This window comes from Contarinia nasturtii, unplaced genomic scaffold (genome assembly GCF_009176525.2).
Source record: "Contarinia nasturtii isolate CC-2019 unplaced genomic scaffold, AAFC_CNas_1.1 Cnas_scaffold_864, whole genome shotgun sequence".
NCBI lineage: Eukaryota > Metazoa > Arthropoda > Insecta > Diptera > Cecidomyiidae > Contarinia > Contarinia nasturtii.
Window position 1 is genome coordinate 2,105,362 of NW_022198211.1, and position 53,818 is coordinate 2,159,179.

Here is a 53,818-nt window from a genome sequence, read left to right on the forward strand (position 1 = left end):
ATTTCAGATAACAACAAAATGATTTTTTGATGATTCCCGGACTAATGGCTTTTACGTTTCGATAACGTATGCGGTTCGGTACACAATGTGAAATAAATATGATTGATACCGTGAGAGGTGGATGATGAGAGATATAAAAATTGCTACTTTGATCTCATGATGAACGTTTATACATTTTCGGTTTTCACCATTTTTCGATTTAAACATTCGTTTTTTTTTCTTCGTATAAATAAATCCGATTTGAATGACATCCTGAATCCTGTGAATTTTATTTGAATATCATTTCATATGTGTATGACTCTCACGATACTCGATATGCGCAGCATAGTTACAGAAAATAAAATGGTCTTTCGCATCTATGCGGTACATATAAAAACAGCAGCACCCATATATAGCGAATGTGTCGCAAACGAATATGTCTATTGCATATACATTGGCAAAATGTGTTCTCATGCTGGTAGAATTCCGGTGTATTTGGCATCTCACTAGTATAATCAATATGAAAAATGTTTCTTGTGAAAATCCTTTGCTATTCTATTGAGATATTTTAAGAATTTGGTTGTGTTTGTATGCAATCGACAGAAAAAAATGTGCCCTACGAAATGCGATTTCATTTCTTTTGATATTAGCACATTTTATTATTATGATTTCATTTCGCTTTGTCGATTCACTCGATTCAGAATGTCTCTGCGGTGCTCCTTCTTTGTTCTGCCTGTGTATTTGTGTCGTGAGTGCAAACACACGTTACTCAATGTTTTTGTGCATGCCGCATACTCTCACTCACACACGCTCTCTTCGTTCGCTCCCTCGTTGCTAGGACTTTTTTTCTCTTTAATATGTGTAATATGTCCTTATGCGGGACTCGTCACGGTGCCACGATTTCATATGTTTTTTTTTTTGTTGTTGTTGTTGAAATGAAAAGTTCGCAATATAAAAGTATCCTACTGATATATTCAGTGAAATCACACGGTGACTGTGTCATAAGAGCAGGTAATAATGAATTGAGGTAGGTTTCATATATGATTTCCTTACGGAAATATGCTCTTTAAATACGCGTGTGTACCGTACCATCGATACAGCATTTAAATCGAAGCATTTACATTCAATTTAAAGCGATACAATTTCACTAAATATGTATGAAGTAGCATGTAACTGTTGGCTATTGATTTTCATTAATTTTAATATCAACATCAAAGATATTGATCCCATTAGACTCTTTTAAATGCCGGCAATGGTTTCGAAATTGCGATACATTGGAATTTATCCGATAATGGCTATATTTATTCTATTTGCATTTCATTCCGTTGCCATTCATAACATCTATTTGATCGTCTTATGACGCTATTTATACGACATGAATATATCTCCAGCGAAAATAAAAATCCGTCTGCGATTGACTAAGAAATCCGGGTGGGCGAGAATCGTTTGCACAAATATTCACTCAAAGCATCAATGATAAGCCTTCGAAAAGTATTCAAAGAAACGGTAAATTTTTTCTCCGAAAAATCGAACGTCAGCAAACTGATACGATTGCAAACGATCAAAGTACAAAAAAAGTTTACTTTCATTTTAAAGTAGAAAAAACATCTTTCTATAATCGGTTTGTTTATTTACAATTTATGGTTTTATCCGCCTAATTGAATCCGTTGCAAAGTTGAGGTTGGAAATAAAATTTCTGGAAAAAAAAAGGTTACAAAAAGCAGCCACTTCAAATTCGAGGTAATTTGATGAAAACGAATGATGCATTTGACCCGGTAACATTCCAAGATGTGGTTTCGAGCCGAGTGAAAGTGAATGAAAGAGCAAAAAAAATGATTTCAGGGGCCAAAATGTCGAAACAATGTTGGCTCTAATGACCTTGGTCACACGCCATAAAAACCATATTACAAGTATACACGCATGAATTCGAGCCCTACAGCTACAAAACATTAGACACACGATTTGTGTGCGTGAAATGACGGTGTTTAACCGCATCACACATCTTCTTGCTATCGAGAACATGAGAAAGCAAACTATGCTGCATGCACAGCATAACACACTCACACACACACACAAGAGCCGGTACGCACATAGATCGATTGATGAGAATTGGTGTACTGACGCATGTGATGGTAAGGGGTGCGATTTCTTGCTGTGTAAATGAGTACACGCTGTTTGTTGTTTGAATTCAATAAAGACGTCCATTAATATATCGAAAGCATCATTATTTTTCTCATATAGCCGAATATGAGAGTGAGAATAAGAGAGTTCATTTGTAATCGGACCGGCGTTTTCTTCATTTTGAAAGTGGTTTTTGTTCTTTACTTCATTGCCGAAAATGAAGTGATTGCAAAAACTCTTTTAACCACAAATAATGACATTTTGCTTTTGCAGACATTTCATTCAGTACGTGATCCATTGCCAATTGTTTTCTTTTAGATTGATACACAAAAAGAACCACCAAAATGAAGTGAATATCATGACTATTTAATATGTACCTTCAGTTGATGCTACATTTCTTTAATCATTTGTGTTCTTTCCTAACCAAAAAAAATCAGACAAAAAATATCCAGTGGAATCGTGTCTAAGCGAGACAAAAGTTTCGATGTAATGAGAAAAAAAATCGGTAGCAGATGCGGCTTGTTCGCAGACAACACACACTTAAGAGACGTTCAACACAGTAATTTACTAATTTCCTTGAAGCGATTGCGATTGGAAACAAGACGATTGAAGAGACACGCGTCGATCTCGAATTTTTTCATTGATTTCGTCAACGTCAAAGCAGAAGAAAACGAAAATAATCTATCAATAAAACCAATACACATTAACTGCGTGCATACGTGTATCCAAACGCAATATTTGAATCGTTCGCGAAATGTTTTATTCGTATGTCGTGAATTTTTGTTCGTTCTTTTTTTGGTTTTTTGTTTTTTGCTCATTTTGCCGGACTCACTTTATTCTCATTGCTCGTTGTTCATCTACATTTTTTTGTTCAGTTTTTTGTTTACAGTATGTTTTGAATGGTTCTAGACTTTGTTCGTGAGCGCGCCGCACCGCGCGCCAATGCCGAGATTTTATTTCGCAATAATAAACTTGCTTGTCAGTCAAATGCCTTTCAAATGTTATTATTTTGCGCGCATTTACTGCCATCGTCGTTGCTGTCGACGACGTTGCTGTCGTGCTTATATTTTTTTTTGTTTCAATGAAAGGGCAAAAAAGTATCAACCAACTTGATGTGGCTTTTTTTATTGAAACTTTTTTTTTTATGACGATCACTTGCAAACATTCGAGACATTCAAAATGAAAAGTATCGAACCAGTAATGAACCGAAAAAAGATTGAATGGAGGCGTAAAATCTTTCATATAAGATAGATAGAAAAAAAAGAGGAGAAAGAATCAAGAATATACGATGTGTTGCTGAGTCGCACATGCATACAGTTGAAACAAATAAATAAAGCAATTTATGTTTGAGAAAAGTTCTAAAACTCAAAAATTGGGGGCTTATTTTGAATTCGATGCGTATAGCAATTCGTGCGTTCAAATGTACTCTCAAAGCAAATAAAACAGAATAAAAAAGACAATACCGACATTTTGAGGAGAAAAGAAAAAAAGGTTTCACTTACGTCATTCAATTGCAGAAGAAATTCTTTCATGACACACCGATTATTATTATTACGATGCTCTGCAACGTGCGTTCTACTGAGAGAACGTAAATTGTGAATTATGTTATATATATGTACATACTTTTCGACAATGGAAAACTATGCTAGTTTTACCTTTTCAATGCTAATGTATATCAAAAGAAATGAAAATATGGTTGTTTCCTGACGAAAATTTTCGAGCATGCATACATGCGCTTTTCAAAACTGACTTTAAATATGTACTTTACGTTCTCATTATTCAAATCGAAGTCCAAGCGCACTTGAATGCATCGAAGAATTCATCTGACTTGCACATCTGTAGTGTTGAAAATTTACCTTTTGTTCGAAGCACATTTAAGCGGAATGTGGAAAATTTATGATGCAAATCCTTAAATATTGAAATTACTACCCAGCCCGAGTAATGCCCCCATCATCATTTGATCGTGAGCTCGAAAATACAACGAAAATAAACGGACGAACGAATTCAAAGGGCAAAAATTCAATTTAATATTCACAAAAGTGGCCATGTGCATATCTCACATTTACTTTGGTTTTTCGCAATCCCGGAAAACGTTCTTAGAAAAACGGAAAATTTATGAAGCGATTTAGTCTGAGACAAGTTCTTGTTTTTGGGGCGAACGTAATTTTGTGTGCACTGAAGCACGTGTGCCAGAAAACACTTTACTATCTTTCCTTCCTGTGCGAACTACCTCCACATGAATTCGACTCAATTTTTGGATACTTTTGCTTGCAACAACAGCAAAAGCAGAGGAGAGAAAAAAAAACAACTTTAAATTATAGATTTTCGAGCGTAAAGTTTAATTCAAGCATAACATGTAAGTTATTTTCAAACGAGAGAGTAAATAAATGTTTTAGTCACAAAATTTTGTGAAAATGAAGTCCCTCCGCTTGGCTCTATATATGTACGAATGGCAAAACTATATGATTGCATGCTGGAGATGGACCGATTTGAGGAGACGAACATAATTCGAGGTTCAAATCGTTTCTTATGGTTTTTTCATTGTGATATGGCTAAGCAAAGGCAACATAACAGTAAATGAAAAATTATTGTATCTAAATGGTGAAGAAAAGCGAATGCGATTGCAAGTGCTGTAATGCATGGGCGAGAAATTAGGTTTTCTAGTTTTCGTCGACGTTTATTTGTCTCTTTGCACTGGTCATATTGAGTGTTTGTGTCATTCGAAGAAGGAAAGAGCGACATTTTAGTTGAGTTTTATTTTGCGCGCGCGATATCTCTCGGTCATTTCATTGTTGCTCTGTTGTCACATACATTTGAAACGAGCGACTGAGTCTTTCTATCATTTGCCACAAACATCCGACCGCATTGTACGCGTGTGCTGGCTGGTTTTTTTTTCTGAATTTTGTTCAGTTTTCTTTTGAATTTTTGATCGTGCACAGTTTTTCGTCGTCATCATAAATCCACACCACATGCAATCTTTAAACGGCAGCGACGACGAACAAACAAACAACAATAACAACGATCAGTAGCAACTACGAACCAAAAAAAAAAATATGATGCTTTTGTGCGTTCGCATGTTTGTTTGCATAGAAATAAGTCAGTGTCAGAGAATGTGAATATGTGTACGCGTATGTGAATGTTCTCGTATTCAGAGTACCCGCACACAAGCGGCCATTAACCAATTAAAGCCAATTGAAATCAATTAAGGAAACTCCGCGTTGCACAAACAACACAAAAGAATATTGTCGCTATTTATTTTGTTGCTGATGGTGATTTTTTTCCCTCTCTCTGTCTCTCTCACGCTCACTTCTATCGCTGTTGATGTTTTGCGCTTTTTTTCTCTTTCATTCAGTGTTGGCCGTTGGATTCAGCAAACTTGGCTTCTTATTCTAAACTGTACATGGTGTTTACGAGATATAGGCAGTCCGTATAGCATTTTGAACATCTACGCGGTACACAGCATCGTCATTCACTCTCTGACACGGCATTTATACATCATATATTTCCATGTCAGACCATAAAACCAATGAATATTATCATGTATGAAAAAATAAATAAATATATATTTCGTTTGCTTGGTGTTTTGTTCGTTAGATAGTCACATTATTATTATTATTTTTTTCCTTCATTCCTCTTCAGTTACAGAGCTCAAATTTTATCGTTTTTTATCATTTGTTGTTGCTGTTGACGTCTTTTTGCTGAAAGAGCATGGAATATTTTGTGCTGTAATTAATTTTTCTCTCTTTGTCGTATACTGGATTTTCGTTTTTGAGATGATTGCTTTTTACGAGCATTACGGATATATAGTTATTCACAGGATTTTGTGCATTCATGTATTCATCTGCGTGTGTTTTTATTTCAAGCGCTATATTCATCGTCGTCGTCGTTGTTGTTGTTCTTTTGAATGTGACATTTTACGGGGCTCCAAATCGTTCAAAATAATCATGATGATGACTGTACTTTTGTGTTGATGTTAGTCATTCGTTTTTATGCGCTGGCATATCAAAAAAAGGCTTTTATAACCAGAGAAAAAAAGCAAAATGTTTGATAACGATAACTATTTTTGCATCGTTCATATTTCATCCCGTCACCCGCTCTCGTTTCATAAAACAAATGTCGTTCGGCATCTGAATATCTGGCGTTGAACATGTGCTGTGTTTCTCATAAAAGGTGTCATCGTGTGAATTAGTCTTTGTTACATTTTCCTTATGCTAAAAAAATGGCATGCTACTAGCAAATTCGTTTGATGCCTTTGACGCAGATAATGAGAGCGTTGATGAGATGGGAAGAGAAAGTTCATAAAATGTGCAACGAGTACGAAGTAATGCATTTTTATCATTGCACATTTTGAAGTTATAAATGTTTAAAATTGCCAATTCGATGAATTGTTTCAAATATGTTGTTTTATGGCTCTTCCATGTATGACACGTTGTAATGTTAGCAGTTTTTTTCTGTACATTGAAGAGCAAAAGGATGACAATTAACACATCTATAATTTATCTAGCTGTGAAATAAAATGTCACTTGCATTTATGCGGAACTATTATTATTATTATCATCATTAGCATTGTCAACCGGTTGCGGAATGAGCACGCACCATTTTAAGGCAATAAATGATTTTTATTATCATTTTTTGCATCCGAAAAATGGTACGTTTTGCTTTCCGTGTACCATTTAGTAATAATAATTACATGTTATGCGCACGCGCTATTTTCACACGAATTACCAAACACACATGATGTAAAGTGTTAACTGTGCTTATGATCATTCATGTCATTCATATAGAGCAGACGTGCTGAAAATCATGTACCGTACCATTTTTCGTTAGGTATAACACAAATTCAAAACGAAATCGGACAACTTATTACACGCGATGCGATGTGTGTGTACTTTGGCTAGTGTCTGTTAATCATTTTTTACACTGACCTTTTGTGTCTTGAACAAATGAAAAATTGGCCGACACACAAAGAGTTATTGTTGGTTCACCTGTCAACGATTTCACCCTCAGACCCAACACGCCCCGACTCAATTGAGAGATAGAGATAGCCATTTTCAATTCAAAAGTTCAAAAAAACAAAATGATTTTGCATAAAATGTTCGGCGTCAAAACAACATTTCCTGCTTACTGTTAATATAAAAGCATTTCCATTGAATGAATAGACACTCTTGGTGGATTTTTGTTCATTACCTTGTCTAATCTCTTGTGTCAAAAGTCAGACATCGAAATGTGAGTCTGATGAATGAAAAGTTGTTACTAATTGTTCACATAACAATTGAGTGAGCAATCACAATTAATGACGATTCCTGACTGGTTTTTTTATTCTGTATTTCTTTTTCTTCTTCTTCGTTTCCCGAATCACATTCATTTTGGTATATGTAATATACGATGTAAGTGGAGGATAATTAAAAAGACGTTCAGGAAGCGGAATTTCTGCTCATAAATGCCTATTATATTTTTTCTTTCAAATGTAGAGAATATGTTTAACACCAGGTTTTTCGCATCACATTTATAACCTGTTAAAATCGGTTTATCTGTAAGCAAAAGGAAAAAGAACCAAATACAATGAGCAAAACGAACGAATGAAAGAAAAAAAACTGCAAATTAATCAAATGAGCATGTTCTATGCAAACACACATGTATTAATTTCGTGCCAGAAATATCCATTTTGTATGGGCAAGAAATTATCTTCGCACGTAAGCAAAATGTCTAATTACAATCCACAAAAGAGACAGAGAGATGCAGAGAGAAAAAAAACTCCTTTTGAATGTGCGCACAATTATGTGTTTCTTACCACAGAAGTTGTTATATTGTTGCTTTGCATTCATTTGCTACTCAACCACGCTCGCTATATCATTTTCGTATAAAGTGCTCTGCATTAAAAAGAGAGAACACTTGTTTCGTTCTCTCTCTTTTTTCTCTTCATTTCAAATAAGAAAAAAGCGCGCGCATTTGAATAGATTTCCATTTTTGTGATGCCGTTACTGTTGCCGTGTCAAACAAATACAATCTCATTTGTATTGAGGAGTTTGAGCATTGCGTCACTCCGGCTATTTTTATTTGTCGCTTTGTCTTTTATGAGTCTCGGTGTTTTTGTTCTATAAAAACCAAAGATTGTAAGCGTATTTGTTTGGTTAAGAACAATTATTCGGTGTTTCTGTCATTTTCCATTGTCAAAAGTTGATATTGTCAAAATGTTTGTCACTGGAATATAGCACCGCATTTGAATTACAATTTTACAAAGCGAGCTCTCTATCAAAAGAGCAACACATAAAAATGCTCAAGAAATAAACGAAGAATGAATACAAAGAACAAAAACTGATTGCTCATTCTTATGACATCTTCAAATAATAGAACAGGTTGTTTGGTTTTTATTGTTTTTGGTCGGTAATTAACAAACATCATACTATGCGTCATTTGATTCACCTTTCTATTGGTGGTGGCAGAAAAACCACAAACTTCAAAAATCTGCGCGTCGATTATCTGCCACCTAATTCAGTCGTAAATCAATTGTAAATAGAAATTATTTACATTTTTTTTGACAGAGGAAGAGAGGAATGACTTTGGGGGCGATTATTTGCATGCAAAAAACAAATTTTATGGAAACTTCCCAGAATCGCACTGAAGTTAAACAAATTGACCTATCAATTGTGAATCGTCGTCGACGTCGACATCATTTTCGAAAAAAAGCGCCGTTATTACATTTCAGTGGGTATGCACATGAGAAATCTGGAATCTTTTGTTTACTACTGTTTAAGGTTTTTTATACCGATATTATAAATAAAAATTCGCTACATTGATGACCGTCAAAACGCAATACAATTACATTTATCTCTATTGTTATGCATTGTTCTCTTGTAGGCGAAACAGCTGAAACTTGTTTCTCACATTGAAATGACTTCGTTTTTTTTGGTGGCATTTTATTACTGCGCCCCTCGGCTTAAAAAATACTCATTTTTGCATGTGATAGTCGCCAAGTAAGTGGAATTTGTTGAATTTCTTCGGCTTCGTCGTAGATGTAGAGTTCATTTTACTTTTATAGTAGTTATACTGTATTTTGAGTACGGACGCAATAATGTGAGATTCGCCGTTTCTGACGCATTATTCCAAGTTCTGAGACAAGTAGAAAGAAATAAACTAAAAACTGGTTCACCTCAAAAATATCTATTGAATTACTTCAGGTTCATGATTCTCGTTGCTTTTTTCTTCTCTTAATGGAATAAAACTTGATTTATTTTTATAATTCTCATCTGATTGCATTTGCATCACAATTCCACATATATAGTCATTAAATCTCAGTTGTTCGAATGTAATCTTTTGTTTCGATTGAATTAAATTAAAAAATTCAAGAATCATGTTAGTTGTCTTATTATAATGTATCGACATACCATACAATTTTGTGTCACAATTCGTAGCATCTCGCATAAAGTATTTAATTTGTTTAAAGTATAAGACGCGCGAGCATTACGAATCAATCCAGGTTCGTGCGACGACAAACGTGGACGAAAGATAGAATGGGATGCTTGATTCAGGCAAACAGTAAACACCAGAATAAATGTGACTGAAAAAGAAAATATACAACAATTACAGTAAGACTTGCATGAAATTGTACATTTACACAGGCACAATTGCGGTACAGATCAAGGTTCTTTACGTGAACAAAAAAAAAACAAGTGAAACAAAAAACGGTGGAATCTTAATGGAATACATGTATACTTGTAGCATTCGAATGTGAGCATGCGCAAGCGTCTTTTTGATAATTGACTAGAGCGTGTATTGGTTTCCCTTTCTATTTACCTGTTGGCCGGTCATGTTTACCTCTTTCACAATTACACTCGTAGAGACACTTTTTTGTTCGTTTCTTCGCGTATCTTTCCATTTAAATTCGAATTCCAAGTGTCTCTCTTTTCCTTTCTGAGATCAGTGACGACAATCGTCACTAAAACATGCACAATCTCACATACGCATCGAGAAAGAGAGACATACGAAAGCAGTGGCTGTACCGATTGAAACAACAATCAAACAAACGCAAAGAAAACTACAGGTGAGTGCTGTACGCGCGTTTATGCGCGATGTATGTATTATTCAGATGTTGTCACGGCATACACACCGTATGATTATTTGGATACGAAAAACATACATTGGGAATTTGTCAATGAACGAACACAATCGCGCGCGTGGTTGAGCGCCAAAGCAAGTTACAATTCATAGTCCACAATATTGTCGTACAAAACCACCACAATAACACGCATACACACAGAGCGCCAAAGCCAAATGAGAAAGACGAAACGAAAAATAAAACATCAACTAACATAAAATCATATACATGTATATCTCGTCACCGGCCAAGAGAGACTGTGGAAAACGCCAGGTAGTTAAGAGACGTGCTCACGCTAAATGATTTAGTTGTAAACGAACTCAAAATTAATTCGTACCTATTATTTTGTTTCTCTCTTTTTACATCGATCGAAACAAAGTCAGGCTGAGTGTTTTTTAGTTTTTATTTATCTTTTTTCATTCAAAACTGTTACAGTTCCATATTGCACGCAACATACATACAAAAATTCCAAGACCATTGTGCAATGAAGAGTGCGTACATGCTGCCAACGAGACCAGAGTAAAATTGTTGTCGAGAAAGAAAAAAAACCAGAAAAATTCGTTCACCAGAGGAAAAATCATTGAATTATCTGAAAATTATTTTGAGAGATTGTCTGTGTGTGTGCGAGAGAGAGAGAGAGAGTGTGTGTGTATGAAAAGTAGAGAGAAGCAAAAATAGAGTAATTGTAATTAGCAAAATTGTGGAATTGAATGCAAAGGAAAAGAGTGCAAGTGACGAAATTTTAAATAAGACGAGTAGCACCAGTAGCACAGCTGATAGTGTGTATACAAAGTAGACGAAATAATAAATCCAACGTGCAATTCAAATTTGAAGAGAGAAAGAGAAGGAGAGCACAAGAGTGCAGAATTTATTTCTTAAAAACGACTTCGAAAAAATGTGAAATAAAAAATCCAGTTTTTTCTGTCATAAATGAAGAAATTTCGTAGTAGAAATATCATTAATAATACCAACAAATGAAATTGTGCAAATTAGCCGAGACAACAACATTAACGGCTGCTGCATCAACATCAATCGTATTCGTGTTACGAATCGTAACCGTTGCCGCGACCAAACGCCAGATAAGTGGAAAGAAAAACATGATTCCAATGGTCGTTTTCATATTGTTCGGTATCAGTATGAATTTGGTACGTGCAGAAAATCAATATCGGCAACCGCATCAACAGCAGCAGCAACAGCAACGATACCAAAATAATAACAACCAGCGACAACAACAATTACAGCCAAATATATCGGATGTCGACAATTCTGCGTATTATTACGAGTGCGTGTTCAATTGCAAAAAAAGAAAAAAAAAACAAATAAAAATAACACAAATTAATCGAAAGATTTAAGCAAATTCCTTGCTGTTTTTTCACTGTTGATTGTTGCGTAGGAACTACGAACATTGACAAGCGACAGAAGAGAAAAAAAAGCTGGTAGCATTGTGATAAATGTGACCTTTCTGATTAGCAGAAACGTAAACTGTTTCCATTTCAATGCTAGATTTGTATTGTTATTGTTGTGTTTTTCTCTTTTTAAATTCTCTAAGCTGTGAAATTTGTATCTGTATTTTGATCGGAATTTTTTGTTTGTTTTTCTCTCTCTATTTTCACAAATGTTTCCTGAATGAATGACCTTTCACACAAAACCAAAATGTGGATTATTTTATTGCTGTGTATTTTATTGAATCCGATACATTCGATGCGTAGAGATGATGAGGGCGATGTAGGAACGCAAGCAACAAATATCAACGAACTATTTGATTTTGCATTGGAATTGTTGTGGTCGCTGGTCACAAAAAATGGTTGGGATCAAACTAAATTGCCCGACATATCTGAAGGATTTTCATATGTGAGTAATCGTTTCGCATACTTTTTTTTTGTTGCTGTTGGTGGCATATACAAAGTGATCGCGCACGCAAACATCCATCGAAACGAACGAATAAAAGTTAATAAAAAAAACACACGGCGTTGTTAACTGCTGATATGAAATTTTATGTTTTCTGGGTGAACAACGACACGGCAAAATATATATATGTGCGTTGATGAACGTAAAATTGTGTAGTGAAACAGTTTTCAAAATAATGTTCGCTATTGAGTAATGAAAATGGTGTTATATATGTTAAGTGTTTGCATTACGTGCACTGAATTTAGTTATGTTGTGCAAATTGATGCGATGTTTGTCGGGGCGCGCGCATTTTGTACACACTAATTTTCAAATTGGCCACAAAACTTTGAACATTCGCATAAATATGAATAAATTTTCGTTGGATTTTAATTTTGAGTTTGTATCTGATTGCAGAGACCGTTGCTAATCAATTACAATGCCGGGGTTTTAATGACGAACGGTGAGTGAAATAAGCAAACTACAAAACCAGATCTGATAAAAGTTTACTAATTATTGATGAAATTGTGTTCTGCCATTAGGTATGCTGTGGAATATACATAAAATTGCTAGATACGGTGATACTTACATGTATCTGGATCGCCATAAGCTTAAGTTTTCGGGAAATTTACTAATTGAAAAAGTTAATGTGAGTGTTTTTTTTAACCTTTATATCTCATTCGTCACTATTCGCCAATGATCAATCGTAAATATTTTTTTGAATATTAAAATTGTGCAATTTATAAAGCACACCAGTGCCAAATCGTTGCAGTCAATTGAATACAATTTGCATGTGAAAAAAATTATATTGTAAAAACAATCACCAACACATTTCGTCCATATACGTGTATAGGAACGTCATTGTTATTGAAAATATATTGAACTTCGATGCGACTGTGTCAAGAACACGAAAAAGCAAAAGTCGGAACATTTTTTGCATGGGTTTTGTGTGTATTTATCAAAGCACGCGATGAAGAGGCAAATCCAAAAGAAGAGAAAGAGTGAGTTCTATCTTCCAAACTGGGACTGTTAATGCGATAGCCTTTTTTATGTGTCGGTTAAAAATAACTGTCCGAGGCTGTTATTATAATCTCTATAAATTGTCACATAAATATTCAAGAAAAACGTGTTGTATGTGTATTGGTTGTGCCTTGACAAAGTCGAAAAATCCATCCAATCAATATATCGTACGAACCAACGAATACTGCAACAGAAGAAAATGTTGTTCATCACATTGTTTGACCTCCTCTGATGTTATTTCAGTCGATTTTAGAAAAAAAAACAATTTTATGATTCGATTGATTTTGAGTGTATGGGAAAACCACCATTGACCATTTTCGAGGAAACAAATTACTCACTGCATGGTGTCAGCATCCAATAAAAAATAAGCAAAAAGCACAGTTAATAATTTCACAATATGTTTACTAAAATAAAATAGACAACTTTTTTGCGTCATACATATTTTCAACATATAACGTGCGTTTGATTAATTCATCAGCGATAACATAAAAAAAGAAACATTAGACAAATTGGGCTTGTGCTTTGTGAAATAGATAGACGAAACAGAAGAAAAAAACACCATGCAAGGACCCATTAAATGGAATTTTCTTGTGATTGTCACTGTCATATACATTCAACACCGACAGAGAAAAAAAACAATTCATCATTTGACAATTTGATTGGATCATTTCACTTTGGTAAGCTAACAGTGCGGCACATGATAACGATTGTTTGTATTTTAGTTGCCACTGTTAACGTGCTAATTTCGAATATTAAGGTTTAATGGGTCGCATTCCATGCGAACAACATTTAAAAATGAAGAACGAAAATATACCGGTAAAAGTGATTTTATATCGGCGCCACAGGTTTTTTTTCTCGTTTGGTCTTCTGTTTAATGTTCGTTCGAACTGCCAAACATGGCACATCTACCTAAATGTGTAGCAATAGCACTGTTGCTCCTTCTCTTTCGATCTGTGCACAGCAGCACAAGACTTTCGATATGGCACAGTGATGGTAGCCTTCAACTTAAAAACAGAATTGCCTAATCTCTTTAATCGTGAGTTTAGTTTTTTTGTCTTTCTCGGCATTCATTCCGTCAGTCATTTATTCGGTTGATAGACGCAAAAATTACCATTCTTCAATTTTGATTCAAAACGTCACCACTCTCGGTCTCTTATTACAGCTGTTTTTGCATAGATCGATGTGTCGATGTCTTATGACTTATGTCTTGAAATAATAGTCGTCAACAAGCCAGAAACAAACAAACGAAATTCCAACGAGATTCACACGCGCTTAATTCAAAGTTCTACAGACACTTTTATCGTAAAATAACATTCAAGCGGCAATATTTTCCGAAAAAAAAAACAACACGCAATTATATTCAAATTAAAGTGAACTATGCGCTGCAATCGTAAATGGCTGGCGGGTACAGCATGGCACAAAACACATTCGAGCATTGGGACACGATGTAGATTCATAGATATGTAAATAATTTTATGGGTTTGCAGTTGCAAGTGATTACAAACCGCACACGCGACTGCATTATTCAATGAAAATGTTCAGCAATAAATCGAACATATGTTGAATTGAATGAGAGTAAGAGACGGTCGCCGGAGTAAGTGAGCGCATACCAAACAATTTGAACGATAGTTTGGCTTTGGATTTGTGTGCAATGCAATTGGCGACGTAAACGAACGCGAACGAAAGTAAAAGAGAAAGAGAGAGAGAGTGCAATTATACGTTCCAATAAGCATTTGTAGTATCGACTTACTAATAAATGCACATTCAACCAGATGACATGCATTAGGAAATTTTTCGGGCGCGCGTGAATCGCATGTATAAATACAGTGTGGTAAAACAAAAACAAAAACAAAAACAAAATTCAATTTTGCCAAAAACTGATGCTTTATGAATTGAATGCGAGACAAAGCAATAAGCACTTTGTGAATAAAATATAAATTCGAAAATACGAATGCCCGCCATGCAGTCACTCAATGCGGTTGCTTATAACTGTTACACGATATCAACCGTTTGTTAATTTATTAAACGATTGTTACTCCGCGGCGAACCAGCCAGTTTGGTCGCATTCAATTCAACAAGTATTCGCAAGACATACCTCCAGTAAAATTGGTCGCATTGACGCATTTCAATGCATTCACCAGCGAAAATTCTACGAACAAATAATTAATGGCGCAGAAAACTTATGCACAATTGAATGGTAATGTAATGGTATTGAATCATTTGAGGAAGAAATTTACGATTGATCTAAGCATAGTTTAGAATTTAAAAAAAAAAACAATTTCTGATCGTTTTTATGTGTGTATTTGCCAAATTACAGTTTAGCTACGATGTTAAGGCCGGTGTTATGGGTTTGGGACCAACAATTACTGTTGATGGAACGGTCGTTGAAACAATTTTAGGTGGTGATTTTTCAATTGCACTCAACGACACCAATTTCAATTTGGACGATTTGAAAATATTATCGCTCGGCCATATACGCGTTCAATTGACCAGTGGCAATTTATTGCGAACAGTGTCTGGACCATTTTTAACAATAATCACACAATTATTTCGCACCAAAATCAGCACATCAGCATCGGATGGCATCAAGGATTATGTCGGTGATTTAATTAATTATGCAAATAAAATCGATTTATTCGAATTGAAAAAATTCATTCGAATACTTTTAGGTAATATGAAGGTATAATATGACAGCCTAGAATTATTATTTAATTTATTGATTGTATTAACATAAAACCAACAATTAAAATGCTATTATTAATTATAGTTATTAAGGAGATGAACGAATGTTAAACGAATGAGTATGAATACAAACAGGCAAACTAATTATTATTATCATTTTTTTAACCAAAGACAAGAAAATAAAATAAAACCGCAATTATGTGAATTTTTTTAACATTTTAATTTTTCATATTGGTGCAAATAGTTGTGCGCACATGTGATGATGAAGTTTTTTTTTTAAATAAAGTTCGCTGTTGACGAACAGTGATATCATCAAATTGATTGATTTTTTCATTTAATGTTGATTTTACCATAAAAAAAGTAACATTCAATGCAATGGATTACTGTTGATTCGTCGTATATTTCCGTATATCTCTTGATATTTCGTAATATTCGATTGGAGCACTTCAAAAGGTAAGTCGAACTCTGGCAATTTGACTTTCAAGTGGACGCTCTCATCCGAGAATAACATCCAACTTTGTACATACACTAGAATGTTGTTGAAACTTTATTATGTTATTAACTAACATTCGATTGGATTTGCGATTTCATTTTTGAATCAAATTTGAATTCATTGCAAATGAATTTGAATAATGTTTGACCTTGCACAGGTGCTTCATGTGAATTTCCTGATCGAAAAAAATGGTTCACGACATTTGAGCGATAGATTTGTTTATGTGTAGGTGTGTGTGATTTAATCAAAACGAGCCGTACACAATTTGAATTTATATTTCGACCGAATCATTTCAATGGAAAAATATTCTATTTATGTCAATAGACGCAATGCAATATATTTGATATGAAATACGAAATTATATCAATTTGATTAACATTATCAAATTATACACATGTCGTTGATTAAAGTTGATGGAAATAAATTTTTCGACGCAATTTGATGTGAAAATGTCCAACATGGTTCTCGAATTATGACGCACTTTATCAGATGAGCCACATTTGATTTTCGAGTACTATTTCAAACACTTTGTTCATTCAGTCAGTCGGGTTTTGATGCAACATATTGCAGTGCACATAGATAACGTTTTTGAAGTGGATGGAATCTTTAAAACTGGGACAATGAACGTTAAGCGATACCGACATATGCGTCATCTATTATTTAATTCGGAACAACAAGCTGCTTAATTGAAATAAAATTGTGTTTTCGAAGAGTTTTTGTTTGTTGAACATAAAAACGCGAGACTGAATTGTCTATATTATATATTAATTTTCCATGCATTTGAAAACCTATAAATAACGATGATAAAATGGAATGTAATAAACTTTGTATCGCTGAAATTTATTATCATTTCATTTAAATCTCTGCTAAAAACAATACTGCAAACACAATAACAACTAATATAAATCCCACCTGATTCGATAGCATTTCACAATGCACATTGAGTGAGCCATTTAATAAAAATGGTATGCACTAAACATGCTATCGACTTTCACAAATCCTCTCATGAAATAACATCAATTAACATTAAATCGAACATTGAAATCAGAGCGCGCACCGTAAGGGTGAAACAAAAAAAAGAGAGAACCATGCACAAACCAAGAAGGCGAGAGGAATTAATACCAATTTCGAATTGAAGTGTTTTGATGACACTTAATTGATGACATGGAAACATTTTAATCGACACAAAAAAAAATAATCAATTAACACATTGTGCAAGAGCATCCAAGTTGAAAAATGACGAAGTATAATGCGCCTTCGCTGCCGTCGCCGTCCAAATCAAACCAAATACAATTTCGAGTAATTGGTTCAACAGTTTAGCAATTAGAGTAATATGAATGTGGCGTTTGATGTCTCTATCGTTTGTTCGACCAGCACCAATGAGGCAGACAAGCAACGACAATCATTCTCTCAAGCCCAATTTAATTTCACAGTTTCATTTTCATTGCCGACTGTCGATTTGCTCGGATATTGATATCAATCGTGTACACACAAAATCATCATCACCAATGTGTCTATCTCTTTTAGTTAGTTTTTTGTGTTTTGTTTTGTTTAAATCTATATGGCGTTGCACACACAGAGAAACATCATCCATAACAGTAGCCAAATACGATATAGTGCTTGCACCACAAAACAATACTAATTAATGTTAATATAATTTAATTTTTGTTATTAAATCAGATTATGGAACTTATACTGATTATAATTTCAATTAATGTTTATTGAACAGTGTTTTATGGTCGGGAGAGTGACTGATTATACTTACAATTGCAAAACTGTCGATTGAGGGTTGTAGCCCATTCAATGAGAATATGGCATTTTCAATAAAACATATTTTTTTTTGATGAATTAAATTGAGGCAATGATGAGTAAATGAGAGTGAAAACGAGCTAGCTGAAGAGGATCATATTAGCTACAGGAATGTAAACACGAAATAAAATTGTGGATAATTGGGGCATGCTGCCATTCAATTGATTTTTGTTAATATTTTGACACTCATTGCACTTGTCAAATGGTGATAAAAATCATTTGTTCGCATTGTTATTACTATAAATACCATCGAACGAAATGATCATTCACGGTCAAGTTCAATATTATTCACATCGGCAAAACGATTTCCAATTGAACATCATCATCATTAATCTAATGAAACGGATTTGTTTCCGATTTATTTCCTCCTTCTCTCTCTCCCTCTCTCTCTCTCTCCCTCTCTCGCATTCAATTGTGGAGCATTAAATAATACAGAAACGATCAATAAAAATGTTGATTCTTCGGCGCAACGTATTATGTAAGCCTTTTTCATTTCCAAACCAAAGTTAAACGAATTTAGTTGGTCGGCCACGAAATTTTCGTGAGAACCAACAAATTGTAACAAAATGCAATCGGTGTCCACTGACCATATATGCAATATATGTAGTTGATTGGATTTGATTACTTCGAGTCCATTGGTTTATATTAAACTAAATTAGTAGTTTGTTAGAAGTTCGTTAAGTTTGCCTCTTTTTTTTTGTGTTGTGCTTTTTCAAAACTATAGAAAACGCTGCGATTATTAATATTATTGCTTTAAATTATTTTAAATTTAAAAGTGAAATTTAATTTCTGTCATCCATAATCGTAGAATATATAAACAAAATGAAAAGAAAGAGAGAGAGAGAATCGTGTACATATGTGTGACACAATTTTGCCATATTTTGCATAATGCATTTATTGTTTTGGCGCTTCAATTTTAACCATCAATTGAATGTGTGGTATAGCTCTTTTCGGTGTGATGAATCAATGAATCATCCGAAATCGCTGCAAATGCTTTCAAATCAATTTGCTACGGACCAATTTTTATTAGATTGATTAATTAACATTTAGTTTTATATGCATACAACATGATGAATTGAATCGGAAAATAACAACAAATAATTGTCAATTTGTAGCGCATAGATTGGAATGTACGCTTGTGCTATCGTTGATTTTTATAGATTTCTTTGATTTATGGGCATTCTGACGCTGATCAACGATATTAATTAATTTTTTTTAACACGATTAACTCGATTTCTTTGTACAACAGTGCTTCGAGCGCTGAGGCCGAAGGATGAGGTATTTTATTTATTAAATAAATTCATACTTGAACTATTTCGACACCAGTGCTCTTTGGGCGTGAGTACATGTGATCGACACGGGTAGATAAAAGGTTGCCAACTTCACGTCTCCCAAATTGCTGACAACTTTAAAAAGTGTTTTGCGCATCAATGAAGATAAATTGACGCTTTCAAATGATACGCACATTTTTCGTTCTAGTAACGAACATAATTTTCATCTTCAACACACAAAATAGAGAGTGAAATAGATCTATCTATCTCTCCGTATATCATTTCCATTAAATTTGTGCATATATTCTTCTCAGAAGCAACGCGATCAACAATATTTCTCAAGATTTCTCTCTTTCATGCATGTCGTTGATTCACCATACCCGTATTACGCCAAACAAAACACAAAAAACCGACCGACCATTCTGCAGTTATTCATACATTTTACGACATTTCGAATTGCTCATTTTCGAGATCCCACACTCGATCCGAAGCCCACTCTTGCCAATCGCCACTAAAAAACCGAAGAATATTCTCTTCGAACAAACAATTCATTAAACAAAATATATATTGTACATACACACGCATTTAATTCTCCCCTTCGATCATGTTTTTTTTGTTGCCTGAACTTTTGACTCGATATGGAAATTGTAAGCGTGCGCGCGGAGTGAGTGTGAATTTAATGAAAAACTCGACAATCATATGAGAATGAACCTTACACGTGACCCCTATATGAACTCAAACATTATCGAGTATGTTGTAGCAAGCAAAAGGCGATATAATATTAAAATTGATGGCAAAAAGAGAGTAGAAAAAAAAGATGTTAAGTTACATGCGCACATTTGAATCGGTGGCATCCCGTACGGAATAGAAGAAAAATACGGCCACCGAAATTCACACGAATCCGAAGCTCAGTCATAAAGTCATAGACGCATATCGCATCGATATAATGTGTGTAGGCATTGTGAATGGTTCGTATGCGCAATGGCAGGAGGAGCCAGCATAATTCGGTTTTTCTCTTCTTCCTCTTCTTCTTTCAAAAAAAATGTCATGCACTAAGCCACTAGATTCTATTCTCTGTGTAAAGCATAGCACAAAATACACTCACTACTACTGCTGTCATGCTGTCATGCACCATTTACAGGAGTCAGCCGAAACGCAATAAAATGTATCATCGAACAATATGGTCTTCGTGAGAACGTAACATCGACAGAGAAATGAGTGAATACATATCGAGAGACAGAGAGCGATAAGCGGGCATCAAAACACAAAACAACAACAACAACAACAACAAAAAAGAACACAAGAGAAACACATAAACAATTGACAAGAATTTTAGGGCGAAAACTATATCGTGATTATTATTGCCGACGACTGAGTCCCATTTGTGTATAACATGTGCTCTTCCATTGGCTAACTGGGGCGGAGTTTAAACGATCTTCTTAATTGGGTATAAATTGACGAACCGTTATGATATTATCATCATTCTCATTTCGATTCTCGCTCGGAATGCGAGCAAAAAGAAAGTCCTGCTTTTAATTTCATTCGTCGAGAATTCAAATTCAACTTGATTCTTCTGAAAATTTGTGAAATTCATTTCACACAAATTACAATTTAGTTGAAGTTATTAGTTTTGTTTTTCGTTGAATTAAATATTTTGCCAAAGAATAAATTGTTGCCAAAGTTTAACTAAAGTGTGAATAAATTTTCAATTTTTATCGTTGAAATTTTGAATTTTGACAGTGATAAATAAAACAAAGATTTTAACTATTTTCAATTTAAGGAAATTTGATAAAACTTTTTTTAATCACACGGTGTAAATAAACAAAGTAAATATTTAATTTATACAGAAAGAAAAATGTTTGCATAATTTTCCGTCGCTGTGCCAATTCCTCGAAATCGGAAAATTTCAAGTGCCTTTTCAAAAAATCGAAGAAAATAAACAAAGACAAACAAAAGCAACGTCAAATTACGTGAAATACTTTTCATCCATTTATAAAATGGAAACATCTTCATTCGATGATCAAATATTTAACGATTTTTCTGGTCCATTAAGTCCGCTCGGTGCAAAGCAAATAACACAAGGTGGTCATAGTATTCATGTGATGCTCGGTATAAATGCAAATGGATCATCTGATATGTGCAATCAGCGATTGCCCGAAGTGCAAAGTCTTTTGCCCGGCTCGCCAAAGTTAACGCATTATAAAACGCTCGATTACATGGGCAATAAAATTGATTACAATGCAAAAGTGTCATCGTATTCACCGACACCACCGCCAAAATATGACTATGTCAACGGTAAAATGGATCCATATTCACCAAATCACATGAATAAAATTGAATACGCAAAAACCATGGATTACAATTTAAATGCGAAAATGGATTATGGAAGTGGAAAATTGGAATACGATCCGCATATGCAAATGTATCAACAGTCACCTGTATCCGCACAGCAGCAACAACATCCACCGCCGCCAACTTCAACGCATCACATTTCGACGTCGCAGCCGCTCGCATCGCCGTCGATGAACGATAAAAAGAAATCCGACGGCCAATGCGATCAATCAGACAACCAATCAGTAAGCCAATCCGATGCATCGAGCACATCAAAAAAGAACGATAAAAAGAAAGGCGATATCAATGGCGTTAAAAAGAAGAAAACAAGGTATGATGTCAAATAAAAAAGGCGATTAAAATAAAAACAAGAAAATTCTCTTTAGATATTCGAGAGCTCAATGTCCTTTTCTCGCTCTTTTTTTATTAGAACAACGTTTACAGCCTTTCAGTTGGAGGAACTGGAACGTGCGTTTGAACGTGCACCATATCCCGATGTTTTTGCACGCGAAGAGCTCGCACTCAAACTCCATTTGAGTGAATCACGTGTTCAAGTTTGGTTTCAGGTACGTCCACAACGTCAATTTTTTTATGTGCAGTTTTTTTTCTATTTTTCAAATATTTATTGTATTTCATCGTTTAATATCAAATGATACGGTTCTTTTCTTCGACTGTCTCGACATAATTCATGGAAATAAAATAAAAAATATTCAATTTCACCCCCTACCCCCTCTTCGCACATAGAATCGTCGCGCAAAATGGCGTAAGCGTGAACCACCCCGTAAAAATGGATACATAAATACGAATAGTCCGTCGACGCTCGGTACACCATTGGGCCCACCATTTGCTCCATTTCAACAAAATGCAACAGTCACCCCACCGGGCAGCGTGGATAGTTGGACTAGCTATCAATCACCATACGAATTGAGTCCACATTTCAGCCTATTGTCGCCAACAGCCAGCCCATATGGCTCATTTTCTGGACAATACGGTACTGCTTATGTGCACGAAAATCAATTGTATCCCGTGCGCCAACACTATGACTATGGTAGTCCACCGCGTGTCGCCGGAGAAATTGACGATAAAACCGACCATTACACAACCGCTATGGATGATAAATATGACAATCCATGCACCGAAACGTAAGTATTTTCAAACCAAAAAATTGACGAAAATTTTTTCGATAATAGTTTTCTACATTCTTATTGTAGAGGGAGAGAATACAAATTTATTTTTTCTTTCGTTCACAATAGAATGTCGAATGGAAAATACATGGACGAGATAAAGTACAGTAATATGCATAATGTTGAATCGAAATACACAAATTGTCACATTGATGATCATTCGATAAAAACATTACCACCGCCGCCACCACCATCAGCACAGCAGTATGCAACGACAACAACGAGCAATTTAACCACAGTTGGCGGCTGTCATGCGGACGATGTTACCGACAATAATATGACTACTATCATTAAATCTGAAGATGGTAACGTTGCACAGCACAGCTACGTTTTGCCTCCTTTTTTACATTAAAACGATAACTGAACTCGGAACAACGCGGCATCATCAATGTGCCATAATGTATAAAGTATATTCGTATGAGAAAACGAGTAAGGAATCAAATCGGGCACAAATACACCACACCATCCACATTACTCTCGCTCCAATAAACGGATGAGCGATGAACTATAGAGTCTCTTCTTTTTATCGAATACTAATGGAAGATGCCATTCAGTTCAGTTTAAGTTAGTTTAGATAGTAGAAAATCAACAACTTTCATTTTATTCCATATGAAGTTTTCTTTAAAGTTTTTTTGATTTTTATTCTTGTGCGTGAACATAGCATTTTACATGTGTCCGTTAGTGTTAGTTGTTTCGGCATTGTTATAGGTGATCGAACTGAGTCGATTATCATACTGACTGCTGAGAAATTAGTAGGCTCAGTGTGGTTGGTCTGTAATTTTAAGTTTTTTTTTTTTGTTTACAACGAAATCCAAAGACGTCTTGCCAAAATAGTATTCTATGTGAGTTTAGTATCATTCATTGTATCGGTATTGTTTTCAATTTGTTTAGAATTAAGCTCTTTTTATTCGATAGCCTACCTATGTGTATTAATCTATTCAAATGCATTCCGAATGTGCCTTCTTTTTACATCAATAAGATTTATTGACTAAGCATTTTAGTTTAGTTTCTTTTTTTGTTTGTTGACAGTTCCAAGGAGTAATTTAAAAGCAAAAAAATTACAAAAAACAACAATAACAACAAACCTTAGATATAAGTGAATCGAATTCTAAATTTAAGTTTTGTACATTTGAAGAGCATTTATGCTTAGATGATTTTGAGAGCATTTGGTGCAATTTTGAATTTTTCTAGGACAAATCAGATCAACGAATTCATGTAAATAGATCGATGTTTTTTTTCCTCATTCACATTTATATTTTTCTTTTAAAATATTATATATTATGTACATTTTATGATTATTGTAAATATGTTGCCTTGATTATTTCTTCAAATCGGATACTTTCATCGTCTTGGAATTGTGTGGCGTCTGAGTTCAAAAACATGCCTTCATAATTAAAATTACATTTCTGCTCAATGAAATAGATGCACAATTGCAAAATTTGTGATTTCGACAATTCATCGGGCACAATTTGTAATTTTTTCATTTCCTCTGGGTCACTCAGTCGGTTGAACACATCTTTAATTTCAACTCTGAAAGGTAGAAAGAAAACTCACAATTATAAATGTCAACGGGGGAACAAATTATCTAGAAGAAATTGATATGGCTGACGATGACAAACTTACAATGAATAAAGGACGATGGGCAGATCGTTGAATATATCTTCACGTGTAAAACCTTGACACAATAAATACTTTAAATTGGCACTAACAGTACGGTATGTAGAACTGTTCCAATGCGGATGCACCCGGAGAGCTTTTTGAATGTCGTCAACCTCTTTTCCCAACTCATCACTCAGATAGAATATCGCTGGATTATTTCTTTTCATCAAATATCCATTCAAAAAGAAACTATTGATTGAAAGGAGTTGAAACTTGAAACATTTTTTTATGAATTTCGAAAATTTTATCTGAGAAATGAACTTACTCAATAAAGTCATCAGTTAAAATGTTTTCGAAAAGAATGTCCTTCGAAATGGCGTATTGCTGAAGGCGTCCCATGCCCACAATCAGTCTACCAATGCCAACATGTTCCAAGAATTCGGTTCCACGTTTCATTTTGGCAATTTGTTCTGCCCGTTCAATCAGTACATCAACGTTCATTTGGAATAGTTTCGGTGTAAATTTAAGTGCACCGTCACTAATGTTGTAGGAATAGCATGTAGTTTGTATTTTTTTCAAATGCTCTAAATTGCATCTCTTTACATTTCTCATCATATATTTAACATCATAACCGTTCAGTCTGTCTGTGTGCACCATTTCTTGAATATCTTCTGGTTGTAGAAGCAACATGTGATTTGGTAATTGTTTCATAGGCACTTGATATGTTTTCTCTAGCAATTCTACCGTTTGGGCAATACTTTGCAATGATCGTTTTTTCAAACTTGCCCAATTGGTCCATACTTTATCAATTTCTGCATCTGTGTATTTGATTTGGTTCATCATATAATTACGAAGTGCCACTCGATGAACTGCTTCCAATGACATTTGATCTGCGTACCCAATATCGTTAACCAGCGGCACATTTGCACTGGCAAATATGTTCTTAATAATATCTATGTTTTTCGGTAGAAAATTAAAGCATTGATTAAAACGCACAGATTTTAACATTATTCTCTTGATATAGGCTAAACGATAGGTGGTCACTTCGGTGAAACCGACTTCTTTAAGACGCTGAAAATTATTCAACAATTCATATTCGGTCTGTAACAAAACTTTCGGATGCATTCCAATGTCGTTGATATGAAACTTTAATCGTTTGAGCTGTTTTAATGTTTTTTTCATCTCGTCTGGTTGACATTCGAGCAAAAATTCATTCTTATTGAGAAATGTTGACGCTTTGAGTCTCGTAAAACCTACTAAAATATAAATATTAATAATAACGAATCTTATCAGTTTTATTTTACTAACTTACAAAACTCGGATCGCAAAACAGTTTCAATAGCATCATTTCGTGTACAATATGCACGGTGCAGGTAGAATTGCTTAAAAATTTGTCGATTATCCAAAATCAATTTGCATAACATCGTTTTATTGTTCAATTTATAGCCGACACTACAAATGGTAACCAAAGTATAATAAATTCAAAGTGTATTTATGTTAATTTTGGAACTGAGTAAAAAAATAAATAAATAACATATTGGTTATGTTTTCAAACAGAGAATAAATATATACTTTGACATTGACATTTATCTCCACAAAAATTCTCCATGCTAAACGTCAAATCGCATTGGAAGTGTATTCCAAGTAAACGATGCATGCCTATGAACATTTGAAATATATTCATAAGTTGATAAATGTATAATTATTAAAGTCGAAATGATTACGCTTTTGTGAGAGAACTCGAGCCATTTCTTTTTGTTATTAAAATTTAAAACAAAAACCCACCACGCACTATATATTTTGGACTGTTTGTCTTGCGATAAATATAAATATTAGTGCAATATAAGCGAATGCCAATGGGCTATAAGTTTGTGTAGTATAGAAGAATATGTCAAATATCGTCAATGTGGTGGCCTCACACAAATTTCATTCCGAAGCATTGTGATTGCAGTGAAGTTGGTCACATTACACACCACACACAATTCAAATTATACATTCCAAATTGAAATTTTGTCTCGATTTTAATTAAAAAGAAAAAAAATACATTTTTAATTTTATTCTTTGTTGGAATTTTTTAATCAAAATTTTTTTTATTGAAAAATCGGTAAAAATGTAGCATTTTCTTCATATCACCTAGTCTGGTGTAACGAATACGAATCGGACCACTTTCAAACACAATTGCATGACATTGTCAAATAGTCTAAAATGGCGTTGGCTCAGTATTGATAGACAATAGTCTTTGTGAATTTTTGACATTCAAAAAGAAAAACATTTTTTTGGTGGTGTTTCACAAAGATTGCGTGAATTGACACATTTTTTGGTGGTGATTTGGTTTTATTTTTCAATTAAAAACGCAATCATTTGTTAAATATTCCAAATGGCAGTACCGGGCAGTCCATCGTCGTTTATCAATGGCTATGAAGAAGATCCAATTTTTCAAAAAAGTCATTACACACAAGATATCAGCGAACAGATGCGAGTACCGAAACGCATCAGAGCCACTGGAGAATTTTCCGATGATTTCGATATTCCAATGGGGAATGGCACATCGCATTGGGCTTACCATGATAAAATCGACATGACAGTACCCGATCGAATTATGGTTATTGGACAAGAGCAACATTTAGGTAAGAAGAAAAAAGAAAACATTTAACAAAACAATGCAAGTGATGGCATTTTATGGTGTGTACGTTGTTATAGGTACGCGCACAGCACCACGTGAAATAATGTTAGACAATACGATTTTACAACCGCATGATGATCATCCAGTGCGTGTTTCCACACCACCTCGTGTGATTACATTGTCTGAACATCGATTCCCAACAGTTGCTGATGATCAGTACACACCCGATGCAGAGCAAGTCAACGGTCACGAAAACGAATACAGCTCATTGGGCTCAAACGATGACAGACATTTGGCTGTTAGCAAACCAAAGAAATTGTTTTCAAATGATTTTTTCAATACAAGGTAATTTCATTAACGCGTTAATCGTATTGAAATGTTTATATATTTATTACAATTTTCGATTTTTATTTAGTCGTGAGGCTACACCACCATATGGAGAACATGCCACACCAAGTGAAGAAGTCACACATCTACGGCGTCAAGTATCCCGATTGAATCGACGGGTGCTTTCCATTGAAATTGAAAATTTGCAACGACAACAGCGCGAAAAGGTGGTCTATTTGCTTGGATTAGCTTACTTTTGCTTCAAAGCCATCATGTGGCTGAATCGAAACTAAATCTCACCGAACAACAAATCAATTGTTTTGCTTTGAGAAATAATCTAGCATCGACTATGTTATATGAAATTATAGAATTTCTTCATTGTTCATCCAAAAAAAGAAATCACACTCAACATTTCGAAACAATTGGATATCACAAAACAATTTGAAGAAAAAAAAAACCAAATTAACTTAGACCGAATACACAAACACAAATTTCAATAGATTGAACATATTGAAAAAGTAAACATTATAGAATTCGAAAGGACTTGATTTTGAATGTGATGAGCCTTCATTGATTTCTTGATTTACAAAATGATTTCGTCCTTTAATGATATCATTTTAATCTCATGTGTAAAAATGAATTTATTTAATTCTTTCTTTTTTAAATACGGCAGAGTATGTTTGATCCTTAGATTATTTTCCTTACCAATCTATATTTTATAAATCTTACACTTCTTGAATAGAAAAATCGTAATGAAAATCGTTGATAGTTCTGCATTACTTTTTTTTGGAACCGAATGTAAAAAAATATCAACTGAATAAAATTTACCTAGTTAAAAAAACTGATTGATTTATTTGAATATCATTCAATTTCATCGTATTCTAGTGTATTATGCGTACAACAATTGATTTACGGTAATTTTATCACAATTACGTCTTCGAGCGGTGATTTTGATGTGGGCAAGTTGGAATTTCTGGAGATGACAGCATTTTATATGCACATAACCTTTATGCAGTTTCCACATGCTAAAAAAACACACGAAGCATTTATCAATTTATTCAAGAAAAAAAAATTCATTATGCATATTGTAGTCGGCTACAATGTTGTTGCATTTAAAGCTTGAGGGCGTCGCATACATGTGCATCTAATTATTTTCGGTAACTCTATAATTTCGGCACTGTACAAATGGCAGTATCTTGGTTAAGTGAAGTTTAATTGAGTGTTTTTGACTCAAAATAATAATCCATGGAATAATCAAGTCGCGGTACGTACTGAAAGAGAGAGAACAACAATGCAATGCCAACAATTCCAGCGACAATGGTACAAAATATGACCGGTGGGAAAATGTGGTAATTTTTCAGCCAGATCTGCCATTCTATCCAGAATCATCAAAAAAATATTGTGTTGACCGCGTATCTCCCCCAATACATACATTCTCGCAGCATGTTTTTTTTCTTTTTGTTTAAGAATAGCATTATGATGCTATGAGGAAAATTTGCGTAATAAATACAATGCACCAATTCAAAAAGTTAAACTGTTTTTACTGTATATCATGATGAAAATGATAAAAAACAAATGTTTCAAAATTGCAGCAGAAAATCTTGTGTGAAAGGAAGCCAATAAAAAAATAACGAACCTCACACAAAAAGTGTACAGTATCGGGTGGTACTTTTGGATCACCTTCTATTGATTTGTGTACACTTGCCGTAAACAATATGCGAAACGCCGCGTACACAAACGAAATGGCTTTAAACAGTGTGCTTGTCTTCAAGACATTCGCCTTACGATGTTTTCTTTTTGCTGCTGCTTTTCCATTCACAATACATTCACAACACACACACTCACGTATTGCGAGCACAATAAGTGACTTGTTTATTTACAAAATGAACAGAGGCAATTGCACATTTCATTGGTATGGTTTGGTTGGTGTGCGCTCGTTGTCGACCTTTTTTTCTTCTCTCCACGTCGTTTGCATGCTTTCTTAGGTTGGCGTTTTAATTGTGCACTCTTGAGCGAGTGTATGGTTTTCGGTATGCTTTGTGCAGATACGCTCCATCACACCAATACAGTTGCGTGCGGTCTTGATCGATTGTTGCCAATGTGAATGCAAGTGAATCGCGCGCTATGTGTGTGCGAGCGTGTGTGTGTGTGATCACACGTTGGCTGCCCCATTCGAAATGACGACCGTTCACCGTTTCGATCGTTGCTGTCTGTGCCAAAATACAAAAAAGACTTGTTTAGTTGTAAAAGTTACGAACCTCCAAGCAGACGTGCTCTCTCGTCTTAGTGAAGTGTTTCGCGCAAGTTTTACCACGTTCCTCACTCCTACTTGAACTCACTATTTTTGTGTGATTCAGTCTCTTTCTCGAGTGACTGGAATTGAATTTCGAGTGTTTCACTTTCGTATCCGTATAGTTTTATTATTTGTTCATTGTGTCGTGTATGTTGAAATCCGTTCAATTTTTCCATCCACAAGCAGTTGAAGTGATTTTTATTTTTTGTTTGAACGAAAGTAAATCGATTTGCAATTGCAATTGCTTTGGCCACCTTTGTTGTTGGGCTCCAATGAATGTGTTATTGATAAGATCGGAAGTTTGAGAATTGTACGTTCAACAAAAATAGTAATAATTTCAATTTTGTTCAATTTTCAATTCGTTTCGTTTTGTTTTGAAATTTTAACAAAAGAAAATATATATAATGTACGTTGTGCTGCAAGTGAAATCGAAATTAACAAAATGATCGAAATGAAATGATAAGCGAATCTTTCGACGAAGATATATAAAAAAAATCAAAATCCATACATTGCAAATTAATTCAAATTGCCTAATAAGTAGACACACACAGAGCGAAAGAGCGAGAGAAACACAACAAATGGAATAAAGTGTGTTAATAAAAATGAAATTAACAGCATAAAATGAAAGACCGAAATAGAAAAAGAAAGAAAAAGAGAAAAACATAACATCAATCTAACAAACTGCGATGAATGAAAACACACAGACAAAAAGAGTAAAAAAAAAAGAAGAGAAGAAATTCAATGTGAAAATTTCAGTGTGAAAGTTTATTTAGTGCTGTACTTGTTGTTGTTGTTGTTGTTTTCGTCGTCATCGTCATTGAACGGCTGATATGTGTCTTTGAAGTGGTTTTTTTTCCTCTTGGTATTCTCATCCGTTTGGTATTTCGTCGGGGTTTTTGCCTTGATCACCTGCAATGTAACGTGTGTATGAAATTTCTGCGTGCCTACGTGCACGAAAGAGTGTGATGTCTTTCGTCTTATTAACTCTCCATCTCTTGCATCCGTAATGCAAACCGATTATTCCAATGCATTGTAATGGTTGCCAGTTTTCTGGCGATAAATTATTTTATCAGTTTTTCGGCTTTTTTAGTGCTATATACAAGGATCATTCCATTACGGTTCATCATAAATAACGACAATATTTATAATTAAATAACACTTTTTGTTCGGCAATTTTTTTCGCCAATCAATACGGTTCAATTCTTTTGTCAACCAACTCTTTTCAGATTCAGCGTGACGATTTTTTTCTCTTTTCTTGAGCGAAAATGTTAAAGGTTTTTTTAAACTTCAAACTCTCTATTCATTATGTAAAAATAAATTTATGTAGATTTTTGGTATTCCATTGGTGTTTGACCGCTTTCAAAAAAAAAAAAAACGTCTGCAACCTATCAAATAGAGCGTTAATTATTTACACAGTTTTAAGCAAATTGTGCACGATCTTGTGCTGCCCGATATGTCATATATAGACGCATTCTTGAGCACTTTGAAATCAATCAAAAAGTTTTTTCGATGTTGTCTATATAATCAACACAGCACCAAACATCGAATACTTACCACACTCCATGTAATTGCTTGCAAAATTACTTCAAGCCAATTGCCCCGATCGGCTATCGAAATTTCAATCTGGTTATTATACATCGAATGAAGTGGAAAAAAAACTACACGAATCAAAATTTGATTCAATAAATCCATGGAATGGAACAACAACAACAACAACAGAAAAAAATGCAATGAAAGTTATTTCGACTGGCACTTGCATTCTATGTGTTTATTGTATGTGAAGTAACGGCTTAATTCACGTAAAAGCCACAAGCGCACACATTAAGCAATGAAATCATTTTCGTTGTTGTTGTTGTTTCATTTAATTTTTGGTATGTAGAAATTGACTCGAGTCAATTAGTATGTATAAGACGTTTGCATGAAGCTCACGCAATTCTTGTATCGTCATACAATCATTGGTGGTACAAGCACACATTGACTGGTGTGTGTGTGTGCGTATCAAACCGTCGATATGATCGACAATAAAGCACAGTTTGTTGTGGGAGAGTCAACTACAGTTAACCATTTGCCACAATCGAAGACAGAAAAATACACAAGACACTCATAAAAATCGAAATAAAGCGCGTTGAAATCATTCTAATATAAATAACAGGCTTAACGATTTTGATATGTTTGTACGCGCGCTTGTATGTGTATGCCACACTTATTATTATTTCTATTAAATTCGCAGAAGCAAAACCAGCCATTATTTCGTTATGCATTTACTCTTCGACACTCTCTATCGAACTCGTCCACGTCGTCGCGCTGTCTTTAAGAAATAATAGCGAAAAAAACACAAATTCAAATTAAGTATGAATTTTTCTTTATTCTCTTCAGTCTTGTTAAAATAACAACGCGCACAGGCAAACACACACTCACACACATTTTTCGCGCTGTGAATCCGTTATTTTGTGATACATTGAAAGGCATACATATTTTGTTTACTCATATAAAATGCCATTGTTCAATTTATGTATCGTTCAGTTGTTTGTTGTCAATGGGTGCTTGTTATGCTTTCTGCATGAAATAATCTGCCTGAGCACACTTACTTAATTATTGTATATTTATACGACGTGCAATTCAAGATGCGACTCCACAAATGAGTGTAGAGTGTTTGCTCATGTTCTTTCGCAATTTTTGATTTATTCATATACCATTTGCATCTTTCACAATTGCTTCGAAGACTTCTTTTGCAAGAAACAAAAAATATTTCTCTCTATCGCATCCAAATCGATGAAATATTTCCACAGACACCGTCAAAGAGAGGGAGATATAGAGAGAGAGAGAGATTCACACAAATCATAAATTCATTGTACGTGTTTTAATTTGTGAGAACCCGAACCGAGCAAGATTTCTGTTATATTCACATCATATTTGATGTAATTACAAACATCATAGATTATAATATTAAAAACTATATCTTAAATTATTATCTAACAGACAGATGTAATGGCAAAGAGATTAAAGATACACTTTGTTTACTCTTGAAATTTCGTAATCGCATTTTTTGCCGTTTAAAGTAATTCCAACGAAATGGGATCTTAAGTGAACAAGTGTGCAAGAACATTGTTTTTTTTTTCTCAATGAATGAATGGAAAACGAAAAGAAAAGAAGTTGTGTAGCGCTTTCGTTTTTGAAGAACATGGTTGGCAAAATTGTGTGAGTATGTTTCATCAAACGCAAGGCTATCCAGTCTTAGTCATATTAAAACATAGCAATGATGAATGGGAATCGCCTAAACCATGTTCATGAAGCAAATGACACGCATCCAACGCAAAAGCATGAAGAAAAAAAACTCACGCTATTGTTTTGAACCCATCGTTAAATTGTCTAAGGTTCTTTAACATTTTCATAGAGTACACCCGAGACGTATATGAAAACAATGAAAAATTGACCCAGAATTGCTATTATTCAGCAAAAAAAAGCAAAAAATAGAAACAAAGCATTACCATCATCAAACAGTAGCTCACGGCATACGTATTTACAAAAACACCTTGCTCGGCCGCTTTGCGTGCATTTCTCATTTTAATACCATACTTTTAACATCTCAAAGAAAGTTATTGTCTACAAACTGAAATTAATAGGCACATTAAAAGTACCAAGTAAACTGAACGATAATATGAATAATCAAACGAAAGAGAAATGAAAACGGTTATCTTCTCGACAATAACTGGTTTTTCATCGTTCAATGTACCAAATTCAAATATAATGCTACAACGAACATTAATTATTTATTCGCTTTCAAGAACATAAAAAAACAACAACATACCATTTTTTACCATTTGCTCTTTCGATTCGAATGAACATGAATTATACGATTTCATTTATTAGCGAAAAAACAAAAACGAATAAGAAGAAGAAGACTTCACGTTGACATTTAATGTACAAATTCCAACGGCTTTTTTCTTGGAGTTTTTTATGTGTGTGTGTGTATCTTTCGCACATAAGAGAAAGAGCAAACGACGAAGATGCCGTTGTAGCTGTCAGATGAAAACCGCCTTAACAGTCGTACATACATTCACTTTTGGAAGAAAGTGAAAACTTTTATTAGCTATTTACATGCATTTCTCACGGGCGCAATGCATTTTTATTTGTTTTACACTAAAAGTATTCGGAAGTGTTAAATTAAGTGAGAGAAAAAGTGGTCCAATTACATGTACTGACAGCCGGTTAGTGAACTGGCGCAAACCTCATTTACATGTAGTAGTAATACAATATTCATGCTGCATAATAAAAAAAAAGAAAACATGCAAATTGAGCCGCTTAATACTCACAAATATTTTGCCAGATAGATTATCTCGATGAAATTTTTCATGGAATTTCGTTGTTGAAAAATTGTGAATAATGATGAGTATCCAAATTTAAAATTCCGTATGTAAATAATATGTCCGCTTGCGTGATGAATCACAAGGGTATCATATATTGTGGTTGTCGTCGATTTGTTGTTCTTTTTTGTTGTTCTGCGTCACCATTTGAAATTGACTTTTTTTTTTTTAAATGACTTCGTTGCTTCCCATTAATTAAGCTGCATCGCATATAAATTATTTGCCAATGCTAAAGATTCAATGACGAAATGGCTAATAAAGAAAAATCCAGCGTTCATTACTCAGACAAGACGATCACAAATTATTCATCCGAAATAGTTTCGCCGCTTGAAAATGGCATCGATTTCATGAATCACAATGGATTTGCGCTTGAATCACAAAACGAAACAACAGCTAAAAAAGATTATCGATATTGCTCTTGAGGTGCTCGCGTTCGACAGCACAATACAAAAAAAAATCCATTCTATTTTAAGCGGTGTCGTTGATCGAAATTATGTAAGATTTACATAAACGCTGTGTATGTGGGATCCATAACAAATTATGATTACTCTTTTTTTGCACATTTGGTTTGCTTTTATGATACCCCAATTACAATTTATATTCATAATTGTCAATTACCGATCGAATCAGCATCCATCAACCATTATTTTTTGATTGAACGCAATTATGTATGTGCGATTTTTACCTCCTATCTCTGTTGCTCGTGTGCGCGTTTTTTGATCGTTGAACTGGCTGACATTTCATAAATGCATCAATTTAAAGTGATTTAATGCTTAAATGAGATTTGAAAGTCAGGTCAGTTTTTTTTTGTTGTTGCTCGGCGGCTTGTATAAATGCCAACCGAACAAAGAAAGGTGTCAGAAAAACGCAACATTTTGCACGCGAACAAATGAGACATACAGAGAGAGATATGTAACAACAGAGTGTGCTTGAAAAAAAATTCAAAAAGCCTTTACTTGGGACAAAAGTGTAAAAAAGAGCAGTTTTGCGCATTACACGCAGCACGCTATTCACATTGTGTCATCACTTTGAACTTTAGCCAAACACAGTCAGCAGAAGAAAAAAATGCGAAAAAAACAACCGTACACAGAGAGTTCATTTCACATTGTGCATTATGAGCCTAAAAACATCAAATTTGCATTGTACTGCGACGAAATCGTCATGCACACAATCACACAAAATCCCGTTTACTGATTCACCTTGAAAGATCGTGAATCGACTGTTGTTTTTCTCTTATTTGTTTCGATGTTTTTGTTTGATTTTTTTGGCATCTTTCTCTTGTTCGCTTATATAATATGTTGGTGGTGCTGCCGTTGCTGCCATTTGCAAACGAGCACAAGATGTGTTTTTTTATATTTAGCATCTGCATGAATCAATAAACGCACAATAAAATCAACGAATAGAATATGAAGAAAAACAAAGATATGCTTATTGGGAATCATAAAAATTTCAAGACTAAAACCGGATCTTGTGCGAAAGTATGAATAAGAGGGAGATATACAGTGAGAAAATGTCAAATTCCCATTCGAATATAATTCAAATTCGTGAAATCATTTTGAATTAATTAACATAGATGGAAGCGTTTAGTTTCTTACTTTAGACAAATTCGAATATCACATTTATTCTTCAGGTCATTTTCTATTTCTATCCCAATCTGTTTGGCTTTATGTGGTTTGAGCTTGTTTTGATTATATGTTTTTCGCAAAATTGGTTTGAATTATGGTGTTGAATCAATGGTGTTGTCTATGCAGGTAAATTCATCGCTAGGCAAAATGTCATGAGGTGACCAGCATTCGATATAAATCTATTGAACAAGTTTGTAATATTCATGAAACGGAATTCATAGCCGGCGTCACCAATTGCAGCAGTCGTGAATTAATTTTACCGCATTTATTGAAGCAACAAGACGCCCAGCATGCTATTTATTTTTCTCTTTCATCATTTTATTTCTGAATATGATCGACACTATGACAAGCGGCCTTGTCTACACATCAAACGATCCTTGTTGTACGGAAGGTGACGCATATACCATGCATATATATAAATACACAGCGAAGGAAAAAAATAATAATATGAGAATCAATTATTTGGCTTTGGTTTGTTTCTAAATGGCTTTGCGCCGTGAGGCATCAGTCGAGTCTCGACACGATCAAAGTATTCGATAAAAATTTCTGTGTCGATGGAAAATATTCAACCAGTGTGTGCGCACGCTCGCTCATTTCAACCGTTTTGAACAAGTGAACAAACTTATGCTAACGGTATTACTGGTGTTAATTGCTGTTTATTGGCGAGAGAGAAAAAAAAAGAGGAAAAAAATGAGCCCAACCACTTTGGAATTGTTCCAGTGTGTCGTTTTGTGAATTTCAAAGTGTAATACACACATATTCTCGCACAATTTTTGATATAAATTCCGTTGTTTTCGTGTTAGGTATATTTTTTGTTGTTGATAAAATCAGGGCGTCGATTTATTGCCTTTTAAAATAGAAACAACAACCAAAATGATTGGTGGCCAACGAAAAATGACCGATCAATTGTCGAAATGGTGGAAAACAATACCCAGAATCAGTCAGTATTTCGTATAAAGTTTTATTTATGTTGAAGGCCTTCTAATTCATTTTTTTTCACTTACTTCGATAAATTTGTATGTGGTAGCTGTGCATAAACCATTGCACGCTCGCCAAACAACGAACACAAAAGAGAGAAAAAATCGCCACGTACAATGCACACTAGTTTTTCGGTTTCATTTAAGCACCAGCCATTAAATTTTCCTTTGTTTCTTTTGAAGTTTATTTTTCTTCTCTTCGCCACACATTAAGCTCACTTGGGCCTGTACACCAAACAAATATAGACTACAATGGCTGTGCCGATGATAATATTTCAAACGCCAAAAATAGGATCATGGATTTTGTGCAAAAAAAAAATATCGTCTCTCGAACTACTTATTTGCTGTCGTAAGACGATTGATTCTTTGTATTTGCTCTTCATTCCATTCAATTTGGTATCACGTAAGCCGTACGAAATCAATTTCGTCCCCAAAAAAACGCTAATCGGATTCGATTTGTTTATGGTGAACCATTGATTTTGATGATAATAATAATGCACGATGCTCTCTCTCTCTGTTGTCTACTGTTGTTCTGGTTGACATTTAAAAAAGGTGATGAGAGAATATGAAGAAATAATATAGTGTATATACATGATTCACACAGATTTGTTGCAATAAAAATATGCTGACCTTCAACAAGAGTTATGATATTTATGATTTCACGTTTTCGTTTCAATTTCATTTTTTTTTTGTTGAATTATCATTTTTACAATAAACTTTATACACCAAAAGTATGTGTCTGTGGCTGAAAAAAAGAGACGATTGAACGTGGTGTTTTCAAGACATGACCTGAACGAATGCGATACATCGATATGTTCGTCTAATGAAATGGTACCGATTCCATGGGGCCGTAACAAATTCCAATTTCAGACAAACTTCAATAGAAATTGTTCAATCTTCATGCTCCATGCATTAATGGGGTTTTGATATAAACACAATTAGAGTTTTGTATTTTATATCGAATTTCACTGTGTGTGCTTTTTCTCTCACCAAGCCGCCCAATCGGCGTCTTTTGTATGCTAAATAAATGCTTGGCGTACATCGGCCAAACATCAAAATCTATTTTTAATGCGACGATTTCTTTTTTTTTCTTCATTGTTATTATTATTGGCGAGTCTGTGTTGTGCACAAATGGTCTTTTTCCTGTCGAAAACCAGTTTTATGGTACTGCCGTCCAACGATAATAATATTTAATGCTTGCATGAGGCCCACAAAAATGCAACGCGCTTATTCATTTATCTTATTTGTTTCCCCCTCAAAATAGTTTATTTATTTTATTCTTTTTCTGTGTTGGCTTGTGTGCCGAGGTATGCGCACCCATTTACAAATGCAGCATGCAATTTTTTAGATCGTTTACAAGAGATTTCGAATGTGAATAAAAGAATTTGTCATTGTTGTATTCAGGAGTTTTGTACCAAGATCTTGGACTATAATAATGCTATGGAAATTAAATACCAGCAGCAAAAATGGTGCAGTCATTTGGCTTCCATTGTGTATATTTGTATAATGGACATCAATATACATGTTTTATATGTGCAATTAATTTGTTTTGGTCAGCCACCAACTGCATGCATGAAATTAGTAAACTGACACCCATACGGGGGTTAAGCAAACTGTTGCGCGCTCTTGATCGAACACTGAATTTTGTTGTATTATTGCCCTGACATCGGTCGCGCCTTTTTCGTCGGAAAAATGGCAACTTGATCCATAAAAGTGGAGCCAAACAGAGACAATTGTCTCATTGTCTGGCTACACGATTAAATGCCTTTAATTAAAAACTATACATATAATCCAATGTGCGCCTGCGCACGCGCACGCATCTCTGCCATGGTGCAATGCATACGCTTAATCTGTCGTTCATTTGTCCCAGTAGTCCATTCGAACGAACAAAAAAAAAACAGAATACTCTGTTTAGGCAATATATATATTTTTTTTTTCAAGAAAAGCAACAACTAAACTGAAATTATGCACTCACTTTTCCAATACTATAAAATATATATATAAAAACAATTACCAACGGCAAAAAAGGCGAATTTTGATACAGTGCGATGCGGCGACATGCATATACACCGAAAGGTAATAGGTGGTGAAAAAGAGAAAACGATATTGAAGGAGAGACAAGCCGAAATATGTTGCAAGCGTATATCAAAGTGTTGTAAATTGTCCGGCTGTCCAAATGGCTGGGCTCGCTCTATTCTCTGTACTTTGTAGTTTGGTGCGATTTATAGGAAACGAACAATTCGAAACAATAATTTATTTATAAAAGCATGTAGCACGAATCGAAAACTGAAACTACGCCAGAGAAAAAGCTGCATACTCTTGTGCATACACACGGCTCAAGCCACTGTCAGAGAGCGAGAGAAAGAGAACGCGCCGAACATAAAAATTCCAGCGTCAAGGCTGTCTCGATTTACATTCTTTATTTCACTCAACTGTTTTATTGCAGGCAACTAAAGCACCATTTTTTAAATGGTTTTTAATAACGCATACGACGTGTGTGTGTGTGTGTGTGCGATTGCTTTTTCATTAAAAACCATTTGTTTCTACCCCGATATATGCTGAAATGCTTGACAACAGCGAATGGTGATCGTGCACGATTTCATAGTGAGTGAATGAGTGAGTGGACAGAAAAAGTTGAATGCTGCCAATTTCATAGAATCTTTTGAGCATGTAAATGTTAAAAAGCCATTTGTCTTGTTAATCGAGCATCGCTATTTGAATGTTGCGACTGTGTTATGAGAGAAGAATAAAACAACCAACGATGCCAGAATTAAATAAATAAATGGAAACAATTGTTAAAGCCATTGATCTAAGTTAGACCAAATACGAAGAAAAAAGACACATTTTTCTTTGTCGGAATTGGCCACGACGACAAATAAACCTTAAAAGCTCTTTGAAATCGTCATTCATTTGCAATCAATGATCGCAAAAGAGCGCGCTTGCTCACTCTGAACCCATGAACTCAGCACTTTTTCGAAACAATTTTAAAAGAATACGAAAAAAAAGTAGGAAAAAAGCCGTGCACAAGCATAAAAACCAAATTGCTTGAGTACCAGTCGTTTCACACATTTTTTATTGTTGTTGCTGCTCTTCTCTTCACTATTTCATTTTAGTACTTGTGGTGACTGTGTGTAATGTCAACGACTCTCAGGCGATATGACGGTACGGTATAGTCATATAAGGCGTTTGGATTAACATGGTAAAATGGTAAATCCAAAATCAGATTACGTCTCACATTTTCAACGATGTAATAAATGAACCGTAGACATTTAAGCCATTCGCAATGTGAAAAATCAATTGTACATCGAATGGTCAACGAAATTCAATTATCATTTCAAATACACCGTTTCTAAATAACTTCTTTTATCTGGCAATAAAATGTTTTATTTGCTTTTGGATTCTCTGCCCATCCAAAGAAGAAAAAAAAGAACAATCAATCACAATGAACATGAATGATCAACATAAAATGGTAATTTTTATCGTTCGTCTCATAGAACAACCACACCAATCATCAACAATAAAAAAATAAAATAATACCAACGGCCATAACAACAACAGCAACAGCAACTACAAGTTACAGTGTATTTAAAAATGCTTTGCGGTTTCCTGACCATAAATTATTATGAGAAACAGTCTATTTACGTTTAGAAACACATTACCATCAAGCCACCGAACGCATTTCATGCTCTCTCACATTTCGTAAGCATGCAATACACTTACTCAGATTGGTTTGCTTTGAAATTTCATGAAATTAAAACTTGTTAAACATGTCACTTTGCCTTATTATATATATATCAAATTAGTGTAAAGTATAGGCGGAGATAGAGTGTATGAAAAAAAAGCAGTTCGGATAATGCAATATAAAATTGCTTCGACCATATGAGAGTGTCATTATATTTACAGGAAATACGAAGTTCGAATTGAAAATTGCACACACGTACAAAGAAAAACGGAGCACAAACCAAACGAGTTCAACGGAAGTTAAGGCGATTTTTCTAATGGATTTTTTTTCTTCTTGTGTCATTATCTATGCATAGGTTTGTTTTTGAAAATCAAATTGATTGAGATTTGCTCATAAAAGAGAAGAGACGTGAAAACCCGTTGAGTGCGACGGAGAGGAGAAAAAACGATGTCTGCGCTTAGACATCGTTCGCTGGTTGGCGCGCCACCACCACCCGGCGACAGTGAAGATGAATTCTCCGATAACGAAAGCACACCACTCACCCAAGACATCTATGGCGGCAGGTAAGAAAATTTACAAACAACAAAAAATAAACAAAAACCGTTTTTACGATAGCGAAAAGATAAAACAATTTTTCAAATGAGAATGTAAAAGAAAACCGAAACATATGATCAGCATCGTACAAATAAATCTAAACCAAAAGGTGAATGTGAGCTGTAAATTGGTTTTGAGTCAATTGCTATTCGTTTCAGTGGTGAAAAAAAAATCAGATTCATTCTTCGAACGCTTAGAAAGTTGAATGAGGCTAGTTCGAGATCGAGTTTGAATGAAGCATAGATCGCTCGTAGTGTACGCAGCGTCACAATGAGCATGTTTAATGTTTATGTTTTGGATTTCATGCTCGGTTTCTTCTCTAATCATGATCATCACGATCATTACCATCACCGTCATTTTTCTTTTAGCGCTCACAAATTAAGTGCTTGATATTTTGCATTTTCCTTCGTTCATTCATTCATTCGCTCACTCAATCTCATTCATAGCATACAGTATATATCATAAATGTGTGTGTTTTTTCTCTTTTGCTCAAAACGATCTTTAGCTACTGAGCACACAACGGAGCTGTGCATGGAGCACTCAACACATCATTTACCACAACCACAAGTTCAGTTGCGAGCGCGCGAGTTGTTTCTCTTTTTTTTTCATTTGCTTTGCCATCATGTATCGGTGTGTATTCATTGTTGTCTGTGGCTTGGTTAGTGAAAGTGATATTTAGTTGCTTTATTTATGTTACTGGATGGAGTCATAGTTGTTGTTGTTGTTGTTACTGTTTTTCATTTTCCGTTGAGCTATTCGCGCAAAGCACTCAAACGAAACGAATAGCATAGAAATACTTACGGGCATCTGGCATAAATCTCAACATACAACTTCATAGCGTATGCTTCTTTTTCATCTTGTACACAGCGAGTGTGTCTATCTGTATCTATCTTTTGCCATGTCTGTCTAACTTTGTCTTGTCTTTTCTACTTTTTTTTTTCAAAACTAGTTTAGCTCAACGATTTGCATTTGAAATGGATTTATTTTATTGGTTTTTATGTCTCTGCAGTGTGTGTGTGTGTGTGTGTAAGTTGAATCTCTTGGGGTTTCCAAAACGAATGCGCTTTGCATATCTGGTCATTTCCAGATTTCTGGCTCACTTTTCTATCTTTCTCTCTCTTTTGCTACGTTTCACATTTTTGTCTTTCTGCTTGTGGCTATTTTACATCGATACTGACCAGTCAACAGAAATAAAGTTGTTGTAACGTTTTCGATTTCAAGTCCGTTGTATGTAAATTATTATTGCCATTTTTCTCTCTCTCTCTACAACTTACATTGACTTGAATTATAATTGTTCATTTCCGAACCTTATAGTCGATTTAAGACCAAAAATTACGATAAATCAATCGCACGAATTGTTTCGCCTGTTTCTTGTTTTTCTAGTTGGCTTTGGGTTACCGCAGATAATTTCAATATATATTTAATCATAGTTTACCTTGACTGGCTCATTTTGGACATTCAAATGATTTACCTTTCGACTCTAAACTCAAATTTAATATAATTTACCTTTCAATTGTAATGCAAGTGGGTTCAATCACAGAGTGGCCGTACTTTACAATATGCTTTATGTTTATACGTGCATTGAAACGTGCCTCATACTTTTGGTCGAATCGATATCAATTTGTCTGGGTGCCAGGCAATTTGTTTGCTAATTTGATTAATGTATTACTGCCACACGTCATCTAATCCAGAGTATTGTTCCGTGTTTGATCACAAAATCAACGATCTCGAGTATCGTTTACGACACAATTTACCGCAAAACCGATTATAAAGGAAGAAATCTCGTTTGATTTTTTGCTTTACGTAAGAATTCATCACATTCCACAAGATATTCGATATATTTTGTTCGAAATGAGGCCACCTTTTGATTGACTGTGATTTGTACGCTTGACGTGTTTCCAACATCAAGATTTTCTCCCTTTGATATTGTATTTTCATTAACAAAATGTTAACCGTTTTAAAAAACACGAATTCTTCCGTTTTCATTACGTGATTTTCTGCTGTGAGAATTTAGATTGTTGTGATTGATGAACGGCACTTTTCAATATTGTTTTCATTGAGTGGGTGATGTACACGCGCTCCCGCACCAATGAAATCATAGCATTCACTTTATTTTTCCAGATAAGATCATTTGGTTTGTGCGCTTTTTGTTTTCATTTACCTTTCAACAAAGTGCCATTATGCGTTATCTCCAAGTTATATCCAATGAAAATCCGATTACGAAATCGGATTTATCCATAAAGAAATATCAATCGCTCAATCGAATTGCAGCCAATTCAATTGGATTTCTATCGCACGATTTGTTTTCGTTCACTGAAGTGTGGTATCAATTTTCAAGCAAAAATTGGATTTCATCCAATGCGATTATTCGCCTTTCAATGAACTGGAGGTGGTGAATAGAAGCAAACAAGCGTATAACGTAACATCGGCGAACAACACACACACACACACACACACACACACACATATATTCTTTGTTATTCACCATTATGATTTTATTTGAACAAAGATATCTGTAGCTGTATATAGCGAGATTATTGTATAATGGAGTTTATTGGTGCACGTTATTTTTGATTATTATGGATTATCCCAAATTCAACAGCAACACAAAATGTGAACCAATCCAATATAAATGCGATGATGATGTTATGAGTTGAGAGTTATTACATACCATTACATATAAACAATCAATTCAAAATGCTTGAGATAAGTACATCCACGCTGCTGTATATTCTCAAAAGGTGGAAAACATGTTGAACTTGAATACTGATGCACCGTGCTATTTTAAGAACCAATTGCCTTTTTTTCAATGAAAAACATTTTTTTTCATTTCTTTTTTTCTCTTTCTTTCTCTATCACAGTCAACGAACCGTACAAGAAACAAAAGGATGGGATGTGTTCCGAGATCCGCCGCTCAAAATCGAGAGTGGTTCGATGGCAAATCAGGCGTGTCTTGATTTATCGGTGAAAATTCTAAAAGTGTTCGCATATCTATTCACATTTGTGATTGTGCTTGGCGGTGGCGTTATATCAAAAGGCTGTGTATTGTTTATGACGGCGCAGTTGCGTCGCGATAGAAAATTACCTTACTGTAATCAGGAATTGGTACGTAAATAATCCACAATAAGCTTCAATATGTTTCTTTAGGTGTGAAAAGAATACCAAATGGAATCTAATAATGTAAATTGTTTGTTTGGATGGTGAAAACAGGGGCGGGATAAGGTATTCGTTTCAGTTATACCAGAAGAAGAGCGTGTTGCATGGATGTGGGCCCTGCTAATCGCATTTTCAATACCAGAGATTGGTGCATTCATTCGGTCCATTCGTATTTGTTTCTTCAAATCATGGAAAAGACCCCAACGCTCGCATTTCCTTTTCATATTCTTAATGGAAACACTGCATACGATTGGTGTGGCCATGCTCATGTTTATCGTTCTACCCGAATTGGACTCCGTCAAAGCTGCAATGGTTACGAATTGTTTGTGCTGTATTCCAGGTAATCAAAAAAAAAATCTATATCATAAGCTACTTGGAACGTGATTGCCGCACCTCTTTATATGATTTTATGATGCTCAACGGATTTTTCGTTTCAGGTATTCTCGGTTTACTCTCACGTTCATCGAAAGAAGGGCGTCGAGCGTTGAAAGTTTTCTTTGATTTGTTAGCAATTTCCGCGCAAATAACCGGATTTGTCGTATGGCCATTGTTGGAAAACAATCGACCGATTCTGTGGATGGTACCAATTGGTGCTATATTAACATCGTGCGCTTGGTGGGAAAACTATGTGTACGGGACGAAATCTGCTAAATTTATCTGATAAAATTGAGGAGCAACGTTTCAAGAATTTTTTTTTCTTTATGATTAGATGCATTCATTCACCCATCGGTTTTGTTCGTGCAATGGGTCGTGCCAAGGAGGATTTGCGAACCACTCGGTATTTCAACAGCATTTTCTTTTCGGTGTGGAAAATTCTATTGTTCTTTTGTTCGTTGGTCGTTATTTTATGGATACAAGGCGAATATCCAATGAATTTATTCCATATGTTTGGTGATGCATTCGGTCCACACAAAATTGTTGTTGAAGAGGTCGCTGAATCGTTGAGAGTCAGTCTACCGGATATTATTACTAATTCACAAGTTTGTATTATATATTGTTTACTATTCATGAGAGAAAAACTGTACTTTACTAAACTATTTCGTTTTTCTTAGCTCGGTGATACTACGGAAATTGACGCCGAATACAATACCGTCGTTTATGTTTTATTACTTCAAATAGTTTCAGCATATTTATGCTATATTTTTGGCAAATTCGCATGTAAAATTTTAATTCAAGGATTCAGCTACGCATTCCCCGTCAATTTAACCATTCCGGTGTCAATTTCATTGATGATTGCCGCATGCGGAATTCGAAATGATGATCCATGCTTTTTCAGTGGCAGCATACCTGATTATTTGTTCTTCAGCAGTCCGTTGGTATTTAAATTGCAAGAATTTGCGGCACGTGAAATGGCATGGGCATGGTTACTTTGGTTGCTATCACAAACGTGGATCACAATTCATATATGGACGCCGAAATGTGAACGTTTGGCAACAACTGAAAAATTATTCGTTAGCCCCATGTACAGTGGATTGTTGATCGATCAATCGTTGGCATTGAACCGAAGACGCGACGATCAAGCCGATGTTAAAACTGAAGTAATTTACATTTTCTTTTTTACTTTTATTTTCATCTAAAAAAACTCATTCATTTGCAATAGGATTTGGCCGAAATTGAAAAAGAAAAAGGTGATGAATATTACGAAACGATTTCCGTGCACACCGATGGTTCAACGCCGCATAAGCCAAACATTAAGAATTCCGATCACATTACACGAATCTATGCTTGCGCAACCATGTGGCACGAGACAAAAGACGAAATGATGGAGTTCTTGAAAAGTATCATGCGTTTGGATGAAGATCAATGTGCGCGACGTGTTGCCCAAAAATATTTGCGTGTCGTTGACCCAGATTACTATGAATTCGAAAGTGAGAAAATGAAAAACTATTAAACAAACAATGACATTCACTCAAGAATGAAACTGATTGTTTTCGTTTCGTTTCTGATTCTTTTATAGCTCACATTTTCTTCGATGATGCTTTTGAAATTTCCGATCACAGTGATGCTGACATTCAAGTAAATCGGTTCGTGAAATTGTTGGTGCAAACAATTGACGATGCGGCCTCCGATGTACATCAAACAACAATTCGTGTTCGTCCGCCAAAGAAATATCCATCACCGTACGGTGGCCGATTGGTGTGGACATTGCCTGGCAAAACAAAGATGATCGCTCATTTGAAAGACAAAGATCGAATTCGACATCGTAAACGTTGGTCACAAGTGATGTACATGTACTATTTGTTGGGACATCGATTAATGGAATTGCCAATTTCGGTGGATCGGAAAGAGGTTGTCGCTGAAAATACTTATTTGCTAACATTGGATGGTGATATTGATTTTCAACCGGGTGCCGTCATGCTTTTGGTCGATTTGATGAAAAAGAATAAAAACCTGGGAGCTGCGTAAGTATTAAAAGAATAATGTTTTGTCTACGTTTTGTCAACCCATTGAAACCCCCTCTTTTAACTTTGAAAAACCGATTTTGCTCTACCCTTGTGATCCTTCGAGCAATCGAACTGGATTGACGTTGACGAAACTCTTTTCATAATGATATATTTTCGCATAAATGGCAATGAAAACATATGCAGTTTAAAGGTGTCATCGGCCACGGCAGACCTGTGGACATAGAGGTAGCCACGGACAACAATTTGTCCGACTTACCTTTTATGGTTCGGACAACATTTTTGTCCGAGAACGATTCGGGCATGAGGTTGATACGGAAAAAATTCGCTCGAAAGAGCATCTCTTCACATGTTTCACAACCATTAACCTTTGTTAACCAATTGCACATATTTTTGACGCCACGTCGATATTCAATTGGAACTTGATGTAAAATCTCGTCAAGTGCTTTTACACTACTTTCGGCTTCATTGTTTTCGGTTGACGGATCGACGACGGCTGGATCAATATCGATTTCATTGTTTTCGCGATTTGCGGGTGGCGTGTCAACATTGGCTGGATTAACGCGAATTTCATCGTTTTCTTTGCTTTCGTTATTTTTGATGTCTTCCTGTGAAGTGGAAGTGTGCTGGGCCCATAACCTGATGAAAATAGATATTTAAGAGGAGGCCTTTGACATGAGACCATTACCGTTTCAGTGGAAGAGTCGATGTCCAATATAAGAGAGAGTTTATTCTGTTTCGGTAGTCTGATTGTGTTTGACACTTGTACAAGAACACTTGAACGTTCAACACTTTGTCATTGCAAATATTAATGCTCGTTCACATTTTCAATAAAAAATCCACCGATCGATTCCTTCCAATGCACAAGTACTTGCTTGCGGTTATTCTTATTTGTCGTGTTTTAATCGACGGGCTTACCCGGGCACTTCGACATTTTTCCAGAACTTACTATGTGTTGATCGAAAAATCTACTGTGTGTTAATCGCAATACAATAAATGACAGTCGGATAAAACTTCACGGTTAAGCGGCTAGCTTCTTAAACATAAACATTTTATGATACAAACAGACTTATTGTCTTAAATTTTGCCTCTGAATTTTTATGTTGGATATAGTCCCATTTATCATTCAAATTATATAGCAGTAATACATATATTATCTTTCTCCAGTTCGAAATTTTCATTGTTTGTTCTCTATTTCATTTTTTCTTTTCATTTTCGTCGACCGGTCGGACCGCAGATGTGGCCGCATTCACCCGATCGGAAGTGGCCCAATGGTGTGGTATCAGAAATTCGAATATGCAATTGGTCATTGGCTGCAAAAAGCAACGGAACATATGATCGGTTGTGTACTTTGTAGCCCCGGTTGTTTTTCACTGTTTCGTGGTAAGGCATTGATGGACGATAACGTGATGAAGAAATACACGACACGTTCAGATGAAGCACGTCACTATGTGCAATACGATCAGGGAGAAGATCGTTGGTTGTGCACACTATTGTTGCAACGTGGCTATCGTGTTGAATACTCTGCTGCATCTGATGCATACACCCATTGCCCAGAAGGATTCAATGAATTTTATAATCAACGTCGTCGTTGGGTGCCCTCGACTATAGCCAACATCATGGATTTACTTGTCGATTACAAACGTACGGTTAAAATAAATGACAACATTTCGCTACTTTACATTGCCTACCAAGTTATGTTGATGGGTGGTACAATTCTTGGACCTGGAACGATATTTCTTATGTTGGTTGGAGCTTTTGTGGCCGCGTTTAAAATTGACAATTGGACATCATTCCATTACAACATTTTTCCGATTCTTTTCTTCATGGTTATCTGTTTCACGTGCAAATCGAACGTTCAATTGATTATAGCGCAGATTCTGTCCACGATATATGCGCTTATTATGATGGCAGTGATAGTGGGTACGGCATTACAATTGGGCGAAGATGGTATCGGCAGTCCATCGGCAATATTCTTGATAGCATCGGCGTTAACGTTTTTAATAGCATCGCTACTGCATCCGCAAGAATTTTGGTGCATATCGGCTGGCATTATTTATGTTCTTTCAATTCCATCGATGTATTTGCTTTTGATTTTGTACTCAATCATCAACTTGAATGTCGTGTCGTGGGGAACGCGTGAAGTGGTGGCAAAGAAAACGAAAAAGGAGTTGGAACGCGAAAAGAAAGAGGCCGAAGAGGCAGCAAAACGTGCCAAACAAAAGTCTTTGTTGAGTTTCTTACAAGGCGGCGTTGGTGATAATGGCGATGAAGAGGGCTCCATTGAATTATCATTGGCTGGACTATTCCGTTGTATGTTCTGTACGCATGGCAAAACAAGCGATGAAAAAGCACAATTGGCCCATATTGCCGATTCTTTAACGACAATTCAAAAGAAAATCGATACAATCGAACATATTGTCGATCCACATGGTTTTCAACATCGTAAACGTACAGCTTCGGTAAGTCATACTTTTGTACATTTCATTTTCTTCTTCAAAATTGTATATTACATTTTCTTATAACAGGGAAGCTCACGCGATCATCATTTGGGCTCAGTTGTTGAGGAAACCGACGAAGATAGTGAGCATTCTGATTCGGAAACGTCAACGGTTCAACGCGAAGAACGTGATTTTCTCACAAATCCATACTGGATTGATGATCAGGATTTGAAGAAAGGTGAAGTTGATTTCTTAAACAGCTCGGAAATTCAATTTTGGAAAGATCTCATCGACAAGTATCTTTATCCAATCGATCAAGACAAAGAAGAACAGGTATTTTGATGTTGTAATTTTCTATTTTAGTGCAAATATGTCATTTTGAACGTAATGCAAAAACCATTCTTTACACCGACGTTCAAAATGTCATTTTTGCAATGAGATTTAGTTTTATATACGTTTTACGTGGCTTTTTGGTAAGTATTGTTGTAGTAGAATAGGTAATATGAAAAAAAAAATAATGAATGATAAGAAGTACGTCAGCTTCGGATCATGTCAACTTTATGAAATTGACGAAAAAACCAAATTGTTCATTCCAATATCGTTCGAAAATCAGGCTAGAATTGCAAGTCATTTGAAGGAGTTACGTAATTCGTCGGTGTTTGCATTTTTCATGATCAATGCATTATTTGTGTTGATTGTATTTTTGCTGCAATTGAATAAAGGTAAATTGCATACATTTTCAGTTCTTTTTGTTGATATTCCTTTTATAAAAAAAAAAAATGAAAAACAAAATTTACGAACCCATAAATCTATATCTTCGCAGATTCTATACATGTTAAATGGCCATTAGGTAATATACTGTCTTTATTCGTCGTCTCCATTGATATGTTGGCCCACTGACTAATACATTTTCTTTATAAATTATAGGTGTTAAGACAAATATTACCTATGACGAAACAACACAAGAGGTAACGCACAGGGACACCACTCCATGCGGTCACAGCGCACTATGCGTCGCTGTGTGCTGGTTTGGTGTCCCTTTTAAGTTCATTTCATTAATTTTCTTTTTTTTTTGTTTTTTTTATTTCTTTTTTTTTCTTTGGACAACAAAATGAAAAATCACACATTGAAAAATCCATAAACATACAAACACATTGACATAAATTCACATTTACGCGTCAATTCGATTCGCGCATCGTCATCATCGATCGACCGCACGAAACAATCAAAACACAAATCGCAAAGACACGAGTTGCAAAAGATTTAATCGAGCTCCGAAACAAGTCCGTGTTCGCATTTTTCATGTTCAACGCATTATTCGTATTGATCGTATTCCTAATGCAATTAAACAAAGAAAAAATCCACATAAATTGGCCTTTCGGGCTGCGTACGAACGTAACTTACAATGAAGAAACTGGCGAGGTTGGATAAATAGTTTTTTTATTATATATTATTTCACACATTTTCTTCTAAATCATCTGTGTGATTTGGATATCTATATACTGACTGTGATATTCTAACTAACTCCAATTGTGTTAATTGGTTCACAGCAAAATTCCAGTTCCTAGTCATTTGAACTAGTCGCTCTCTATCCACTATGTGTATCACTGTTCCGCACAAATTCTTTTATTTTTTATATATTTATATGTGTCTATTTTATTGCTCGCAGAACTTTTCCATATTCACCTAATATATGGTACAACAATTCTAATTTTGAACTTTAAACACTATGATAAAAAAATATATACATATGTCGATCACTCTGTTTTAATATCGTGCACGTTTTAATTTTATTTGGAAGCTATTCAATAGGGGAAAAATATAAATATCAAATAATCTTCACTTCTCTAACTTCCTTTCCAATACGTTTCTCACACTTAAAAATCGGTTTAAATACTATATATATACTTAAAATATCTCACTTTGACAATACACACTTGACCTGAACGTTTATTATGGCTCTAATCTAATGTAAAGAACACCTATTCCTTAATTGTTTTTCGTTTGTGTATAATTTTCTTCGTGGTATAAGAAGTCAATAGTAAAAATTGTTTTCTTTTTTGAATTCTTTATCTCGGCCACTCATATTTTCGTAACCAAAATTTTGGATTTGATAAAATCAAACATTTTTACTGTCTGACTTTTCTAATTTATTTACCAATTATTAAGTCCACACATCAATATAAGTAAATGGTCTGGTATATTTTCAACCAATATAGAAAGCGCCACCTAGTGTATTCCGTACTCAAACTAAATTTGAATTTAAAAAAATCGTTTATTTCGCAAATATTCTGAATGTAATTTTAAATGTAGGTCGGAAAAACTACCAATCGATTTTTCTCGCTTTTCCGATGGGAAATCGAAAAAAATAGCGAAAATTCGGTACCCTCTCTCAAATCTATCTCAAATTATATTATAGAGTAAACTGTGTTATATAAGCGATTGTGAGATGAAATGAGCTGGAAATGAATCTTGTGGAGCAGGTGGATCCGACCTGGTCCAAAGTGTTCTGGAAAACGAGTGCTCGTGGTCCACTCCCGTATGGGGGTACCGAATTTTCGCTATTTTTCCCGATTTCTCATCGGAAAAGCGAGAAAAATCGATTGGTAGTTTTTCCGACCTACATTTAAAATTACATTCAGAATATTTGCGAACTAAATGATTTTTTTTTAATTCAAATTTAGTTTGAGTACGGAATACACTAGGTGGCGCTTTCTATATTGGTTGAATCTTATAACATTGCAAGCATATAGCGATTCCAGACACTGCCACACATGAAGACTAAATAATTTTTTTTTGAAACAAAAGATTTGGATGTCATCTTGGACACTTAATTTAAAATAGCGGTAAAAAAAACCAATGTCAAAATTCTAAAACAAAAAAATAAAAACAATGTCAAAATCAATGTGACTAATTTATGTGTTAAAATGTAAAGGTATTTTTCAAATGAAGAATTTATTCAGTCCTATTTGTAATTTACAAATTGTAAATAACTCAAAATACAAAGAAAATGTGTGTACTTTCTCTTTGCTGGGCTGTTTAATAATTCGATTTAGAAAGGAAGAGATGGCATGTAGTAATCATTTGATTGCATTTCACTTTAGGTTCACATATCGAAGGAATATTTGCAATTGGAGCCGATCGGTTTGGTGTTTGTGTTCTTCTTCGCATTGATTCTGGTTATTCAATTCACGGCCATGTTGTTCCATCGTTTCGGAACTTTGTCACACATTTTGGCCGCAACTGAATTGAATTTCTGCTGCAACAAAAAGACCGAAGAACTAAGTCAAGATGCGCTCATTGACAAGGTAAAATATGATAGATAAATGCAGAGAAATCAAAAATCGTTTTACATTCCAATTAAAATAATGACCAAAATCTGTTCATTTTTAGCATGCGGTGGAAATTGTGAAAAATCTACAACGTTTACAAGGTATTGATGGCGATTACGACAATGATTCGGGCAGTGGACCTGATCGCATAGCACGTCGACGAACCATTCTAAATTTGGACAAAGCGGCCAAACCACGACGACAGATTGGCACCTTAGATGTTGCATTTAAAAAGCGTTTCTTACAGTTAACCGCTGATGAGAATAATCAAAATAAAAATCGTAAGCAAATTCAATTTCACTCAGAAAAAAGCGAGTTGATTAAAAAACACGCCCCTTTTCAGGTACTCCAATATTGACACGACGAATGACAATGCGCCGCGAAACAATTCGAGCACTTGAAGTGCGTAAAAATTCGGTAATGGCTGAGCGTCGTAAATCTCAAATGCAAACTCTCGGTGCAAACAATGAATACGGAGTTGTAACGAACGTAAGATTTCCGTCATTAAACTTCACACTTCAATTGCGATACAAATTTTGTTTTTGTTTCTCTTGTAGCAAATGAATAACAACCATGGACAACCTATGCGAACACATCGTTCTTCAAACGCAGTTCCAATTTCTGTGAAGGATGTGTTCGATGTGAACGGTGGTCCGAATTCACAAATTTATGGCACGAGCGGAAATGCTGGTCAAATCAATCAGGCGTATGAGCCGGTTGTTGATGACGACGATAGAAATTCATTACGTTTAGCACCCAGAAATCATCAAGCCGCATGGAGTGGTGGTATCGGCAATAACTCAAAATTGTAGAATTTGTACAACGAATTTTGGACACATTCACATCTAGACAAATTATTTTCAAATTGTATGTAATTTCTGTTAGTGTTAGTTAGTGAAACAAAAAAAAAAAAAAAAAAACAAACAAACAAACTGAGTCAATAATTTTTTCGAATGCCCTTTTATTGTTTTGTTTATTATTTGAGTTGATTCTGAATTCGGAATTTTCCAACTACAAACATATACATTTTTACGAAAGGGTTTTAGTCTAATGCCATCGACCGTGTTCGAATACGCACAAATATTACATTGAACACAAAAACCATTTCAACTATTTATTTATCCGATGTATCGTGGCAGTTTTATTAATTTAAAAAGAAGATATGAAATGCGTGTAAAATATAATTATGGATTAACGAGAGAGTGATAATCTATGTAAAAAGAATGAAGAAATGTAACTTAGGTTTATCAACACCTCTATAAATACTCGATGAAAAACAAATGAAAACAGAAGAAAACAAAAAACTTTTTTTTATAAACGGCAATACTATTAATTTAAAATATATTTTATACTTGTTTCTCTTTTAAGCAAAACTAAAGCAGCGTTTTATTTCAAAACTTTTCTTTGCACTTTACTTGCCAGAAATGGCGGATAAAGGGCAGCAAACTCTGGCAACGACCTGCCACATTCAAAGACAGACGCAAATGGGTGTTATCCGTATAAGTCAACATCTTAAGTGTTTTTCTCCAAAAAA

The 53,818-nt window shown here is 34.9% G+C and overlaps 5 protein-coding genes across 9 annotated transcripts; 4 read left to right on the top strand and 1 right to left on the bottom strand.

Annotated features, from left to right (window-relative positions):
- Positions 1-10,342: 10,342 nt before the first annotated feature.
- On the top strand, positions 10,343-15,995 carry LOC116342577. Its single transcript, XM_031770250.1, has 6 exons — positions 10,343-10,468; positions 10,631-11,477; positions 11,905-12,046; positions 12,497-12,542; positions 12,622-12,728; positions 15,417-15,995. Exons 2-6 carry the CDS (start codon positions 11,170-11,172, stop codon positions 15,783-15,785), a joined length of 972 nt encoding a protein of 323 aa, XP_031626110.1. The 5' UTR covers positions 10,343-10,468; positions 10,631-11,169; the 3' UTR covers positions 15,786-15,995.
- Positions 15,996-21,119: 5,124 nt separating this feature from the next.
- Positions 21,120-24,094, top strand: LOC116342529 (homeobox protein Hox-A3). The gene is made up of 4 exons (XM_031770185.1): positions 21,120-22,016; positions 22,116-22,251; positions 22,430-22,827; positions 22,939-24,094. The coding sequence occupies exons 1-4, from the start codon at positions 21,352-21,354 to the stop codon at positions 23,219-23,221; spliced, it is 1,482 nt and encodes a 493-aa protein (XP_031626045.1). The 5' UTR covers positions 21,120-21,351; the 3' UTR covers positions 23,222-24,094.
- An 11-nt stretch (positions 24,095-24,105) lies between these two features.
- LOC116342527 lies at positions 24,106-26,314 on the bottom strand. 4 transcript variants are annotated; one of them, XM_031770182.1, is made up of 6 exons: positions 26,254-26,314; positions 26,041-26,127; positions 25,781-25,920; positions 24,794-25,721; positions 24,493-24,717; positions 24,106-24,399 (listed from the first exon to the last, which is right to left on the bottom strand). In XM_031770182.1, exons 2-6 carry the CDS (start codon positions 26,052-26,054, stop codon positions 24,165-24,167), a joined length of 1,542 nt encoding a protein of 513 aa, XP_031626042.1. In that variant the 5' UTR covers positions 26,055-26,127; positions 26,254-26,314; the 3' UTR covers positions 24,106-24,164. The 4 variants fall into 4 exon arrangements, with proteins under 4 accessions (XP_031626042.1, XP_031626041.1, XP_031626044.1 ...); XM_031770181.1 differs by having other exon boundaries at positions 24,794-25,724; positions 26,254-26,313; XM_031770184.1 differs by lacking the exons at positions 26,041-26,127; positions 26,254-26,314 and having other exon boundaries at positions 25,777-25,933.
- A 386-nt stretch (positions 26,315-26,700) lies between these two features.
- LOC116342411 (transport and Golgi organization protein 11) lies at positions 26,701-28,151 on the top strand. The gene is made up of 3 exons (XM_031770017.1): positions 26,701-27,095; positions 27,169-27,436; positions 27,507-28,151. The coding sequence occupies exons 1-3, from the start codon at positions 26,846-26,848 to the stop codon at positions 27,709-27,711; spliced, it is 723 nt and encodes a 240-aa protein (XP_031625877.1). The 5' UTR covers positions 26,701-26,845; the 3' UTR covers positions 27,712-28,151.
- A 1,523-nt stretch (positions 28,152-29,674) lies between these two features.
- LOC116342668 (chitin synthase chs-2) lies at positions 29,675-53,204 on the top strand. 2 transcript variants are annotated; one of them, XM_031770364.1, is made up of 18 exons: positions 29,675-30,021; positions 40,715-40,922; positions 43,815-44,058; positions 44,164-44,449; positions 44,547-44,739; positions 44,819-45,089; positions 45,162-45,647; positions 45,710-45,977; positions 46,067-46,511; positions 47,749-48,973; positions 49,040-49,285; positions 49,566-49,674; positions 49,776-49,802; positions 49,880-49,920; positions 52,057-52,260; positions 52,346-52,565; positions 52,628-52,773; positions 52,842-53,204. In XM_031770364.1, the coding sequence occupies exons 2-18, from the start codon at positions 40,807-40,809 to the stop codon at positions 53,094-53,096; spliced, it is 4,782 nt and encodes a 1,593-aa protein (XP_031626224.1). In that variant the 5' UTR covers positions 29,675-30,021; positions 40,715-40,806; the 3' UTR covers positions 53,097-53,204. The 2 variants fall into 2 exon arrangements, with proteins under 2 accessions (XP_031626224.1, XP_031626226.1); XM_031770366.1 differs by lacking the exons at positions 49,566-49,674; positions 49,776-49,802; positions 49,880-49,920 and adding an exon at positions 50,198-50,374.
- Positions 53,205-53,818: the final 614 nt, after the last annotated feature.

Excerpts from the sequence above, each read along its gene's own strand:
- LOC116342577 (XM_031770250.1), top strand. The coding sequence starts at position 11,170 with ATGAAATTGTGCAAATTAGCCGAGACAACAACATTAACGGCTGCTGCA. Across the intron at positions 11,478-11,904 it reads AATTCTGCGTATTATTACGA|AGATGATGAGGGCGATGTAG; the intron begins GTGCGTGTTCAA and ends TTCGATGCGTAG. Across the intron at positions 12,047-12,496 it reads TATCTGAAGGATTTTCATAT|AGACCGTTGCTAATCAATTA; the intron begins GTGAGTAATCGT and ends ATCTGATTGCAG.
- LOC116342529 (XM_031770185.1), top strand. The coding sequence starts at position 21,352 with ATGGAAACATCTTCATTCGATGATCAAATATTTAACGATTTTTCTGGT. Across the intron at positions 22,252-22,429 it reads GTGTTCAAGTTTGGTTTCAG|AATCGTCGCGCAAAATGGCG; the intron begins GTACGTCCACAA and ends CTTCGCACATAG. Across the intron at positions 22,828-22,938 it reads GACAATCCATGCACCGAAAC|AATGTCGAATGGAAAATACA; the intron begins GTAAGTATTTTC and ends CGTTCACAATAG.
- LOC116342527 (XM_031770181.1), bottom strand. Across the intron at positions 25,725-25,780 it reads TGTTTTGCGATCCGAGTTTT|TAGGTTTTACGAGACTCAAA; the intron begins GTAAGTTAGTAA and ends TTTATATTTTAG. Across the intron at positions 24,400-24,492 it reads CCCATCGTCCTTTATTCATT|AGTTGAAATTAAAGATGTGT; the intron begins GTAAGTTTGTCA and ends TCTACCTTTCAG.
- LOC116342411 (XM_031770017.1), top strand. The coding sequence starts at position 26,846 with ATGGCAGTACCGGGCAGTCCATCGTCGTTTATCAATGGCTATGAAGAA. Across the intron at positions 27,096-27,168 it reads TGGACAAGAGCAACATTTAG|GTACGCGCACAGCACCACGT; the intron begins GTAAGAAGAAAA and ends ACGTTGTTATAG. Across the intron at positions 27,437-27,506 it reads AATGATTTTTTCAATACAAG|TCGTGAGGCTACACCACCAT; the intron begins GTAATTTCATTA and ends ATTTTTATTTAG.
- LOC116342668 (XM_031770364.1), top strand. The coding sequence starts at position 40,807 with ATGTCTGCGCTTAGACATCGTTCGCTGGTTGGCGCGCCACCACCACCC. Across the intron at positions 49,675-49,775 it reads TTTGCTGCAATTGAATAAAG|ATTCTATACATGTTAAATGG; the intron begins GTAAATTGCATA and ends ATATCTTCGCAG. Across the intron at positions 52,774-52,841 it reads AATACGGAGTTGTAACGAAC|CAAATGAATAACAACCATGG; the intron begins GTAAGATTTCCG and ends TTTCTCTTGTAG.